The 69876-nt window shown below is 47.8% G+C and overlaps 3 protein-coding genes across 5 annotated transcripts; all 3 read right to left on the bottom strand.

Annotated features, from left to right (window-relative positions):
- Positions 1-14340: 14340 nt before the first annotated feature.
- On the bottom strand, positions 14341-22164 carry KRT2 (keratin 2). 3 transcript variants are annotated; one of them, XM_047743220.1, is made up of 10 exons: positions 21458-22164; positions 20286-20500; positions 19881-19941; positions 18997-19092; positions 18195-18359; positions 17767-17892; positions 16738-16958; positions 15371-15405; positions 14992-15273; positions 14341-14961 (listed from the first exon to the last, which is right to left on the bottom strand). In XM_047743220.1, the coding sequence occupies exons 1-10, from the start codon at positions 22100-22102 to the stop codon at positions 14789-14791; spliced, it is 2019 nt and encodes a 672-aa protein (XP_047599176.1). In that variant the 5' UTR covers positions 22103-22164; the 3' UTR covers positions 14341-14788. The 3 variants fall into 3 exon arrangements, with proteins under 3 accessions (XP_047599176.1, XP_047599177.1, XP_047599175.1); XM_047743221.1 differs by having other exon boundaries at positions 14341-15273; positions 21458-21708; positions 21757-22164; XM_047743219.1 differs by having other exon boundaries at positions 14341-15273.
- Positions 22165-41604: 19440 nt separating this feature from the next.
- LOC125106423 (keratin, type II cytoskeletal 1) lies at positions 41605-47425 on the bottom strand. The gene is made up of 9 exons (XM_047740459.1): positions 46786-47425; positions 45533-45747; positions 45164-45224; positions 44654-44749; positions 44319-44483; positions 44061-44186; positions 43101-43321; positions 42576-42610; positions 41605-42485 (listed from the first exon to the last, which is right to left on the bottom strand). Exons 1-9 carry the CDS (start codon positions 47380-47382, stop codon positions 42112-42114), a joined length of 1890 nt encoding a protein of 629 aa, XP_047596415.1. The 5' UTR covers positions 47383-47425; the 3' UTR covers positions 41605-42111.
- An 8649-nt stretch (positions 47426-56074) lies between these two features.
- On the bottom strand, positions 56075-69552 carry KRT77 (keratin 77). The gene is made up of 9 exons (XM_047740465.1): positions 68910-69552; positions 63445-63659; positions 62279-62339; positions 61672-61767; positions 60537-60701; positions 59040-59165; positions 58700-58920; positions 58251-58285; positions 56075-57646 (listed from the first exon to the last, which is right to left on the bottom strand). The coding sequence occupies exons 1-9, from the start codon at positions 69480-69482 to the stop codon at positions 57336-57338; spliced, it is 1803 nt and encodes a 600-aa protein (XP_047596421.1). The 5' UTR covers positions 69483-69552; the 3' UTR covers positions 56075-57335.
- Between the last annotated feature and the right edge of the window lie 324 nt (positions 69553-69876).

Genomic DNA, 69876 nt, shown 5'->3' with positions numbered 1-69876 from the left:
AAAACAAACATAAGAAGATTCTGAAAGGTGAAGAGAAAAAATCACACTGGCTAGAGATCTTGAGAGCCAAGAAACGACTTGGTAATGAGTTTCTTGGGTTTCTTATTTGTTTCATATATCCTGGACTTGGAGCAAAAGAAAGCAATAGCCTGGAAGGGTTTTCCAGAAGCCCTACAGAAGTCTAAGCTTTTCAGCCAAATATCCAGGAATGGAAAAGCCTAGAAAGGAAGAGGTATAGAGAGTAACTACTCTACTCTAGCCAAGCATTACAAAAAGCACTGAGGTCCCATCCCCACCTACTCAAGCAAAAGTTGAGCAGGAGGGCTAGACTCACCAGACTATAATGAGGCACCCTGGGTGATGCCAGGAAAGGCCAAGGCAGAAGCTGGGATTTTCATCCCCCACCAGGCAATTGTCCCAGATCCATCCAGCACCAGTGGACACCATAGGGAGCTCTGACTTCCACCCCCACCTGGCAGTAATAGGGTGGCACCCAGTTCTTTGCCCTGCTGGAGCAATGTCAGAAGAAAACAGCTAAAACAGAAGACATAAATAAGATCCAGGGTCTTATAAAATAATACCCAAAATGTCCAGGTTTTGATCAAAAATCACTTATCATATCAAGAACAAGGAATATCTCAAACTGAATGAAAAAAAGACAATAGATACTAACAGTAACATAACAAAGATGTTAGAATTATCTGATGAATATTTTTAAAAGATTTTATTTATTCATTTATGAGAGAGAATGAGAGAGAGAGAGCACGAGCAGGGGGAGGGGAAGAGGCAGGGAGAGAGAGAAGCAGACTCCCTACTGAGCAGGGAGCCTGACACAGGGCTCAATCCCAGGACTCTAGGATCATGACCTGAGCCAAAGGCAGATGCTGAACTGACAACCACCCGAGAGTCCCATGATGAATATTTTGAAGCAGTCATCATAAAATGCTTTGGTAGCAATTAAGAGCATGTAAAGCAGATGGAAAAATAGAAATCTCAAAAAAGAAATAAAATATCAAAAACCAAGTGGAAGTTTTAGAATTGATAAATACAATAATCAAAGTAAAAAAAAAACCCTCAAAGGATGAGGTTAACAGCAGAATAAAGGGGACAGATAAAAGACTCTGAACTAGGGGTGCCTGGGTGGCTCAGAGGGTTGAGCCTCTGCCTTTGGCTCAAGTCATGATCTCTGGGTCTTGGGATTGAGCCCCACATTGGGCTCTCTGCTCAGTGGGGAGTTTGCTTCCCCCTCTCTGTCTGCCTGCCTCTCTGCCTACTTGTGATCTCTCTCTCCCCCTCTCTCTCTGTCAAATAAACAAATAAAATCTTTTAAGAAAAAAAAAAAGACTCTAAACTATAAGATAGAACAACATAAATTACCCAGCCTGAACAACAGAGAGAAAAATAGACAAGAAAAAGAAAGAAAGAAAGAAAGAAAGAAGATAGGGAGGGAGAGAGAAAGGGAGGGAGGGAGGGAGGGAGGAAAGAAGAAGGGGGAGGAGGAGGGAGGGAGGAGAGGAAGGGAAGGAGGGAGGAAAGAAAGGAAGGTAGAAGAGAAAGGAAGGAAGGAAGGAAGAGAGAGAGAGAGAAGAAAAGAAAAAAAGGGAAAGACAAGACCAGACCAGACCCGAGCACCAGGGACCTGTGGGACTATAACAAAAGAGCTTGTATTCATGTTATTTAAGTTTCTTGAGAGAAGAAAGAGGACTGAGTGAAAAAGTACTCAAAGAAATAAGAACTGAAAATTCCCCAAAGGACATAAATCTAAAGATTCAAGAAGCAGACAAATGTAAAGAGAATAAATCCCCAAAAATCCGCAACAAGATAGAGCCTAGTCAGAATTCTGAAAATTAAGAATGAATTAAAATTGTGAAAACAGCAAAAGAGAAACAACACCCTACCTATAAAGGAAAGTATTTCAAAGGGAAGCCAAAGTCTCATCAGAAACCACAGAAGTTAGAAGGGACTGGCACAGTATTTCTCAAGTGATTGAAAGCAAAAAACTGTCAACATAGTTTCCTATATCCAGCAAAAATATCCTTCAGGAATGAAGGCGAAACCCTAACACTCTTAGATGAATGAAAACTAGAAGGATTTGTTGCCAGCAGACCTACCCTAAAAGAATGGCAAGAAGAAGTCCTCTAAACAGAAAGATTATGATAAAAGAAGTAATCTTAAAACATTGGGAAGAAGAAAAGAACATGATAATAAAAAAAATGGGTAAATTCAATAGACTTTCCCTCTCCTCCTGAATTTTCTAAATGATATTTAATTGTTCAAACAAAAACTATAACACTGGGGTGGTTCTAAATGTATTTAGGGGAAATATTTAAGAAATTATATCATGAAGGAGGAGGGCAAAGGGATGTAGAGAGTTAGGGTTTCTTCACTTGCACTAGTCAAATGTTGACAGCAGTAAACTATTGTGAGCACTGTATGTGTCATACCCCCTGCAACCACTAAAAATAGTATACAAAGACACTATAAATATATCAAAATAGGCTATTAAAAATGTTCAAGCAACCACAGGAAGGCAGGAAAACAAAAAGAAACAAGAAATAGAGAACAAATAGAAACAAAAAAATAAAATGACAGACTTAAGCCTTAAAATATTGATAATTATATTAAATATAGTCTAAATACATCAGTTAAAAGACAAAAATTGTCAGGGCTCAAAAAACATTAGCCAACTATGTACTACCTACCAAAAAAAGAAGAGAAACTCACCTCAAATGTAACAATATATGCAAGGTAAGAGTAAAAGTTTAGAAAAAGATAATATCATGCAAATATTAATCAAAAGAAAATAGGAGTGGCTATATTAAGATCAGATAAAGTAGCCTTCAGAGCAAAGGGAAAAAATATGAAACAGAGTGAGATATTATATTATATAATGTAAAAGGGTCAATCCACCAAGAAGACATAACAATGCTAATGTGTATATGCCAAATGGAAGAGCTGCAAAATATGTGAAGCAAAAGATGAGAGAATCAAAAGAAGAAATAGATAAATCCACAATTAAAGTTAGAGACTTCACTATTCCTCCCTCAATAATTGGTAAAATCACTAGAAAGAAAATCATTAAGGATATAAAAGATCTCACTGACACTCTCACCCAACAGGATCTAATTGACATTTATAAAATGCCCAACAAAAACAGAATAAATATTCTTTTCATGTTAATGTGCTCAGAGCAGTACCAGGCACATATTAAGTGTTAGATAAATGTTGCAAGATCAACAGACACTTTTTACAGATAACTTTTTACAGAAACCGAGGCACAGAGAGGTTAAGTTACCTAGATAAGACCACACAGCTGCAAACTGGGAATGGAAGTCAGGCAGCCCACTGTAGAGCCCATGCTCTTAACCACTACTGCCTGAAATATTTTTTTAAAACTCAACCCTGCAGTTCTTATTTAAAAGGTTTGGGGGGAGGGTCTGAATTTATAGAGTTTCTTAAACTTCCTCGCATTTTCTCTTCAGAGACTGAACCTACTCTTAGGGGCTCTGCCTTTTAAGGGCACAGTCTGGAGCATGGTATGATTTCAACTCACATTCCACTGTCCAGAATTTTGTTTCATAGCCGCAGTTATTTGTAAAGGAGACTTGAAAATGTTGCCCAGAGGTGGGTGGTGGTGTGCTCATCTGTTAATTTCTATTTCTGTTGAAGAGGAGAAAGGATATTGGGGGACAATTGGCAGGCTCAGGCACACTCTGCTTGATAAACACTCTTGCCCCTGCATCACTCTACTGTTAAATACGTTGGGATGGAGTCCAAATTGCTTGAGGTAACAAAACGGCAGGACGACCAACTATCCTGGTTTCCTGGGACTGAGTGGGTTCTCAAACATGGGATGCTCAGTCTTAAAAGTAGGAATGTCCTGGGAAAACAGAACCAATTAGTCACTCTGCCCAGAAAGGTCTTCACCAACCTGGGCTGCCACACCTCTCTCTCAGCGTCACCAGACTGCACTTGGGGGAAAGAGCCTGAAGAGCCAAACTCTTGTCAAGCTCTTTTTCAGTCCTTCAACAAATATTTATCGATTACCTACTGTGTGCCAAGCACTGCTCCCATCACCAGGAGATAGAACTTCTATCCCTCTCCCGCTAGCTGACTCCTCCTCAATGTTTAGGTTTTAAGGTTCAGCTTGAGGGCTCCTCATCAAGGAAGTTTTCCCCCATCCTGCTAGTCTGACCCCTTGCTCCTGATAGGCACTTCCCCTAGACAATACTTATATCCTGTACTCTGCACATTCTCTCATCTTTCTTCCCAGTAGACATAGGTCTTGGTCATCTTTTTGTATTAGTGTCAAGGACAGAATCTAGCACATAGGAAGTGCTCAATAAAGGACTGTCAAATGAATGAATGCCTCTCTAGAAACCCAGGGTTTGCTCAGATGAGAATTTATGCCCTTTGTCTCCCTGGCTGGCCATGTTCCCTCCTTTCAGCACTTCCCAACAGTGCCCATGACAGGGAAGGGATAAGACCATCCTCCCAAGCTCACACAGCTGGACTTCATGGGGTGTTATGCTGGGAACTGCTTTCTGAGGGAAGCAGGAGACAAAGTAGCGGAGTTGCCCTTGTGACCTGAGCCCCCAGGCTGCTGCTTCCCACTTCACATCCGCTGGCTATTAACTGATAATAATTCTTATAATGAGAATGATAACAAGACTATTATCCTTTAATTAGGCAGTAATGACACCAGCTTGGCTGCCAAGCAAGTCTGGAGGACCTGCAGTTAATTGTTTTAAAAACAGATGCTTCTTCAATAAGGAGGGGAAAGAAGGGTCTTTTTTCCCCACCTTCCAAAGTGAAGTAGAAATAATACGCCCTTCTGTCAGCATAGGTAAGTGCGTGTGGGGAGGAGAGTGAGCATAGATATGTGTATGGGTGTGTTTCAGGGTGATGGTTGGGAAAGCGCAACATTCAGAGCCCATCTGAAAAGGCATATTTTTTAAAGTTCCCAAATGAAAGAGTTTCTGATGAAGTTTATTAGAAAGTATGGTGGGGTCGGTGCGGGGAGGGGAGGGCAAGAAGTAGGAAGGTAGAAGGAGGCAGATCTTCAAAGGGAAAAATAGGTTATGAGATCTTCTCCTTAGATAGTAGGGCCCAGAACTTGCACACCCTCTAGCCTAGCAGGTCGCACTGGGTATGTATTTTAAACTGGAATCTACTTGGAGTATAGTCCTAAAACATATTTGCTTCTGTCATATTTTTATCCCCATCCCTGGGAAAGAGGAAACACATGAACTCAGCTGCTGTCACACTTATCTCCAGGTGTTGATGTACACAGGCTTTCTCAGGGAAAGGGGTGGGTCTGGGCTGGCATGCTCACACCCTCCAGGTCCCCAAAGACCTTCTTCTCTACTCCTCCCTTTGGTAAGTACCCAGGGTCTGTGAATCTGTAGGAGGCAGAGTGTCCTGATGTCCCAGAATGGGTCAGGTGGGGCTTCAGAAAATCATCAAATCAAAGCAAGTTCTTGATAACCCTAGGTTGCAGATTATCAGTATAATGAATGACACCCATTAAGGTGGATAACTGAGAATTGATAATGATAGTAGAAAATAGAGTATGTGTATGCCTGTACTTCAGGACTGAGATGGAAGAAGAGATTTTGCTTCTGTACCACAGAAAAGGACAGTGTCGACTAGGAGCACTATGGGGATGCCAGGTAAGATAGGCAAGAAGGTGAGTGATTGCCCCATAGACCCACTGAGACTACATGTGAGGGGTTTCCTATGAGGTCCCCATCTTTGGATGTATGAAAAAAAGAAAGAATTTGTTTTGACCCAGGAGCCTGCCTTCAAATTGCAAAAAAAAAAATGAAAAAAATTAAAAGATGGTATACAGTCAGAAAAGATATGAACAAGGTGAAATAGGTTAATGGACACCATGAGATTAGGGCCAGATATCATTTTGTCTCTAGGGGGGAATTCTACAGGTTTCTGTGTGCTCAGCTGGAGTCCTGGTTAATCACTGAACTGGACTCCTCGTTTTCCACACCAAAACCAGTGTCTCCAGAATTCCCAACTTGAGATCAGGACCTTCCAGGGCTCCCACTGTGCCCTGCAGACCTCAAAGCCCAGGTCACAGTCCCAGGTGCTACACCAGATCCCCTGAAGGTGTTGCCTCCTCTTACAGAGACTCTGCCCCCTGAGCTGACGCCAGATGCAACCACATCAGAAGCAGAGCATGTGCTTGACACCACAGCTGTGGGGAGACAGGGAGGAAGGTTTCAGGATAGCTCTGGGCATCCCTATACAATTTCTACATCCCAGAACACCCATATCACACAGCATTGAGGGGCTTCTCCTGAAGTGTTCCATAAAGGAACAATGGCCACCAATGCTAGTCCTCCTGCCCCACCCATCCTTCTGGGCCAACTCTCCACATGAGACTCAGGGGGTCCTAATGGCAGGATTTCTGTTTCCTTTACCTAGAGATGAGCATGAGATCCTAGAAGCAAAGGAAAACTTGACCTCGTCTACTCGAATCCCCTTCTCGTCTTGTGGTCTGTGGGGTAAGACACACAGCCAGTGCCCTCAAGAGTGAGGTCTAGTGTTAATTCCCGACATGCTATGGATAGAGGTTAGTTAACCCTATTATTTGAAGAGGTTTTAGGCATGTTTACACAGAAGTCCAGGTTTCCAAATGTAGGATATGGTCTGGACTTTTGAATGTTTACCAAGTTCCATCCTTGATTCTTATTTGCACCAAAGTTTGAGAATCATTGGCTTGCATCATTTGGGAAGAGGTCAGGAAGAGACTTACCAGTAAGCCAACAGAATAACTCACTCTTAGGAATATTCTTTTCTCAAATAGGCAGTTACTTGATGTGGACAAAATATTCCCTTTTCCTGCCTTTCTCTCTGTTCAAGACATTGCAAGTGATAGCCACAATAAGTAGCAAAAGAGAAGAATTAACTGATAATCAATACCTTGAATGTGTTGAGCACCTTCTTGGTAAGCTCATGAGACACTGTCCTCCTACAGTGAATCTCCTCTGCTACTCATCCCTCAACTCCTATTCCCGTCTTTTAGCCCATCAGCCCTTGTCAGGCCATGAAGGAAAAGCAAAGTTTAGTTTAACTTTTTCCCAAGCTGGAGCTTTAATCAAGCAGGAGCCCCATACAATTTCCCACATTTTTTTCAGCCTTATAGAGGTATAATTGAGATATAATAAATGGTAATATATTGAAAGTGTACAACATAATGATCTGGTTTATGTATACATTGTGAAAGGGCTCCCACAGTTGAGTTAATGAACACATCCATCACCTCACTTAGTTATCTTCTGTGTGTGTGTGTGAGAGAGAAAGACAGACAGACAGACAGAAACTTAAGTTCTACTCTCTTAGCACATTTCAATTACACAATACAGTGTTATCAACTACAGTCATCATGAAAGAATGTAGCTACTTTTTTTTAAAAAAAGATTTTATTTATTTATTTGAGAGAGAGCACGAGTTGGGGGGCAGTGGCAAAGGGCAAGGGAGAAGCAGGCTCCCTGGCGAGCCCAGAGCCTGATGTAGGGCTTCATCCAGGACTCAGGGATCATGACCAGAGCCGAAGGCAGATGCCTAACTGCCTGAGCCACCCAGGTGCCCCAAGAACATAGCTCCTCAGTACACCATCTGCAGTGGTAAGATGGCCCTAAATCCAGAGCTCTGGGCACATTTACCAATTGTACTTTATTTCTTACTGGCTTCTCCTTAATTTTTTCCCCAGCTCCAAGTCTATGCAATAGTGCTAATCCATAGTTGCTCCTCCCTAAGGAAGAGCACCCTGAGAAGGGTGGGGCTGGGCAGAATTTCAGCATTCCACCCAGACAGTCCTGAGCGTCCCATTGGAACAAACTCAGGATGCAACTATCCTGCCAGCCTCATCTTCCCCAGAGTTATTCCCAGTAAACTTCAATCCAAGGTTGCTCCAAGAGCACACAGTTTGGTGTAGTTAGTATAAGAAGTCTGGCCTCCTTTTGGTGCTAAGCCTGGATGAGATCTGATGGTCAGGACTCCTCCAGGCTATGAATATAGCTCACCACTCTCAGCCTAGCCAGCAGAATTTGAAAATCACTTGGTCAAATCATTTACGTTAGCCCTGTACTCCTTTTTTCAAAAGCACATTAACTGAACCACATCCAGTTTTTGTGGTCTCCACTCACTGGCTTTGAGAGTGGAAATGCCAGTCTGATGGAAAGAAACTCCAAGACCTAGAATCATGTGGCAACTTATGGGGGAAGAAACCATTTGCCAAAGTCAATGTGTCCACTTACAAGATATGTTTTGACTTCTTTGAAACCGAACCTGTCAGGCTGTTCAGATTTACTATACATGCAAAATAGATTGCTTTATTTCAGGGTGAGACCATAAGGCCATAGTTCGATGCAGTGGTGTCGGCCAGGTAGCTGAGGGTTAGATCCAATCTCCTAGGGAGGCTTGGAGAATGAAAAATAAAGTGGGCACCTTCCACCAGGGCCAATTTTAAGAGACAGGGTCTGGGCTAGTTGACCTCAGAAAATCTAGACCTGTACTAAGATGGTAACCACTATCCCATTTCCATCCTGGAAGAAAGACCTGGAAGAAGGCTACCTTATCAGTGAAGAAAGTGAAATTGTCATTGAGTTCCTTGATCTGCTGTCACTCCAGCTGCTTCACCTCCTGGACCTTGAGGTTGATCTTCACATTCAGTGGCCCAGCAACCTATGATTCATTTCAATTTCTTGGGTGCTCCCAAGGCAGACTGCTGGACATACAAACTCCAGCCCCCCAAAACCACCAAGAACAAAGCTCACCCTACTGAGGCTACCCACCCCAAAACACCCACCCTCATACCTCCCCAGAATGCTGCATTGGCCCAGACCTCTAGCTATACTGATGGAGAAGATCCTGCTCCCACCAAAACTAAGACTCTGGCTACTGTAACCTCCCAGCCTGGTGTGGACTTGGAAACAGCCACCATTCTTGCAGACCAACAGTGAGTTTACTGCCCCTCTCCAGCCCCCTCTAGGCAGGATGGCCAAGCCACTGCCAAAACTCCTGTTCTGATACCTCAAGGAGTAGATCTGCCTGCCCATGGTGATGCAAGGGACATGAGTGACACTGAAGAGGTGGGAAAAGTCTGTCTCAATATTTCTCTGCTAGGATTCAGAGGGATCCCCTCATATATCTCCTGGAGTTGTCACCTGGCCAAGGATAAGTTCTTGGATTTGGTGCCCTTGAAGCTGAAAGTGATAAGAAAAAGAAAGCAAGCACCATCTATGTGGGAATAGTATGTCAAATAATCATCACTTAGTTAGCAGGGTTTTCTTATTATTATTTATCAACTATCTGCTGACTTAGGCAACACAAAGTGTGTGCGATCATAATCCCAAAGCTCTCAGATAGTTTTCTGAAACCATTGTATTCCAACATTTTTAGTTTCGACCAGAGTGGTACCGAAACTCAAAGTACCTCTTCTAGAGGCTTAAGATAGTGACACTGATGAATTAGAAACTGATCTGGAAAGAATGGTGATTCAGAGAGACCCATTCAATGGAGTTTTTTATATTGGTGGGAGTTGCTTCTGCTTCTCTATTACCCACCTCCCACCCTCCAAATATGTGGGTGAGTATGTGTGTGTGTTCCCAAAATATATGTCCAAAAAAGAATAGAAAATAGTAAAATGAACTGTGCCCATAAATGGAATATTATATAGGTAATTTAAATGATGGTTACAAGTTTTATGCAAAGGAATTTTTTTTCTGTTTTGTTGTTAACTGATAAAAGGAGAAATCAAAATTGAATAATCAGTACGACCACGAAGTCCAAGGTACAGAAAAAGAAGACCTAGAATAAGATTGGATAGTGAGTGTGAGTGTAGCTATATATTTTTTAAAACTGAGTAAAGCTAAAAACCTTAGAAAAATATGCTCAATTGGGGCGCCTGGCTGGCTCAGTGAGTTAAGCCGCTGCCTTCGGCTCAGGTCATGATCTCAGGGTCCTGGGATTGAGTCCTGCATTGGGCTCTATGCTCGGCAGGGAGCCTGCTTCCCTCTCTCTCTCTCTCTGTCTGCCTCTCTGTCTACTTGTGATCTCTCTCTGTCAAGTAAATAAATAAAATCTTTAAAAAAAAAAGAAAAGAAAAATATGCTCAAAATATTATACATTTGTATCAAAGTGTCAACAATAGTTATTTCATATAATGGTTGATTTAAAATTTTTTTGCCTTTCTGTATTTCCAAACTTGAAATAATGAGCAGGTGTTGTTGTTATTGTTTTTAAAGATTTTATTTATTTACTTGACAGAGATCACAAGTAAGCAGGCAGAGAGAAAGGAAGGGAAGCAGGCTCCCCACCGAGCAGAGAGACCGATGTGGGGCTCGATCCCAGGACCCTGGGACCATGACCTGAGCCGAAGGCAGAGGCTTTAACCCACTGAGCCACCCAGACACCCCAGGTGTAGTTTTTATAATACAGGCAATCAAACCCTACAATTCTCCAAACCTCTGCGGGGAAATGAAACCGCCATTTCTTTAGAAAATGCTCAGGAAGACCAAGGACACTGGTCCCTTCTTTTAGTCACCCCATAATTGTGAGGGCAGCTGCCCAAGGGAATATTCTGGACTCAGGCTCCTCTCACCACCTGTCATCCAGGCCAGAAAAATGCAGGTTACCACACTGACCCATGGCCCCAGCTCAGATGCTTCATGCTTCTCTGCACCCTGACCCCACAGGCCTGCCAGAAGTCACCTGGTACGCCTGAGCATTCACACGTGCACTGGCAGGGCTCAGCGATCTCTCCTAGTTGGGCTCCTTCTTCAGACCCAGGCTGAGAAGCTGAGATGTTTCTCTCATTCTATAATCTTGTACCTACCTGCCTGCTCCTCCAGGCTTAATTAGCAGGCCCCACCCATTGTACAAACACCCCTAATCCAATCCAGGCAAAGAAGGAAAACAGAAGGGGGCATAGTGGAAATGATGGGGGATATAAGATGTACACCCTTCATTCTTTGTTACAGCTCCATTACTTCCCCAGTTTCTTGACTGTGGGCTCTTCAGCCTCAGTTTTGTCATCTGTCAAATGGGGACATCTGTCCTTGCTACTTAACTTATATAAACCACTCAAAAGAATGTAAGTAACTACTAATTTTCACCACTGGCATTTTATTAAGTCCATGTCTTTCTCCAGCAGCAATAATAGCACCTACAGCCCTAACGTTCACTGTCCGATCACTGTGTTCCAGAGTGTGCGCCGTGCTTCACAAAGATAATCTCATTTAATCCTCATGGCAGCACTGTGAGGTAGATATCACCATTATCTTCAGTTTCTAGAAGTAGAGACTAAGGTTCAAAAGATTAAAGGCTTTGCCAAATACTTCAACTAGTGGAGAGGTAGAGGCTGGCTTTGACCAAGGCAGACTGATTCCCGAACTCAATACATAGATGTCTAATTGAATCAGATATTGAATGCATCAATGAATGCATGCGGCGGCATGGACTGGGAGCCCTGCTTGGAGGTGGTGTACTTTGGCTACTAAACTAGCCTGGGCCCACTGGGAGAGAGGGGGTCTGAGGTGGTGGGACTGGGCTTCCCGGATAGAGGCAAAATGTAACAGTCCTTTCTGTTTTGTCCTCTTCAAAGAAAGGCTGGGATTCTAGTGAAAGTCATCACTATTTTGAAAATCATTTTCTTGAGTACCCCAGGCTCATTCAACCCTGGACCAATCTCTGTGGAAAGTTAGGAGCTGGAGAAAGCATTCTCCCAGCCCTCAGGAAGTTTCCAGTCAAAATGGGCATAGAAAGAGCCAGCTGCAGTGGGTCCCAAAACTTTTTTTGTTCCTGCCTCTCCCTATGCACCTTGGAACACTCTTCTCTGGACCTCCCTGACTGAAATCCCATCCCCCCTCAAGCCCCCACCAACTCAACAGCACACACAGGGCTCCTTCCACCTGAGCTGAAGAGATAGGTAGAGATAATCTCATTCTGTCTCCTTGGGAAGAGGAATGACTAGTCTGATGTTGCACAGCTATTACCTCCAAGGTGAAGGTCAGCATTTAAATCTCCCAACTCCTGATGAAAGGTCTTCCCCTCGTCACAGCAAAGAAGAGCTTGAGTGTCCCACTCAAGCAGACTTTCTGGAGGTGGGAAGCTGTCCAAGGACTCTCATTTGAGTTGAGAGGAAAGAAACAGTGTGGTAAAGGGGTCAAGAGGAAAGAAGTTCATTTTAATTCATACAAGAACTCACGGGTAGAGAAAGGAGGGAACCACAGTACAGGGTTTCCCAAGTACTCTGCCACATCATCAGAATGTAAATATTTAGCCCAGTTCCTTATAGAAATAGAGCTTGTAAACCATTTTGCCTGTGCCCATCTCCCTTCTGAAGCCCAAAGCCTGACAAGTCAGTTACCAGATTTGGTGGAAGACGAGCAGAGGTAGGAGGGGTGTGACCCAGATTCTGGACTAGTTTCCTATGACACTTAGGAGGAAAGGGAAATCCAACCCCCAAAGCTGGTGCCTCACTCCACTACCTGCTTACAGCCAGATTTCTTTCAGACCTCAGGCCTGTGTCCCTCTGAGCTCATCTACAGTCTTGTTTTGCTGTTTTGGAGCCCAACATAAAAGTGACACGAGTCTGAGTAGATCCGAAGAGAAGGACTTCATCCCAGGTAGAGTAGAAGTGAGGAGTACAAACCATAGAAGGGGTCAAAGACTCACACCACCAATAGTCTCAACAATTAAGATAGTTGAGAATAAAAGCTGCCACCTTACCTGCCTCACCTTCTTTCCCCTCAGAATGTTATCAGTACAGATTACTGTTCCCAAAGCCTTTAAGCAGTGCGTGATTTGGGGAGTGGAGGCCCGGTTTCTATGCCCACCCTGGACTTTATCTGTTTCCTTATCTATACTGGCAGCTCAGAATCACTGATGCCAAAGCTCCCTTCCAGCCCTAATGTCTGGGAGACTAGCCCTGTTTAAGGCCATGTTCATGTCTCCATAGTAAATATAATGTAAAACAGCCAGAACCCTTGTCCTTCCCCTTTCCAGCTGGCACCCTCACCTCCACAGACCTCCCCCACCTAACCAAGGCTGCAGCAGGCACAGCACCCTGGACTGATCAGCCTCAGGTACTGTCTGTCACCCTGTGGCCCGTAGCCTTCAGAGCTCTTTCTGTCCCACACCCTCAGACCAGGGGACAACTGGTCTGGGATCGGATGAAACTATCTATTCCTTATTAATGTCTCCCTGATTTTCTTGAAGTCATCTCAATAGCCTCTAGCGATGCAGAGGGGTCTTACAGACTCAACTAAGGCCTCACCAAGATTTTGAAACTAAAGTAAGATGAAAGAGAAGAGAATCCCCCAGGATTTTTTTTTTCTGGTTTTAAGCCACATCTGCTGCATTGAATACCACATACATATAGCTTGACCTGACCCAACCAACGCTACCAACTCCCATTTGGGCAACTCTGGCCAGTTTAATCCCAACCTCAAGAGCCCAGCCCTTCCTCAGCTCCAGGAAGCTCCAGTGAGATGACAGGCCTTTGTGGGAAAGAGGCTGAAATCATCCCAACCACAGGGGAAGTCTGCCCTGATTGGGACGTCCAGGGCTAGGGGGTCTTAGAGGACTGTTGGATGTGAGACAAGAAAAGGGTCCAGTATCTGTTGGATATGTTGGGGGATTTCTCTGATGGAAGTAGAGAAATGTTCTGTGAAAATAGTGGTTATTTTGGAGATTATTTTATAGTCCTTCCCCAGAGACTTCCCCAGATCCTCTTCTTCAGCCTTCATCGAGAACTCCTGCCGAGGACTTAGGGCTTTGGGGATGTAGAGTGTTCATGACCTAGGTTGAGCTAAGGGAATTTTACATTGGAAGCTCAGAGCTGCAGACAGCCTGGATGGAACTCAAGGGGCCCAGCTGATTTGCCCTGAGAAGAAGGAACCTCAGGTCAGAACTCTTGTCAGAAGACAGTTGGGGTGGGGTTGATGGTTGGGGGTAGCTGTGGGAAAAGCTTGTTAAGAGTGGCTTTTTCTGGGAAAGAGAATTTTCCACAAATCCCATCATCATCCTCCTGGCAATATCACAGTCCCCAGATCTGGAGAATACTTTATAAGAACATCACCCTCACACCCTGACTCCAGGGCTTGCCCCTCCTGTCTCTGTTCTTAAAGACTTCCAGAAAAAAATACCCTTGGCTTCTCCCAGCCACACTGCCTCAGGGCAACATGTCCCTGTTCCAGGAAGCTTGTCTTTTATCACTTCCCAATCTCTCCATTTTCTGGTATCTTCAATCAGACAACAATGAGTAATAGCTCTTGGATACCCACTCCTGCCAAAGCTTGACATTAAACACACACCACATGTTATCCATTGCAAATGAGGTTTATTATGCAGACACCAAGACCACAGAACTTCAGATGCAGAGCCAGCAAGGTGGGCTATATATACAGAAACATGTTTCTCTGGGGGCAGGGTCACGAGACAAATACAGGCTTTGAGATGGGGCCCTCCACAGAGTAGTCATCAGGAGAAGGACCACCAAGTGGGCAATGCAAGGAAGGGCCAGGAAAGGGGCCACGGCAGGAAGTCCAAGCCCAGGCAGTGCAGAGCCTTCCCTAGGGTTCAGACAGTGTCACTGGCTCCGACTAATTGGTGTGGAGAGAAGATATTTCAAACATGGTATGTGGGCATCCCTTTCTTCCAGAATGCCCTCAGAGGTGGATGACGAGGTTTGACTTGCTGTCAATTGGATGTACAGAGACAGGCTTCTACATTCTAAAGCAGAATAGTCAAGAGGGGAACTCCACCCTTATCTAAAAGAGAAGGTCACGCTGGAACCATAACCTTCACCTGAGCCAGAGCCCCCCTTTTCAGAGCTGGAACCCCCTCTAGAGCCACCTCCAGAGCCATATCCCCCTCCAGAGCCAGAGCCTCCCCCAGAGCCGGCACCTCCTCTGGAGCTGCCTCCAGAGCCATATCCTCCTCCAGAGCTGTATTTTCCTCCACTGCCACCTCCAGAGCCAGAGCCTCCTCTGAAGCTGCCTCCAGAGCTGTATCCTCCTCCAGAGCCGTATCCTCCTCCAGAGCCAGAGCCTCCTCTGGAGCCCCCACCAGAGCCATAGCCCACTCCACCGCCACCTCTGGAGCTTGAGCCTCTGCCTCCAGAGCTGTAACTTGAACTTCCAGAGCTGTAGCCTCCACCTCCTCCAGAACCGGATCCTCTACCTCCAGAACCATAGCCTCCAAAGCCAGTCTTGGAGGTCACACTCGAAGACACGCTGCTGCTGGTCACAGCTGCAGAGAAAGATGGCATCCCCATGGAAATTCTGACTGCCAACGCCTGTGTCCTCCCGACACACCCCACACGGGACAGGAAAACCCCACTACTTACACACAGTGACGTTGCTACTGAGGTCTCCAGACATCCTGTCAGGGAAAGAGAAAATAGCTTATGGCAGGGCCCTTAGGTTCCATGTACTTGTTCTAGAGCTTCCACCTGCAAGCAGGCACCTCGACCATTAGCCACCAGGGCCTTCCAGAGCCTGCTCTCTTTCGTGCTGCCAGACCACAGAGATGGGCAGGCCCCATGCTTGTCCACATGGCATAGCAGCCCAACGCATCTCAATTTTTTTCTTTTTTTTTTTGAAGATTTTATTTATTTATTTGACAGAGAGAGAGAAAGATATCACAAGTAGCCAGAGGCAGGCAGAGAGACAGGAAAGCAGGCTTCCTGCTGAGCAGAGAGCCGGATATGGGGCTCGATCCCAGGACCCTGAGATCATGACCTGAGCTGAAGGCAGAGGCTTAACCCACTGAGCCACCCAGGCACCCCCGCATCTCAATTTTTGGCTCAGATGAAAATGATCAAAAAGCAAATTCACTTCTGATGCACAACCTGTTTTTGTATTTAAATCCTTCAGAGGGATTCTGCTATTCTGAATCCAAGCCACACTAGAAATTTTGAAACAAGTCTGCACTGAGAGCATCTAATTCAGAAAGAACTGCAACCCTGTACAACCTCCCCCATTCTATCTTCCTGCCCCCACCTCCTCGGCTGCATCTGAAATCTTCCCCACTTCTTCCTGCAGGCTGGGGGTACGGGGTATGGCCTTGAAGACAGATGCAGAGTAATAGCCTAAGCAAAGCTTCGGCTCCTTCCCTGTCATGCTGGCTTGCTGGTGGCCTGGGCTACCTTGTCCCCTTCTGGTTGCTTCAGCCAGATAAAATCACTGGAGATATTGCTAACACAGACAAAAGGCTCAGACAAGGTCTTCAGACAGGGGAAGGAAAGGTTCCCTTTTGGGAGTTTGTCACCCCGGAAATCTGCACAGAACCAGGCCTGGCACCTGCTGCCAGGGAACAGCCAGCCAGTCATGCCTCAGCCAGTCAGAGCCTTCCAACGTGGTCCCCTGGCTCTGGGTCACAAGGTGGAGGGAGAAGATGCCATGCACCCTGCTTACCCATAAGCAGTGTTTCAGGCTGTCTAGGACTGACCTGTTTACACCACATTTTATTTTCTCTTTCAGGAAAGACCAAGATTAACTTATTGCTTAGTTTAATCTGCTTTGACAGTCATTCCTGTACTGATAAATCTACAACTGTACACTAAATGCTTTGGGTCATGAATGGCCGTTGGAGGAACAAGTGAGGTCAGCTCTCAGCTGTCAGAAGGCCCTGCTCTACCCCCAGCTTTCCCTGCCTTAGTCTCCCTTCCTGGTTCTAGGAGAAAGCAGCTTCGGCCTTACCAGCGCCCCTCACCTGCACTCCTCGCCCTCCAGCAGCTTGCGGTAGGTGGCGATCTCCACGTCCAAGGCCAGCTTGATGTTCATGAGCTCCTGGTAGTCGCGCAGCAGTCGGGCCAGGTCATCCCGGGCCTGCTGCAGGGCATCCTCCAGGTCAGAGAGCTTGCTCTGAGCGTCTTTGAGGGCGTGCTCTCCCTTCTGCTCAGCATCTGCGATGGCTTCTTGTACACTCTTACACTGGGAGAGAGGGAGAAAAGTTTTCTGTTGGTTATGGAGAGTGGAGTCTGCCTGGCAGGTGGGGAAGGGAAACGAATGTGTTCAGGGTGTGGGAAGCCAGACTCACTGGCCCTGGAAGGGTTGGGTCCCTCTGGAGTTAATGCGAGTCACAAACAGTGATGCTAAGACCTGCTGTCATCTCCAGGGCATAGTCTTCCAGTCACCTCTGACTAGACCCTTTTGCTTTCCCCATAATGACTTTTGTCCTCACAACACAGGACATTATCCCAGTTTACAGCTGCAAGTGAAAATCTCGGATGTGGACCACTTCATAAAACTTCTGCTGCCCCTGGAGTCAACTCTCCATCCCATGTGGATCTCTTCCAAGCTAAAGTCCATCCCCTGGCCATCTCCCTGCCACAGCCATTGCCCCTCCACCACGCCACTGCTGGTGCTTAGGGTTGGCACCCAGTACAGAGCCTCCAACCCTCCCCCCGTCCAGCCAGATGACCTTGTGCTTTATTTGTTATCACTCCCTTTCATTTGTGGAAGTGATCTGAAAGGTAACATGGTTCTTTCCCTGCACCGATCCTTGCTTTGGAATCTCTTAGACCACCATAAAAATTGTTACAAGCCTTAAATTATGTTGTACTCGAGATGTTTGGGATCAACATATGCTAGATTAGAATTTCTCAGGTTCTCCTCTCTCTTATTCTCTCACACACATACTCACACACTCCCACTCCCTACACACACCCACACACAACTTCCCACCCACATGAGCCCTGCTCGACCCCCAGAGCCGCACAGCCCTGAGGGCTGTGCCTACCTGCTTCTTCACGTGGGCGATCTCCCCTTGCAGCCTCTGGATCATGCGGTTCAGCTCGCTGATCTCCATCTTGACCTCCTTCAGGCTGTCTCCGTGTTTCCCTGCGGTCACCTGGAGTTCTTCATACTGTATGGGAAGAAGAGGACAGTGGCAGCTTAGAGGAAGCCTAGCTTGAGCCAAGGAAAGTCTAACACAGGGTGGGTCAACCAAGCTGCCTTTGAGAGAGGTGGGGAGCTATCTCATATCCCCAAAAGGACTCAGTGCCATTCTCAGTTGAGGGCAGTTGTGGTCCTGTGCTCACTCTTGCTTGGGAATGATGCCCAACTGCCATTAGACAAAGGCACCCCTCATCTCAAGGACGCTCTCCAGCCAAGGTGAAACCCAGCTTGTCAGACAGCTGTGGCTCTCTCTGCTCTCCTCATACCTACCTTGCTGTGGTACAGGGCCTCGGCCTCGGCCTTGCTCTTCTGGGCAATCTCCTCATACTGGCTCCGGACCTCAGAGATGATGCTGTCTAGGTCCAGGCTGCGATTGTTGTCCATGGACAGAATGACATTGGTGTCGGTGATAGTCTGCTGCATCTGGGACAGCTCCTGCAACACAACAGGAGGTCTGGCCATGGCTTCCCTGCCCACAGCCAAAGGCTGTGAGGAGGCATCTGCCTCCCTGGTATTAGGGAAATATAGATGCTCAGACTAAGTTGAGTGGGATTTGATGGGTGGAATGAAAGTGAGACAGCCACCAATTCCAGGCCTCTGCCAAGGATGTCCAGAGAATTATGGGAGAGGAGCCTATTTCTGAGCCTCCTGCTGGATAACCTTCACCATTTAGACAGTTTTGTTAAGTTTGATGCCCCCAGAAAGAAACCTGTGAATGACAAATGTTTCAGAAGATATGTGTACACATGGGCATGGAGGGGTGGTCTGAAGTACATTAGACATAGGGATGGAAAAGAGACAGCGCTCTACCTAAGGGCAGCTGGACATTTGAGGAACGGAGTGGAGGGATGTTGTCCTGTGTTTCCTGAGCCTTCCTTCCTGTGACATCAGAGGAGATAATTCCTCTCCTCCAAGAACTACACCCCAGAAACCCCATAGTGGTCTGGAATGGTGGCAAGTGGGAGTCAACCAGTCCATAAACCCCACTCATCCCACCTTTTCACTCATTGGGAAGGACTGCTTTGGTGGGAAGGGTGGGAAGCAAGGGTGTCTCCATGAGCAGCCTCCTTACCGCATCAAAAAGGAATTTAATGAACTCTATCTCCTGGGTCAGCACGTCCGTCTTGGCCTGCAGCTCCACCTTGGTCATGTAGGTATTGTCCACATCCTACAAAAAACGTGAGGGGCCCTCTGGTGAAACTCACGCACAGCTCAAGGTCTGGGCCCCACCCTCTCTTTGTCTCTCTCTTCCACCCAGTCCCTGTCAGCTGCTCTCCAACACTCCAGGCACCCCAGGTGAGCCAAGTATCCACAATGTCATTTGGCACAGAGCCTACAATGCATCTCGACTAGGGGCCCCCATGCCCTCATTCACTGCTCACACACTCCCATCGGAGCTCTGGCAGGACAAGCTTTGTCAACCATTCTCTCCCTCCTGCTTGAGACACTGTGCGTTCCCACTATGGGACCTCTGTGGCTTTTAACAGTCCTCAACTTTCCCATCCTGTCTGTCCATCCCACCTCTTCTGAACTTCTCTGGATTTTACACCAAATCTTCTGCCTTCTAGCCTGAACTCGTCAGCACAACCAACAATATCTTTAGGCATTCTAAGGGAGGTCCACCCCTTCCTCAGCACTTTAGAAGAAAATTGAAGTGTTCTCTGTGTTTGCACCGTGCACAGCCCAATATAGGCTTGAAGGAGGTTATTGGCATTGAAATGCTCTGGCAAATGAAAGACAGCATTGAAATGCTCTGGCAAATGTGCAGAACAGCTCCAGAAGCTTGAACTGTAGAGACACTTCTGTTTTCAAGAGAACAAGTGGTGGACATGTTTCACCTCTTTCCCCTGGTTACTGCTGTTTCCACTCAGAGATGTTCTCCAGCCTGTCTGCCTGGACCTGGTGGGCCTCTGAAGCCCCCTCAGTCCCACCCAGTCATGACATTCTCTTCCTCACCTTTTTGAGGGTCACAAAATCATTCTCAGCAGCTGTGCGCTTGTTGATTTCATCCTCATACCTGTAGGGACCCGGGGACAAAGCTGTTAGATTAGTTCTACTTTGTTTACTTTTTTCTTTTCCTTTTCCTACTGGACTCATCCCAAATCCTCCACTCTCTGAGTATGAAACACTCCTTCACTCTCCAAATGGTAACTGTGATGTCCCAAATAAGGATGCATTTCTATAAATTAACTCCCAAATGTGTGAAGAAAACGTGATCTCTAAAGCCCTCAATGTCTTCCTCACAAAGAATTGGCACACACAAGTTATCACCGCAAATGCAAGGGGGATATGAGTGGCCTCCTAGAGGAAAGAGCGGATGGCTACGATCGCTATTTACTCAGCATTTACTCGGCCACCTACTTCTTCCTAAAATCCTCAACAAGATCCTGCATGTTGTTCAGCTCTGAATCTTGGGATGTTCGTTCTGCAGAGAGCGTATCCACATATTTCTTCAGCTTGGCTATGTACGCTTGAAAGATGGGCTCCAGGTTGGTGGTGCGGGTGCCCACATCCAGCTGCTGCAGCAGCTCCCACTTGGTCTGCAGCACCTGGTTCTGCTGCTCCAGGAACCGCACCTGCAGGGACCACAGGAAGAGTGCAGGACTCTGGAATGCCTGTCCCACCAGTGGTCCTCACTTGCCAGAGACAGCCTGACCCTGCTTCAGGACATAAGGAAGTTTACGTGACTTTGTGCTCACAAGATGGATGCTGGATCCAGCCCGAACTCCCTATTCCCACAGACTCCTAATGTTACATCTGGTACTTTCCATGCAGAAAGCTCCTTTTCCTAGTATACCGCCCACTATCTTATTTGCAGCTGCTCCCAAGACTCCAGGCCATTTCCCTCTCCCATTCTGGTTGAATTCCCGGCAAGTCCCAGAAAGTCTTGGGCAAACCAAAAATAGGCGTCCACTGGCACCGCTCCTGAAGGTGCTAAGTGTGAGAGCACCATAGGGCAGGGCTCCTCGGTCTGATTTTTAAGAGCCTCATAAATTTCTTAGGCAAGTTCATCTGCCTTGAAACAGGACAAAACCCTGGAATGCTCAAAAGTGACACCCATAAAGACGTTACAGGTCACAAAACTGAGAATGCTTCTCTTGAAGGCAGGAATTTCGTTCATCCCCAAGCAGGTTCAGCTTCCCAGAACTTAAGAGAGTGATAACTTCCAGGGAAGGAAAGACTATCTCAGAAGATGTCTTACCAACTTCTTCCAACACCTGCTGCCACTTGGCCTGACTCCTCAGTCCATTACTTGTCTAGATCAGTTTTCCCATGATTTTCAGAATTTTCCAAAAATCTTACTTATTTAGGCTGAAACAATAAAGCCAAAGGCATACATAATTCCTAACTGCAGACTATTTCAGAAGACGCAGCTCAGGAAGACAGCATCTTTCCCATTTGGGAGATAAGCCATGCTAGTTGGACTACACCGAGGGCTCCTTAAAAAAACGAATCTGTGCTGTTTACTTTCCAGTGAGAAGTGGAAGTAGGGCATCCTGAGCATCAGACCAAGCCAGCTTCTCATGACTCACCTTGTCAATGAAAGAAGCAAATTTGTTGTTGAGCGTTTTGATCTGTTCCCGCTCCTGAGACTTGACATTCTGGATCTCTGGGTCGATTTTCACGTTGAGAGGCTGCAGAAGGCTCTGGTTGATGGAGACTTCGTGGATGCCTCCACCAGGGAATCCTCCAGGCCCAACACCGCCAGGACCCCCAAAACCTCCAAAGCCACCACCACCTCCAAAGCGTCCTCCGCCAAAGCCGCCTCCACCGAAGCCACTGCCTCCGCCAAAGCCGCCTCCACCGAAGCCACTGCCTCCACCGAAGCCGCCTCCACCGAAGCCACTGCCGCCTCCGAAGCCGCCTCCACCGAAGCCAACGCCGCCTCCAAAGCCACCTCCTCTGCCACCAAATCCACCACCGGAGCCAAAGCTTCCACCTCCTCCAGCCACACTAATGGAGATGCTCTTGGTGCCTCCAAGGCCAACAAGACTCCGACTGCCAAAGCCGCCGCCATAGCCCCCTCCGCCACCACCATGGCGGCTCAAGCAGGAGAAGCTAGAGGCCGATCTCCGGCTCCCACCAGAGACCACAGCTGAACCGCTGCTAAAGCCCCGGAATCCTCCACCTCCTCCTCCTCCTCCTCTTCGAGATTTGCACGAGATCTGACAGCTCATGATGCCTCTGCCCAGCGAGGAAAATTGAGGTTTCGGAAACGAGTTAAGGCTGAAGATTATGCTCTGCTGTCAGGAGACTGTCAGGGTCCCCTTTTATACCTGCCAACTAGGTGTTGGTGTGCATGGGTGTGGACACACTTTATGCATGGGTTTGGTCTGCCTGGAAGCTACTCCTGGTTAGTGATTATCAAGCTAATAGCCATTAAAAATCTACTAATCAGCTCCATCCCAAAACTTGCTTTGACTGCAAACTTCTCCTGTTTATCTGGGCATCTGTCATGCAATTCGATTTTTGTGAAATCATCAAAAGAGGAGATCAGGACGTGGGTTTCTCAATCTGAAAAATAGACCTTCTGCAGAATGCTGTTCCCTGCTCTGGACCAACCCAAAGGAGGGCAACTACCACCGGGCCTGTGCCGGCTTGCCACCCGATGAGGCTGATGAAAGAGGTGACAGGTTTATTAACTTCATGGGGCCCCTCAGTAGCGGCTTCAGAGTCCTTGCTTCTCTACCACTGCTCCAGGAAGAATGTCAACAAGTGCTTTTGTGGAGTACAAATGTCATGTGGGCAAGTATTCATACTCTTACAGAAAGAAGTTGGCTAGGATGCTTCATAAGGGTTGTCATTTTTCAAAATATCTTAACTCCTTCCCATACTACACCAGGAGAGCACAAAAGCCAGTCACTGAAAAGAGGAGAATTTTCTTTCTTGCAGCTTGTCTTTCCAGCTATCAACTCTGTCATTTTTCGACTTGAAAACCCAGAGGATGAGGGACTTAGGGAAAACTTCTCTATTCCTGGGTCTGTCTGACTCTGGGTAGTCAACAAGAGGTTGCCATCAAAGGCTTTCCATAACTCTGAGGTCCAAGTGTGTATTGATGTAACTAGTCACTAATCATGGATTAATCGGGTGATTCTGCTGAACATCCAGGAAGTCTGACTTCTCAAGATTACCAGGGATGGATAAGTATCAAAAAACACATTGAGTCACCAAATGCAGAGAGCTTCCACACCTAAACTCAATCACAGTCCTTCCTTTGCCTGTGTGGCCAGGCACATGAGTCCTGGAATGGAACTTAAGGTCAAATGGTCTAACTGTGAATTGCAGTTAGTGATTTCCTGGCTCTGTGACTTTAAATTCAATGTTGAGGCTCTGTACTCTTAGCTATAAAATGGGAAACTCACACCAAGTTGTCTGAAAACCATGACATGATACAAATGTTAGGCATCACTACTATTTTGGGTGAAGCAAACTATCTCCTTCTCCTTTCTGGTGCTAAGGGCATGCATTCCATGTAGGGCTGTGAGTTACAAAACCAGAATTTCTCAGGGCCCAGGAGAAAGAGCATAACATAACATAAAAAACTTAAGTTTTGGGGCACCTGCGTGGCTCAGTGGGTTAAGCCTCTGCCTTTTGCTCAGGTCATGATCTCAGGTCCTGGGATCGAGCCCCGCATCGGGCTCTCTGCTCAGCGGGGAGCCTGCTTCCCCTCTCTCTCTCTCTCTGCCTGGCTCTCTGCCTACTTGTGATCTCTCTCTCTGTCAAATAAATAAATAAATAAATAATCTAAAAAAAAAACTTAAGTTTTGGGGGTGGGAGGTTGGGTGAGCCTGATGGTGGGTATTATAGAGGGCATGTATTGCATAGAATACTGAGTGTAAGCATAAACAATGCATTCTGGAACACTGAAAAGAAATTTTTAAAAAATAAAAAAAATTTTAAAAGAGCATACAGCATGATACTTTATTAAACATACATACATCACAAGACCAAAAAAAAAAACATAAATTTTGAGTTTAAGTCTCAATTTCACTGTATTTTAGTTAAATGACCCTGGATCATTCAAAATGCTCTTTGAGCCTGAATTTCCTCATTTCCAAAAGCAAATAAGAAGAAGACTATGGCTAGTGCAAAAACAGAACAGAGCATATATGCATGTGCTAAATGCAGTTCCTAGTTAGTAGCAGAAACTCAAAAAGTGTCATTTTCCTTCTCATATCCCCTCCCCTCAATCTCCAATCCTGTGTCTTAACAACAAGGCCAGGAATGAGGGTGAAGAACAGGGAGCTACCGGTTCATGTTACTTTGTTTGCAGTAAGAGAACGCTGAAGGAAAGCAAGCCCATTTGCCACTTTGGTTTTTTTTTCCCCCCAATCTGGCTTATATAATCATAATCATGCCAATAAATCCTGAGGCTGAAAGATTTGGAGAGAACCTCAATCCAAAGTCAAATGTGTCCTTATCTGTGGCTATCTGAACAATGCCCTAATTGTCCATTACTCCACCATGACTGTGCCCAGGCCATGCCAGCCTCAGGAGTGTCTTAGTCCCTCTGTGAAGGAAAGGAATGGACATTTATCGAGCATCTATTATGCCCCAGGCTTGTGCCAGGCACACAATCTGCATATGTTCCTGCTCTGTGATTCTGCTTTTACTCCAAGTCTCCCTTCCCATTCTCTCCACTGGACACCTTCCCTTTCTAGACCTATTTCCAGTTTTTGAAAGTCAAGTTGAGAAAGGAGAGTCCACCTCTTCCCTTGACTTTGATGTCATATACCATTTTACTTCCATACTTTTCACTACCTTTTACATAATGTCCATGTGCTTAAATATTAGATAGCATTTTATTTCCATTATTTCTAAACTTCACCTTTTATATCACCTCAGTGTGCTCATCCAAATAACATGTCCCACATTCTCTCTAAGGCAGTGCAATGGGAGTGAAGACTCAGTTCTGGCTGTGACTTAGCAGCTGACTTCAACTGTGATCCTCAACACCTTCACCTATAAAATGGGAACATTTGCCCTGGATCCCGACTATGCCACAAGGATGTTGACCTGTTGGTATAATGAGCTTTAAGCTTTGCTGTCTCTGATAACAGAAGAGGGATCATCCTGTAGGACAAAATCCTTCTTTCAACAAGCTGCTGGCAAGCACAGACCCCAAAATGCTTTCCCTCATAAGTTTTCAAAAGCCTCTAACCTGGCCAGTGGAACAGAAAGGCAAGTCGCCAGTGTGAAGGGAACCATTCAGCCAGTAAGAAATACACATGGATGCTGAGGGCAGACTCTCCTGGCAGGACTGAATCCCCCCAACCCCCCACCACCTCCACCCTCCGCACACTCCCTTGGACCTCTCTCACAGCCTGCTATATTCTCCTTATGCGGCAAGGAGCCACATCCCTGGACGTGAGCCAAGGTCACATTCATCTTTATCCCAAACCTCCAACACTTCAGCACAGAGCAGGTGCTCAGAGAATAAGTCTAGGATCCAATAATCATGCTTAGGGTTTGGGATTGGGAATTAGCAGCCTTCCTTGACATGGGAATGTGATGTGGCCAATGCTTGAGTCTTCACAGGCTGCCCTGCACCTGTTCCCCAAGAATTCCACCTGGACCTTGTCTCAGCTTCTGACTCAGCCCCATCAGGGAGGGGCTCCCCTCCACAGACCAGCAAGGTGAGTCTCTCCTTCCAAGGACTCAAAGCATCACTGAACCAAGCTGCTGAAACCAAGCGGTTGGATTTCAAACACAAAACAAAAACAAACCCTCCTCTTCCAGCCCCAGCTGCTGATTTCAGGGTGCTCTAAGGACTAACAGCCAGGCAGAACCCAATAGTGTCAAAATGTTTAGAAAGCACACAGGCTGGAAATAAGCCATCCACAGGCCAGCTTGCGCAGAGACCTGTAAAGGCAGCAGATATCCCATCCCATCCTCGCACTGGTTGCTAAGCAGGGAGTACTCCATCAAAGGGTCTAGATGATGTTCCAAAGCCTGGTGGCTCTGGGACCAAAGGAATTTAGGACAGGAGGCTTACAGGCTCCCAGCAGGAGCCACCCACTCAGTATCTCCTTGGGGACAAGTCATTGTCCACGATTATCTTAACTCTGCTCGCTCATTTCCCTAGTCCCAGAGTCATCCATTCAGCCTTAACTGCTCCTTTCCTATCTGATGTGTCCTTTTTTGTTGATGTTTTTTTAATTTGACTCCTTTTTTTTTTTTTGCCATGAAGCCCATGACTGTTGATTTGAAGGTGTCCCGGTCAAACTGGTTGTAAGAAGACAGGCTCGTGGACGGCCAGGCATCCACAGCATAAAGTGCCCAACACTCCACATTGTGGACCCATTTTGGAAAGCAGACCCCAGAAACAGTAGGATAAGGGCAGGGACACTGCCCAGGACACAGCAGGGCCTCACAGCATGCTGCTTGAACTCCAGCACTCCAACAATCACGAAATGAAACTTCCAGCCTAGTGCTTGGCACACAGTGGACACTCAACAATGTCACTTCCTTTCCCACTGCTGTGGCCATAGAGGTCACATGTAATTCTCATTTTCTATTTGGGAATTTTCTAATTCCCAGGAGACCTGCGCCAGACAGTGGGAAGTTACCCCTCCTTGCTCCATTCTCCATGGGGTCGGTGCCTGGGGCAGTGCACAGGGTCGGTGCCCAGCTGCATGAACTCAGTGCTGTTGTGGCTACCTACACCTCATGGGGGCTAGTGTCTGGATGCTTCCATGCTGTCTAGTTAGTGATACCACTCTGGCACTTCTGCCTGTGTGTTCTCACCTGCAACACGTCTTCAATCACAACACAGAGAGCGGGAAAATGGGTCTTCATGGAAAGTTCTTGCTGTTCCCAGCCCCAACTCCCATTTGGGACTGTTTCCCAGGCCACGTTTTCCTCCCACGCTGGCACCAATGTTCTTACTCTTGCCAGTTAACCATATAGCCACCCCAGCATAGAAGGACAGACAGCCATCAACCGGCCCAGCCCTGGTTGTGATTTCAGGAATGTGGGGGCGTCACAGATACACCACTCAGGCCTTCCTCACAGTCCAGAGATTCCTCCAGGTTTCCCCAGACTTAATGCTGTCTCCCTCTTCCCTACCCTTCACTCTCTGGGTGCCTTCCCATTAATCCGGTATTACCCTGCTGCCATCCGCCCTCAGCTCCTCTACCTAGACATCTGCCAGTTCTTCAGCAGTGCCCCTGCACGGAGCTGTCAGCCCACACCTGTCCTCCCACCTCCAGCCCCTGCCTCACCCCTCCCCATTATTAAAGCTGCCCCCTCCCACATGTGACCCCTTTTATTTCTTTCAAGGCTTCCCATGTTGGCCTGTTTGGGGATAATGGCAGGAGGAGGCAGGTGAAGAAATCCTCCCCCTCAAAAAATGAGAGAGAGAAATGCATGAAAACAAATGGAATGTGGAAGACCAAACAAATCACCTCTTATTTCAAGAGATTCCTGCTCCTCAGTGTAGCAACAAGACTCTTCAAGACGCCTCAAACCTATGGCTCTGGGATGCCTCATTTGGAAGGAATGGCCAAAGGGCTTGCTTCTGGATGACCTGCTTGCCACAGGAATTTTTATTAAGGAAAAAAAAGATAACTGTTCAAAATTCTTAGGCCACCTTTTTTTTTTTTCCACAGCAGAAACCATGGGTCTTCCAAACTCTTCTTTAAGAACCTTTTAAAACTTAAGAAAAGCAAGTGAAATCATTGCTAATTAAACTGTAAATGTCTAATAGGATGAATAAAGCCATTCTTTTTTTTTTAAGATTTTTACTTATTTATTTTTTTGAGAGGGAGAGCGAGCATGAAAAGAGGTGGCAGAGGGAGAGATAGGAAAGGGAGAAGCAGACTCCCTGCTGATCAGGGAGCCCGATACGGAGTTTGGACCCAGGACCCCAGGATCACAACCTGAACTGAGGGCAGACGCTTAACCAACTGAGCCACCCAGGCACCCTAATATAGCCATTCTTTCTAGATGTGTTACACTCGTGACATGAGCTATAGTTGTATGAGCCATGGGCACTCTTCAAAGCCAGTCAGGTAGTCAAAGCAGTATATTTGTTTCTATTTAGCAGTACTTTTATGAGGGAAGCTTTGTGACAAACTGGAAAGAGCCTGTTGGTTTGTACATGTTAAGTCCCTCTGCCTAAAAGTGACTGTGACCATGGCATGTGACCCCTCTTGCCAGGCTTCCCCTTCCTCACCTGTGGACTGAGTGGTGGAAACCAAGAGGACTGGGAAGAACGTTGGAAGTGGAGCCAGAGGATCTGCATTCTCTTTGCAGTCCTGTGACTGACTGACTCTAGAACATAGAGGCAGCCTTTGGCTTTCTGAGCCTTGATCTTCTCATCTGCAAAATAGAGACATTGAAAAACAGACCTGGAAGGATCCTTTCAGTTCAGAAGTCAGCCCGTGCTTCAAATGGACATGGAGAGGTAAAGCCCTGTGAGTTGAGGTAAAACTCTGGGAGAACCTGGAGAACAAAATGTGCAGACCCAGAACTTCCATTGATCTTCTCACTGAAAATAGAGCAATGACAGGAGGGGAGGAGGAGAGGGAAGCTGGAGAGGAAGGAGAAGGTCAAACAGGTATGGCTTCAGCTGGTGAAGAAGAGCTTTGTCAGCAGGCAGGAGCAGAGCTGCCCCTGAAGGCTTGGGGAGTTGGGATCTGAGAGATGCAATTTCATTCTGTCTTGAGCACCAGCCCTACCCCAGCCCCCACCCAGAAGCTCCTCCAGAGTTTATATCTCTGTTTTTCAAAGATGCCTAGAAATAGAGTTTCTAACAAATAGTTGTGTCTTTGAAGTAGCATTTCACCACCTCCAAATGCCGAGCACAGCAGCTAAAGCCTAGGTCTGCTGCTTCTCCTTCCATTCCTTGTCCTGGGCATCAGAGCTCACCAGGAGCCCTGGGAGCAGCAGAGAACTTAGCCTCTCCTTTCAGGACCCCACATTAGCTAGTCACAAAAATTTTAAGAGAAGTCCATCTGTCTGAGATTTGGAGCCCTTGGAATGTGAAAGCTCCAGGGTCTCTCTCCTCCCTTGGGTGGAAATACCTTTGCCGTTTCCAGCATTTGTCTAACTGCTGACTGGCCTGGGTTTGCAGGCTTCAGTGCTGTATCTCTTCCACACACAGCAAGAGCCAGAGATGGGAATGTCACAGGACCTGTCAACAAAGATGCCGGGGGGCAGAGGCGGCAGTGGAGAATCTATATGGACCCCACCTTCCCCACCAGGCCCCCAAATCAGCATTTCAGCTGCCCCCTAGACACCAGAGGGTAATATGCTGACTGTTTCCTAGGCCCTGTCTTGCAGGGAAGCTCTCAGACAGCCATGCCCTCTGGTCAAGTCCTGTCCTCCAACGACCCATTACTCTGTTCATGGATTTGGCTCACTGTCTGTACAACTGAAGTCCCCATGGGGCCAGGCTGATACCCATACTTCTCTACGTGGGCTTAGCTCCATGTTGTTCACTATTAAGCAGAAGCAATGCTCTGGCAAGAATGAAAGATGAAAATGACGTTGTGGTAGGTTTGTCTAGGCGAGCCCATGACACTTCCCATTGCCCTATGCCATGTGGGTGCTCACCAAGCACACATCCTCCCATCCATAGACAGCAGAAAGGAGGGTAGGAGCCACCAGGCGGGCTTCCTTGGGAGCAGTTGACACAGTAGCTGGAGGCACTGACCCTCGGAGGGGAAGGCGGTGGGGTGTCTGCCTGGTTTGGCCTCTTTGTTTGGGAGATGCTTTCTCATTCCTCACTCTATTCCCCAGGGTATGGTACAAGACAAGGAAACTGAGGCATGAAAGGTTTTGCTGTAAGGACACAGGCCTTGTGCCCAGAACACATGCTGTTGTTCATCACAGGGATTCCCAGTGTCACTCCAGACACCAGAGGGCCAATAGTCTGGAATGAACATCCTCCTGGCTCCTCTCCACCCATCCCACTCCCCCAAGGAGAGGCTGCTCCGAATCCCTCTTTGCTGGAAAGCTTTCAGATTGACCCCAGGGGTGCTCCCCCAGCAGCATTGCACTCCCGTGGTCTGTTGCACCTGTGCCTTGTTCCTCTCACTTATTTATGGCACCCTTTATCAAGTGGTCAAGCCATGTTTGCCTATCTCAGCGCAGACTCCCAAGCTGGGTTCTTAAGCATGGGTCTGTGGCGCTATCCATACAGAGACCATTATGGGGCTCTGGGCAGTTCTTACAAAGCTGTGTTCTTACAAGATGCTTGTATGGGGCTGTGCCGTTTCACTGAGGAGACAGGATAAAGCTCTTCCTGAGTCTCTGCAGGGCCCATCACCCAAATATGTTGACACACCACTGTCCTCAATTGATCTAACTTCCTGTGTCTCTTGTTGCCTGTGCCAGGCCTTGGCTCCCAGAATTGGACTCAGGGCACCATGTTGTCTCAAATGTGCTGACTAACTCGTCTCTCTCAGGCCACTGCTTCACAGTGGCACAGGGTGGCGAGAGAAGAGGCCTTTTCCAGGCCAGAATGGTCGGGCTTTCTGTCCACACTCAAGGGGGTTGAGACAGTGGGCAGGGAGCAAGGAGGAGGATCGGATGTGCATGTGGGCCGAAGAGTTGGGGGGGGAGAGAAGACGTATGATAGATCATCAGACAGAGTGCGAGAAAGAGGAGTAGTCTCCTCCCTCCTCCCAGAAAATGGGTGTGTCACCAACTAGAAGGGACAGGACAAATTTTAGCCTCCTTCTCTTCCCTTCTCAGAGTGTGAATTCAGCTCACAGCCCCTGTGGTGTGTTACTGCAGGAGACAGCAGGGAAGGGCCAAGGGTCTCGCTGAGAAGAAGTTTCAGAGGCCCCTTGAGCTGCTGTCTTTGGGCACAGAGGTACTGACACAGCAGTGCTCTGGGGGCAGTGCTCTGGGGCAAGTGGGAAATAGGAGTAAATGAAGCACACAGGTGAGGAATTTGCCACCTGTGCTGTATCAAGGCCACCAAACCCCCCAGGGGAATGAGTCTCAGCACTTGTGGGGAGGCTGGGAACTAGAGAGTGTCCTGAGGGCTGGAGGGCCATCAGGGGGCAGACAGTGGGGTGGCCGTGACTTCATGGGTGAATCCCCCTGGGAGGAGTGGAGCAGGGCAGCAAAAAAACAGGCAGTGAGGAGCCTGTCCTGCTGCTAATCTCAATGCTGTTGAAAGAAGTGCCTGGCTGTCTACACAGTATTTTAATAGCTCCCACACCCTTGGGGTTTGATGTCTTACTCACCAGCTGTCCTCCTCCAGTATTTTCCACTTCTCTGCTTCCCTAGAGCAGCAGCTGGGAGATTGAGTTTAGCATGATCCCCAGGATACCCTGAACCTTCCTAACCCTTGCTCCTGAAGAAAGTTCCCTCAGCCCCAGTCCCCAAACAGACCCCAGCTTGGGTCCGGTGTCCTGGCTCTCCTAGGAGCAAACTGCTTCCCAGATGGCAACCTGGAGAACCTCACAGTCCAGCACTCAGGCTACTTAGATGGCCCTGGAAAAGCAGGCTTTCCCTTTGCCTTAAAATTCAGACAACCACCTGCCAGTGGGGAGTGGTCTCCATCAGCTTCTCCCAAGAGCCAGGGACAGGAGTAATGCTAGGCAGTGAAGGGGAGGGATTTAAGTTATGCTACTGCTGAGGCTGGGAGGTGTCCTCACTGGGGTTTTAGCAACAGCACTTGTCTCTCTGCTTGACACTGGGGAAAGCAGCCTCCTCTGTGCCCAGGCAGACCAGGGGCCCTTCAAAGAGCATAGAGAACAAGGCTCCTTATCAACCATTGTGAGGCTCCTGGTAGGGAAACAGCATGAGAGGGAACTTCTGAGACTGGGTCCAAGGTCAAGCTGCCCTGTTCTAACTGGGTCATAGAAACTCAGGCTTCCAAAATGGGGCCTTTGGGAGCCCCTCCTATCCCTTCGGTCTTGTCCTCCCTCTCTGACTCCATGGAAAAAGTGACCACAGTCTCCGAACAAAAAAGATTCTGAGCAGGGTGCCTGGGTGGCTCAGTAAGTTAAGCATCTGTCTTCAGCTCGGGTCATGATCCTGGGGTCCTGGGATTGAGCACCACTTTGGGATCCCTGCTCAGTAGGGAGTCTGCTTTTCTCCCTCCCTGTCTCCCGTTGCTTGTGCTCTCTCTTGCTCTCTGTCTGTCAAATAAATAAAAACCCTTAAAAAAAAGGAAGGAAGAAAGAAAGAGAGAGAGAGAAAGGAAGGAAGGAAGGAAGGAAGGAAGGAAGGAAGGAAAGAGGGAGGGAAAAGAAAGGATTCTGAGGGACTCTGTGTTCAGGGGCAGAAAAGCCATGGTCATAAGTGACCCCCATGGAGTGCTGTGTAACACACAAAGGCTACATCACATGCTGGTTAAGGACATGGATGTGTGTCACATGCCTTCAGTGAATCCCAGCTCTATGACTTTAAGAGCTCTGTGACTTTAAGAGGGTTACCTTCCCTTTAGTGGCCCCTATTTCCTCATCTGTAAAGAGGGCAAGATGGTGGTCTTTACTTCAGAGAGTTGACATGAAAATAAGTGGAATTTAGCACAATTTCCAGCAGGAAGCACGTGTTTCTGCTTTCCCATTGCCCACAGCAGTCACAGATGTCTAGAAATGTCAACACTGTGGTGAAATAAATAAAATAAAAACAACAGCACCACCCAACCCTGCTCTCAAGACCACCACCCAGTCCCCTGCTCCCTATGCTCCTGTCCCTTCTCCAGCTGGGTCCCCACTGGCAGTCAGCTCAGCCCCACTCAGGTATTAACCAGCCACTCATTGCAGAGCTAGAGGTATCAATTCTAGGAGATGAAACCACCCCATGGATGAGTACTTCTTTTAAAAGGAAGATTCCTGAATGCTCCAAGATTCATAAGAACAAAGCCATAGGGAAGAATGAGAGACAGGACTACACCTTGGTCCCCAAGGAAGTAGCCTTCTCCAGGCACTCCAGATATGTGGCTGCCCACTGGCCCCCACCTCACATTCAAGAGCTTTCTCCAGGACGAAGGACGGTAGTAGTGATGCGCCCTCCCTGTAACAGATCAGATCGCCCTCACAGATGTCACTTCACTTTCATAATCTCCTGAAGTAAACAGGGCAGGTACTGTTATGCCCACTTCACACATAAGCAAACTGAGCCTCTAAGGTAATAAGAGATTTGCCTGCAGTCACCAGGTGAGTAATGTGGCAGACTTGGGACTTGTACCAAGTCCAAGCAGGCTCCATCCACATCCCTCTGTGAGCCCCATTTCTGCTCACTGCACCCTCTTCTGCCTAATGCCTGCTCCCCACACAGAGACTGGAAGAGAGTTCTCTGCCCCTCTGAAAGGCTCTCCACTCTGTTCCAGTATCTGGATTAACAGCTCAGAAACAGGTTAAAAACCACTCCAACCAATACCTTCATTTGTGAGAAGAAACGAGCTCAGTGACTTGTCAAGTTCCCGTGACAGAAGAAGAACCCACCCCACAAGCCCTGCCACAGACCCACCTACCCCTGACAGCCTGACGGAATTTCCAGCCAGAAAACGCCTCAGGTAAACCAGCTGTGAGGGCTCAATAGATACCACAATCAACGCTCAATTACCCACAATGAAGGAAAATAGGAAGTAAATAGGAGTGTCATCCTTTCCAGGATGTTAAATCTTTCATGGTAACACTTCCCCAAGGCTGTTAAGGCATCAAACCACCTCCTCCTTCCTATCCACACCTCTGTGGATGGCCCAGGAAGAGGCTAATCAGTCAGGTCCAGGGGCAAGATCATCCAACCCTCACTCCATCAGACATTCAATAACCACAAGCTGGTGATCGTCCTGCCACAGGATGTACTGCATTTCTCGCCCTGGTCCTGCCAGGGACAGTCCTCCCTATGGTAGCACGTGGTAGGTCACAAGTACCAATGAGGAGACATGAGGCTCCTACTACAGAGCCTTGCCTCAAAGGCTGATGTCCTCACCATGGAAACCTTGTTTATGCATTATCAAGCCAAGAGAGAGGATTACAGAGGAGAAGGCAACCAAAACTTGGCACTTCCCCTGGAGCCCAGAGGAGTTTATCCAATCCCAAGCACACCCTAGCAGTGAGCACACTGTGAGTGAAGACACTCAAATGTTAACCTGCTGGTGTTAATCAGGAATGCTTTCAACAGCAGGAATGTCTCGAGCTTTCTTCAGGGACACTGAGGTAGCACACTGTCTTCTGCTTGCCTAGAATGTTCTTCCACTTCCACCAGGTATAGGACAAAAGGGAATCAACTGTGCTGACAACAGGAAAAATGTTAAGGTTGGTAATAAAAGGGACTAATCAACTACCCTGTTGCATACAGAGTAGGAATGAGGAGAGTAGAAATGCATCGGTTGTTGGTCCAGAAAGCTAAGCCAGAGACCCGCCCATCCCCACACCCCTTCTCGTTTTCCAAATAACTGAGATTAATTAAGGACACCTGGATGTAGCTAGAGGAGGGGCAAGATGGCCTCACTGCAGTCCTTGTCCTATGCACACCCCACCATGGACAACCCATGCCCAAGGATGGAATTCTGGCATTTTCTCAACTAAACAAACAAAAATATTCTCCAAATCACCTAACTGATCAGTTCAAACCAAGGTCTCACTTTTATACTTTCTTAAATAACGAGTCGAAATATTCTGGAAGTTGAATCTGAGACTTGGGGAAAAGAAGAGAGGAAGAAGAATATGGAGGATTTGGGGAAATTATGGGGGAAGGAAGAAGGAGGTCTCAAGGTTGGAAGTGGTTCCATTCATAGCTGACTCTCTCTTGAAGTATCCCTGCCTCAGGAAAGGCCAGTCTACTCAAGTATCTATAGCAGAAATTAACTTGTCATCTCATCTTTCACAGGGTGTCACTGCCAAGCGAGAGCAGGCCTCAATCTCTTCCTTCAACAATGGCTTGGTCCATCTTCAGTGAAAGTGACCGTCATGCCCACCCTCAATCATCTTTGATCTCCTTTCAAGTCCTTCCTTTGCCTCAGTTCTTGCCCCTGAGTTCACACTAGCTTTTCAGGGAATCCCTCAAACTTTCCAAATGCTCAGGATTGAATGCCACACTGCGGGGGGGGGGGGGGGGGGGTGTGCGCAATACATTTTACCCACTACCAAAGACTCTCTGTACCAAGAGGATTAGGATTTAGCTGCTTATGCCTTTATAACTATCAGAACAGAACCAAGAAAAACATCTTTTTATTATTCCCAAGAACTTTCTGACATACTCAAATTACATGATCTTCACCCTCACTACCCCTTGGGAACGACTACCTTGCCATAACTGATCTAGGTCCCATCAATGTGTGTAAAGGAGCCTTTACACCAGCAGAGGACACTCTATACTACTTAGAACAAACAGAGCCTATTGACAGATTGGAAACTGGGCGTGGTGATGAGGGAAGGGTGGGAATAACCCAAGGTGAACCTGGGAAGGTCATAAGTTGACTAAGACGGCTCCATTTTTCTGATAATGGGTGACAGGGAGTGCTACATTCCCTCCAGCAGATATGGGAGGGGCAACACAGTGACACAGAGCATCCCAGAGCAGCTCAGGTATCCAGCCTTCCAACAAACACCAAAAATTGCTGGCGCCACCCAAATGTCTTGTGGGCATCTTTACCCTCCCTTTCATCTGGCACAAGATGCCTGTGACTCCAGCAACTTTATAGACCATTTCTCTGGCCTCCTGCTCTAGCCAGCCTATTAGCCATGTCCTCTTCCCAAGGGAAGGGGCCAGTAGTGTCCACTTCAACCCTTTCACCTGCCTGAGTCCTGCTCATGTCTAGGCTCTTCTCAATGTGTCACTCCTCCAGGAACCTTCTGCTCACAGACCTCTCTTCCTCGCTGTTTCTTAGACTGCGCTCCTTCCCTCTTGGTTTCCATGACATCACACTCTCATTTCTACTATCCTCCGCGACTGCTCTTGTACACTTTACTGCTTTCTTTTTCTTTTCTATCCTTAGGAAAATGGTCTCAGGAATTTGTTCTTGATTCTTCTCTTTCTCTTCCTTTTTCTTTTAAGGGAGTAAGTTTCTTTAATTGTAAATGAAACAAACTAATGGAAATAGTCACACAAATCAGGGTCTATCTCTGAGATGGAGATATAGCTTTTCCACAACGTCTCCCACTCCATGGGTACATCACACACACACACACACACACACACACACACACACACACAGAGAGAGAGAGAGAGAGAGAGAGAGAACAACTGAAAATATGTACCTCGTATTCTCCAATGGGTGCTCTAAAAATGTCCCAGTTTCCAAGTGTCCTAAAGCAACAGTAATGGCAGCAACTCTTTCTGCCCACCGGTCCTGTCCTTGTGCTTTAATAAAACCACCTTTTAGCACCAAAAAAAGAAAGAAAGAAAGAAAGAAAGAAAGAAAGAAAGAAAGAAAGAAAGAAAGAAACAATATTGCCCTAGAAATCTTTCGGAAATCTGCAGAGTCATTTTTATGCTTGTCACTGTGATTGGGGGGGGCGGGGGAGGTGCAGCTACTGACACTTAGTGAGCATGATCCGGATTATGCTAGACTTCCTGAACAACTTTTGAATGCCCCACCATTTATAATGGCCCAGCCCAGAACCCAACTCCATGTCACATACACACACAAAGTGGTTTTACTCAGTTTTCTATTCTCAACAACAGAGTTGTTTGGAAATGCAACAGCTGTGTAAATCAAGAGAAGACTATATTTTCTTTTCATTAGAAAGCTTACAGGAATTTTCACCTTTTAGGAAAATTGTGTTGGTCAATGACAAAATTGCTCACAGTATTTAGATTGCCAGTACAGCAGACCTGCGTCAACCTGCATTTGTAGCTGACTGCACAAATGACGATTCCATCTGTCGGTGCAAACATCTAATGCTTCATTATGTTTTCTAACACAGTCTTGTCTGAGAAGTTATGGAACGAAATATAGATGATATGATTACCAGTATTTTCCCTTTTGTGTCTCCTTTATATTGCAGTTAAGGCACTGTGTTGATTTGTTTTAATTATACGTGATTGCAAGATTTACCATCTATTCTTTTCTTTTCCTGACAGTAAAAGCATATTGTTTTAATTTTTGTTATAAAACAGAGACTGATACCTTTAGAATAACTGACCTAAAGAAAGAATATTCCTTTGCAAAGTAAACTCTTATCAGTGTCCATAAAGCCCCTGTTAAAATATCCACACACGTTTTTGATAGAGCAGAGTAGTTGAATGAGACTTCCTCATAGTCCCTCCTAGGGACCGACATTCTAATGAAGACTGTCCTGGAGGTTATGGTTCCTAAAATTCCATGCAAAGCCATAAGCTCTGGCTCAAGATCATCTTTTGAATTTTCTCTCCCAAGGGCTAGTGAACAGCCCCTGAGGCTAGTTGAAGACCTTCCCCCAAGGGAGGGAGTGAAGATGGCAGAACTGAGCTAAGCTGAACTAGGAGCTGAGAGGTTGCAGGCAGAGCTGCTGGGTTCTGCTTTTTCCCCCCACTGGCACTAGATGACTGTCTGAGGCCTGGAATTGTAGGAGAAGAGGCACTCAGTGTGGGAGAAAGGGAGAAGGTGGGATGGTCATTCTTCTTCAGAGTTGGATGAATCTCAGAACTCTATTAGAGATATGGTTATGTTCAAGCCAGAGAGTTATAAAAAGAAACTTTGGCCAGTTTAGAACTTTGGAAGAGTGACCTTCCACAGTGAACTGATGTCTGTGACACTGTGACCATTCAAGGAAGAAGAATGACCCAAAAGGAATTTCAAGGGTCTATGGAATGATTCTCTCCCTACAGCTGAAATATTAGGAGTGAGACACATGGATCCAGACCTAGGGGGAGGAGCTGGGTGCAGGCAGCTTAAGGGAAGGGCAAAAGGCTAAAACTGGCTCATAGACTGTGGCATGTGGGCAGAAGCCACAGCCAAATTCCAAAAGGTTCATCTGTTGAAGAACGTGCGGTTCTGGTGAGGGTTGTGGGAGGCCAGGGTGGTAGTACCTCTGAGAAAAGAGAATAAATATTTAAGTATATTTTTACTCGCATGTGCATATGCACATACCTTTGGAAGGATATCCAAGAAACTACATTTGCCCCAGATAAAGGGAACTTGGTGGTAGGGGGTGGAAGAATTTTTATCATATGGTTTTATTTGTAGATTTCCATCCTTCTGAATACTTCGATAAGTACCTAGCATCAAATTTGCACTGAACTTACCCAAGGATGAAATATGGGGGTCTAAGGGAAGCCTGGGTGGCTCAGTAGGTTAAGTGTCTGCCTTTGGCTCAGGTCATGATCCCAGGGTCCTGGGATCCAGTCCTGCATTGAGACTGCTTCTCCCTCTGACTGACGCTTCCCCTCTTTGTGTATCTCTTTGTGTACTCTCTCTCTGAGAAGGAAGGAAGGAAGGAAGGAAGGAAGGAAGGAAGGAAGGAAGGAGAAATATGAGAGTCTAAGATTTTGAGAGGTCATCACTAGATCTTGGGGACCCCACTGTCTTGGCTGGAGAGCCCCTGAAGAATTATGTCTGGTCTCATGGACTTTAAATTTTCTCCTTTTGAGCAAGTTCCTCCCATATCTGTTTTTCTTTCCCACTGCATTTTCTCAGCAATTCTCCCTGTACCCCTTCTTCCTGAGTTATCTCATAATTTAACTTTCAGATTTTGATGAAGTTCAGTTTATACTGCTAACCCCAACAATTACATGGGAAGAGTAGAGGCAAAAAACCTAACTCATCATTTCTCCACATTAGCCCTCTTGCTACATTATGTTATTACCCAAGCCAGAAACATGGAGAATTCCTCAGCTCTACCCTTTGTGTCACCCATTCCCAACCCACATACCAATCCATCACCAAGTCCTAATAATTTGAATCCTAACTACCTGTGGAATGCAGATCCACACCCTCATTTCTGGCCACCCACCCACCTCTAAGGACCTGAACTTAAGGTGTGAGATTTTGCTGTCTTTTGCCTGCACCTTTGTGATCATTCCCTATCAAGTCTTCCTACTCCATTATGGTCCCTTCCAATCTGGTCTGAGTGATTCCTTTAAAACACCCATCCGACCATGCCAGTCTCCTATTAAATTCCTTCACTGGCTCCTTCTCACCTATAAAGCTGTTTCAGCCCCTAAACACTTGGGGGAAAAAAAGCGTTTCCATAAGCAGATCTCTCATAAGCAGACCAGATTTCTTATAGGATATTCAGGTACAAGACAAACTGTGGTCCATGCTCAACTTTTACTCCATCAGCAAAACAACACTTTTGTCCTCTACTATCCCAGTACATAGTAGGTTGCAATAAACCTATAGATCCAAAACCCCACCTGAGAACTTCTGACCCACAAACTAGAGTCCAGACTCCTTTGATGCCTACAAGGAAGGTCTTTTCTGAGTGGATCTAATGAATTCTTCACCTGTATTTCTTGTCACTAACTTCATGCTCCTTCATATGATCAAACACTTCATGTAATTTCATTCTTCCATGTCATTACCCATATTATTTCTTCTTTCTGGAGTGTCCTTCTCTGCCTTGTCTGCCCAACAAACTCCTGTTTATCTTCTAAAACCCTGTTGTGTATCCCTTCAGTATGTACCATTTCTAGATCTTCTATGTGTTTTTATCATCGCATGTTTTGGGTGCATTGTAACAGCACATTTGCATACAACCCATCACCCAAGCCTCTGAGCTCTTTGACAGCAAGAGCCATGTCTTGCTCATCATAGTATCCCTGAACATATGAAAATGTCCCTGATATATAGTATGTGCACAGAACTGTTTGTTGCACAGAATGGAAGCCCAGATCATTCCTCTGCTGTCTCTCTAGTACTAATGCATTTTGACACTTCATATTATTCAATTTAGTTCTTCATTATATACTGACCTACACATGGTTTTCATTTAGTCCTGTGACCTGACAGGTTTTGATAAGTTTTATTGTAAATTGTAGGATCTGTGTTTCATGTCTGAACTTACCAAGAAAATCCAAGTCCAAACAAGGTCAACAAGGGTTTCTCTGATGTGAAATGTAACTGAAGAAAGTTATAATGTAAGAAAGAAGTTAGAAAATGTGTGTCGGAAAACTAGAACATTCTCATTGGTTCATTCAGTAGTATTCTAGGCAGCAGTATTCTAGTATCTAGTGGCCCCAGAATTCTTCTCTCCCATGGAGGAAAGTAAACCATCTCCTTCAAGGCCACTCAAATCCCATTGTTCTAAATCAACAAGCACCAAGCCACCTATTCTGACTAACTCAGTTTCCTAAGTGTCTTGTTAACAGGATGGGGAGCTCTGGTATTTCAGTCACTGAATATATCACTAACTAGTACATGGACATTATGGTTTACACATCAATTGCTTATGTGTTTAGTTCACAAATATTAGCCCACTAGGAGGAAACTCAAATTGGGTGCATTAACAAAATCAATTCTACATCCCTACCGAGCTATCGCTGGGTCACAGTGACCCTCCCAGGGTACTTCCTTCCTTGGTGTCCTCAGCAGCCAACTGTCTTCTACTTCTCTGTCACTCTCTTTTAATTCCATTTAACCACTTCTATATAACATATTGACAATTCACAAAGCATTTCACATTATGTATCCTATCCTCTTGATGTCCAGAAACAAATAGTCTTATCCTCATTTAACCTACAAGACAAGTGAAGTTCAGAATGGCCAACTGATTTGTCCAAGGAGCCACACATCCAGTGAGCTGTGGATTATTTTCTTTAGCCCACCCCTTAAATACCACAGTAGCTTAAACCCAGTTTCTCTGAATTGAAGACTGTTCTTTTTCACATCAGTTCAGACAGGACTGGAGATGAGAGATATAGCTCACCAGGTTGTATTTACATTATACTCTTGTTGACATATACTCTCTTTATTCCCCTCAATTCTGCTTGACACTGGAGCTAGGAAGACTTTTCTTAACTGAAAGTTAATAGAATTGATCTCCAGGAAAGTTGACTTTTTCATGATCATAGAACCCCTTAGAAGCTGATGTTCATTGGTCTTTAGAGCAAGCATCTACTGAGCCATCTAGAGACCAACAAGATATGTTATGGTAGCCAGATCAGCAGCAGCAACATGACAATCAAAATGGCACTCGCTGCGTGCTTATAGCTTGTAAATGGGGTAGTAAGATCCAAACACAAGCAAATCCGAGTCCAAATGCCCATGCTTCTGATCACTATGCCTTCCTGTTGAACTACTTCACAAGTACGAGCTATATGTGTACAACTGAACTTCTTAAATTGAACAGAGCTTTGGGTATGTATCTGAAAGAGAGGAAATTGATATCTAGCTATTCATTACCACTCTTGGTTCTTGAACTCCCTAGCCAAAGTCTGCATTCTGGCTGTAGCAGCTGTTGACCCTGTGTTATCCACACCCCTCTCATCACTGACTATTGCACATAACAATTACTCTTCCACACTATACTTTCCTTTCTTCTCAATACCAAACTCCTCCTTCCCAAACTGCCTGCTCACTGTCCTTTCCAAGAAACACTTCTCAGATTAATACCTTGGTCTCTCCATTTCTCTATGACATCTGCACATTCTGGGAAAGAGTGTGTTGTATTTAACTATCAAATGCTTAAAGATGAATGGTGCCTGACCAGCGTCCCTATCTTGCCCATCATTTTCATATGTCCCAACTCCCCCATATGCCATATGGCTCCAAGGTCTTCTTTCCCTCCCACAAAGCACCACGCAAGACAGAGAGTGCCATGAACAAAGGAGATTGAGACTCATAGAGAATTTCAAAATGCAGTTTATTGCAGCAATACAAGGAAAGGGGGAGTTTAAGACCTCTCCACAAAAGACAATCAACTTGCTCACACCTTATATACAAAACCAAAGCAGCACAGACTTTGCTCCAAGAACTAGGATCCTAAGGAGTGTCCAGGGCACGTGCTCCATGCACAACAAAGAAGCCATGGTTCTAACCAGCCCTCATCTGGCTGACTTAAGAAGATGCTTTGAAATGTAATGTGTGTAGTGGTCATTGCTAGACTGTTTCTTAGGTAAAGCACAAAGCAGGGTCACAGCCAGAGGGACTGAGATTGCCACTGATCTAAAAACTTCTTTGGGAAGCAGAGAAGAAAAGAAAGAGCTGGGGAACTAGGGTGAACTAGGGTGAACTAGGGTGTAACTAATGATAGCTCTTTTCTCCAGTGAGGTTGGGGCAACTGCCCTTGGTCTTACCAAGCATATTTGGTAGTGATGGAGAGGGAGAGCTAACAGGACAGAGGACACCTCTTTATCTGACGGCTCTGGAATAGCTGGTGGAAACAAACTTCACGCTGGAACTGCCACTAGAGGTCTTGGTACCCCCAGAGCTGGATCCCCGGCCTCCGGAGCTCCCGCCGCCAGAACCCCAGCTGCCGCCTCTGTGGCCTCCACTGCTGCTACCGGAGCCGGATCCGTAGCCGCCGCCGCCGCCACCTCCAGAACCATAGCTGCCGCCGCCGCCGCCTCCGGAGCCATAACTGCTACCTCCGGAGCCATAACTGCCACCTCCAGAACCATAGCCGCCGCCCCTGCCGCCACCGCCGCCGCCGCCGCCACCGGAGCCGAAGCCACCGCCTCCTCGGCTGCTACCTCCACTGATGGTGGTGTGGCTGGTGTTCACAGCTGCAAGGAGACACTCAGTTATCGTCAGCCCCCTCCCTCTCCAGCCCAGCAAAACCTTCACAGGCCCCCGAGAAAGCAGCTGGTACTTACACACGCTCACGCTCGGGGCACACTCTCCGGACATCCTGTAGGAGGAAGAAGAGCAAGTCCCGCATGACTCTCCAGCCGCACAAACCCTCTCAGCAGGGACAGAGACTCTCTCCCCATTTGGGGCTCCTCCTACCCACTTGATCTGAAACCTAATCCAGTGCCCTCGGGATCCCAAACTGCTGCCTTTTTCTCAGCATGAACACAAACAGAAAGAAATCACCGTAGAAAATAGACAGGCGTCTTGCAGAGAGTGCAAATTAACAGTGCCATTGACCTTCAGGCCAGATGACGTCTGAACCCTCCTAGATGGAGAATAAATGATTCCTTCGCAAAGCACTTCGTACAGATGCTCTAGCCCTTCTAGTCCCAAAGTGAGGCCTCATCTTTCCTCCTGAACCCAGTTTCTTTCCTCTCCCCATACCCAGGACAAGCTGCAGTCCCTCGGCTGCATGCTGGACGGCAGTCAGCCTACAAGGGAGGAGGCACCGTAAGAAATGGCCAAAGTGCCCAGGGTTCTGTCCTCACCTGCTTTCCTCTCCTTCCAGAAGGGTTCTGTAGGTGGCGATCTCCATATCCAAGGCCAGTTTGGTGTTCATCAGCTCTTGGTAGTCACGCAGCAGGCGGGCCATGTCCTCCTTGGCCTTCTGCAGGGCATCCTCCAGCTCGGCCAGCTTGCCCTGGGCATCTTTAAGGGCATTCTCACCACGCTGCTCGGCATCGCTGATGGACTGCTGCAGCGCAGAGATCTGAGAGAGGAGAAGCTCACATGTCACTCACTCTCTTATCATCTAATCCCACCCTGGGCACCTCAGTGAGGCTGGTACTCTATGTCCAACAGAATCACAACAGTTTTTTTTTTTTTTTTAAAGATTTTCTTTATTTATTTGACAGTCAGAGATCACAAGTAGGCAGAGAGGCAGGCAGAGAGAAGGGGAAGCAGGCTCCTCCCTGAGCAGAGAGCCCGACGCGGGGCTCGATCCCAGGACCCTGGGACCATGACCCGAGCTGAAGGCAGAGGCTTTAGCCCACTGAGCCACCCAGGCGCCCCAGAATCACAACAGTTTTAAGTCCACTTATGGCTCTGGATAACACATCACTGCCTCTGGATAGCTACTCACTGAGTTGACTTCCTTAAAAGTCCTTAAAGGGAATACAGAGCAGCCTCTCCTGGCCCTGACTTGAGGCTTCTCCACTCTTCCTCCCTTTTTCTAAACCTCCTGGCCACCTTTCCTCTCATTCACCAAGTCTTTGCATCATGGGCTAGATCACTCATGACCATCACATCTATTTCTCTGCTAGGTCATTTTCACAAGCTTCCCTAAAGAGAACCCAGCATGAAGCCTGAATTGTGGAAACCAGAATAATCACCAAAGGCTTGGAACGGATTGCAAGATTCAACACTAGAAAAGTGTCCTCCAGTTACCTGAGCCTCCCTCCCCAATGCCATATAGATAGAGCTGAGCAGCAGAAGGAGGGAACAAATACCTGCTTCTTGACACTATCAATTTCAGATCGCAGTCTCTGGGCCACCCGATTCAGCTCTGAAATCTCCATCTTTGTACTCTTCAGATTGTCCCCATGTTTGCCAGCAGTTATCTGGAGCTCTTCATACTAAAGATGGTAGATCAAGTCAATTAGATGGGGCAGGGCATACCATGGCTCACACAGAGAAATATAACAGAGGACACGGGACAGCAAGACAAGACATTTCAGGAAAACTGGCTAGACATTTGGCTCATTCACCTTGGTCTGGTACAGGGCCTCAGCCTCAGCCTTGCTCTTCTGGGCGATCTCCTCATACTGCGCTTTGACCTCAGCGATGATGCTGTCCAGGTCCAGGTTGCGGTTGTTGTCCATGGACAGGATGACATTGGTTTCACTGATTTGAGTCTGCATCTGGGACAACTCCTGCAAGACACAACAGCTCAGTGACTTAGAATGTTAAAACAAAACACAGCTTAGACAGAGGGAGGAGGAGTCAGGAGATGGAAGATATATCTTTGTTCTTCTGGATAGTGATGGGCACAGGCTCAGAGGCTCTACATTTGGTTAAATGTGGTCAAAAACAAAGGACTTACTGCCTGGTAGAGTGCAGTGAGGAAATCAATTTCCTGCTGCAAGTTGTCAACTTTGGCCTGAAGGTCCACTTTAGTCATATAAGCAGCATCCACATCCTAGAGGAACAATGGACATCACGAAATCATGTTTTTCCCAGGACGAGTCCCTCTCACCAGCTGTGAGGGGCTTTTCCAGTAGAACAAGCATTTGGAGTCTCCTCCACATCTTCCTACACCAGGCAGATCACAATCCCTAGACTGCCCCAACCTTTGGAATCAAAATCACAGGACAGCTCACCTGAGCTGCTAAGAACTTGCCTCCCCACCTTCTCTGTGAAGGGCTGAGAGAGCTGGAGAAGCAAAGGGCCTAGAAAAGCCTAGATCCATGATAATGTGGGGGGAAAACTCTATTCAGCTATTCATCAGGCCCTCACCAGGTTCTCCACATCATGACCTCCTTCTGCTTAGTAATTGGAGACTCTCATCTATTCTTTATTTCAGATGTGAGGTCCTTCCCACAGATTTGCTCACCTTCTTGATGGTCACAAATTCATTTTCTGCATTTGTCCGCTTGTTGATCTCGTCCTCATATCTGCAAGGAAATTAGAGGGATTTGGATATTTGGAGAAGGTGAGACCTGAAGTTCAGCTTCCCCAACTGAGATTGGCATCACCTGTCATTGCCTCCTGTTATTAGCCTAGGACAGCTTGGTCACCCTGTCCTTTGGAGCAACCAAACTTCTAAGCTATTTCCAACTTCTGAGAAGAGGAAGAATTCTAAAGATGCTAAATTAATTGGCCTCTAACCTAAGAAAATATATCACTACATACTCTCTCAGCTTAAGACTTGTAGTCTTAACTTGCCACTTTCTGGAAGGATTGCTTGGTCAGTCTTCCTTACTTGTTCCGGTAATCTTCCACCAGATCTTGCATGTTCTTCAATTCTGAATCCATCCGAGACTGGTCACTCTTCAGTTGGTCCACTCTCCTTCTAAGATTGTTGATGTAGGACTCAAAGTAGGGCTCTAAGTTGTGGGTCCGAGTGGAGGTGTCTACCTGCTGCAGCAGCTCCCATTTTGTTTGCAGCACCTGGTTCTGCTGCTCCAGGAACCGCACCTGAGAACACGAGCCCCCGTTACCAACTGGTGTAGAAATGGAGTCCGCCGGCCACTGAGAGCCATAGGCAACAACAGTGAGACCCATGCCTCATTTGGAAAAGAACTTGTTCTTTCAAGTCCTGTTTTCCTGGCCACGGCAGTGAAATAGGAAGAAAATCAAGTTAGCATCATTTTTTGTAACAACATCTAACTCGCTGTGAATTCACAGAAGCTTTAATTTCCCTGAGAATAGTAATTACTATACTGTCACAGCTGGAACTTTTGAAAGGAGTAACTAGACAGATACCAGACAGCAAAGCCCTGTATAAAATTACTGCAATTACACTTGAAATAGATACATGATATTTAAGAGATTTGCCTTTCCACTTTTTTTAGGTAGATTGCCATAAATATTGGTACGCATTCCATAAACATTCACACTTTCAGAGGGATGTTGGGGAAATCCAAAATGGAATTTGAAATCTATTGTGGATAACTTTGAGTTGACATGATTGATGGTTAAGCAAAAAATAAGAAATGGTTTACATATTTTTCCAGAGGTGTACTCAGAATATCAGTATTTTGAAAAACTGCTACCAATGTAACATTTTTAGAGGGCAGAGCTCCCTGCCTAAAAGCAAAAGATGTTTGGTGCTACTTACTACATCCTTTCTGCTACAATATCACAGTGCACTCTATTCACCCTCAACTCCCTTTAGGAAGACCTTTCCAGAGCTCCCATTTGCCCCCTAGAAAGCTGAGTTAGCCCCATTTCTATTTCCTTCATTCACCATATGTTAAGTAAGCCCCAATTCAGCTCAAGAACTGAATGAGAAGACACTTCAAGGTGATATCACATTGACCCACACTATATAAATCACAGACTTCTTTGCTCAAGAGAGAGTTTAGTCATTAGAATCATTCACATGAATACTTCTAACGTATCTCCTAGAAGACAATTCTACGAAATCCCCAAACAGAAACTTGAGGCTAAACCCCAAGGGATCTGAAATGGACCAAGAGCAGTCCTCCCTGTGCACTGAGCAGATAAACTCACCTTGTCAATGAAGGAGGCAAACTGGTTGTTGAGCGACTTGATTTGCTCCCTTTCTTGAGTCTTTACTTTTTGGATCTCGGGGTCAATCTCCACATTAAGGGGTTGCAGAAGGCTCTGGTTGATGGTGACTTCCTGTATGCCACCAGGAGGGCAGACAGGCCCAAAACTACCTCCACCAAAACCACCTCCACCAAAAACACCACCCCCAAAGCCACTACCCCCAAAGCCACCACCCCCAAAGCCACCACCCCCAAAGCCACCACCACCATAACCACCACCAAAGCCACCACCTCCGAAGCCACCACCGCCAAAGCCACCACCACCATAACCACTCCCAAAGCCACCACGTCCACCTCCTCTGGCCACACTTATGGAGATACTTTTACTGCCACCAAGGTTGACAAGGCTCCGACTTCCAAAACCACCACCGCCACCACCGCCTCCACATCTTCCCCCTGCAAATCTCCCTCCACCTCCCCCACTGTGGCGCACAGAGCTGCTAGTGCTCCTGCGTTGGAAGCTGACCACTCCAGCAGAGCCAGAGCTAAAGCCCCCTCCGCTCCGGAACCCAGACCTAGAACTGAAGTGTCGATTCATGCTGCCTTGGAGAGAGTTGGGGCAAAGTCGGGAAAGGAAAGGAGCTCACACTCCTCTACCCCAAGCACAGAGACTGTCCCTTATATACAGGGAGCACATCTGGGCTTGGTCCTCGAGTCAGCGGGATGCAGAGCCTGTCAAGGGTTTGGCTTGCCTGCAGCCATACAAGATTTTTACGAGCCTCAACAATACGATAAACACTACACACCTAGCTCCCAGGATAGCTCTCAAAATTGCTGTGCGCGCAAGATCAATCGTGTGGTAATCATTTTATCAGACAAAATCTCCCTTCAAGTGCTTGTGACCTTGGGAAACAGGACCCTGCATCTGCCACCTGGTGCTTCTTGGTAGGATTTCATAACCTCCTGTCACAGAGATATGTATGTTCCTGTTCTTGCCTTTGCCCTTGTAAGCTGTGAAGTGCACTGTCCCCTCAAGCCTGGCAGGTGCAACTCCTCACGCTCAAATCGGCAGAGGAACTCTCTGGCCCATATCTGTGATGGCTCTCTAGAGCCCAGAGCTCACCAAGTCGTATCTCTGGACCCCAAATAAGAGCTTTAATAAGTGAAAAACTCAAACAACTTATTTCTATTACTTGGGCTTTAATATTATAGGAAGAGACACTAGCAGAGAACAGGATGGATGGGCAGGTGTTCTAGAAGGGCCAGAGGGAAAGACATGCTCTTTCTGAGTTTGCCAGTTGTTCTTTTTCCTCAGAGACAGGCCGGGGCAGGAGACAGAGACACCAGCAAAGGAAAGTGGTGCAAACGGAGGGCACAAAGATGCCTGTGGAAAAGCTTAGAGAGCTGGGAGGTAACCGGTAGAACCTATTCCATACATTTTGTAAAGCCAAGGGGTAGAGGTGAGGCTTCACAGGGGCTTGGGGACCGACACTGGGTGGTGTGGAGAGATGACTGTAGACTTGGAAGAGAGGACAACGATGTGCATCAGGAAAGCCTGGTCCGAGAAGTGAACGCTGTTTCTAGACAATAGTAATGGCCATAGTAATAGGCATGATACTAGCTAAGATGTGTGAAAAAACTGGCACAGTACCAGACCCTTCTACAGCTTTTACATGTATTCACCTATTTCATTTTCACAACGCTGAGACAGATGCTATTATGCTGCCCAGTTTTAACACAGGGAAACTGAGGCACTGAAGCTCAAGTTTACAGAGGCAGTAAAGGGGCATGGAGGGGACTTGAACTGAGGATGCTGAGTGACAGTGTGCAGAATCCTAACCAGCAGTGTTGTATGACACCACGGCGATGATTTTGGGGTGTGCTGGCCACTGCATGTAAAGCCAGACGACACAGCCAGCTTCCCACCTCAGAGAGCTCCAAAGGCAAGAGGCCCGTTCCATCCCTTCAAATCCTTAGTCCCAGGCATATGCAGGCACTTGCAAAGCACCTCAACTCACTCTCAGAAGGGGAGATCACAGGCACAGAGTTCAGTGGGGAGGTTTCACTTCTATCCAGGTGCAAGAGTGTCCCAACTGTGACCGACCAGGAAACCACCAGGGCCCTCCCGGAGAAATACCCCTTGATCAATCTTAATGAACAAGTGAGTGGGGTTGAGACTGGGAACGACCTGAACCCCACATAGACTTCCATTCTGCGACTCCTTAGAAGCCCAGCCTGCTACCCACCCTTGCACATGAACACAGAACTGAAGAGTCGGTGAGAAGCCAGTGCTAAGTCCAGCCGCCTCTGCAAAGCTCTGAGTGGTAAATCTCAGGCCTGTGCAGAAGGTCCTCACTGTGGAATACAAGATATGGGGAGAAGGGGGCTCCTGCAAAGACCCTCCAGCCAGGGCCCTGTGTTCCTAAAGCAACACAGCTACATGTCAGTCCTCCCCAGCCCGTACCTCACTGCTAAGGCTTGTCCCTACTCTTTTCCCAGTTTTTGCACACACCGGCCTCCAGAAGGTCCCCTTCCCTTCTCCACTGATCCCCCTCTCGCCCCCCATCTTTGAGACTCTGTAGTCTGGGACTCGGTCCTAACACTAACATCCGTGGGCTGCTAAACCAACCATGTGTCTGAAGAATGAGTAATTCAGATCCTGTTCCCAACTAGGAGTAATGGGACCTGGGATGGTCTTGGCATAGTAATGACTGTTGCCTAACCATCTCCTGACAGGCAATCAAAATTCTTTTGGTTAAGCATACTCCCCTGGGAGACACGTCGCCCTGCACATTGATTCCTTCCAGCAGTTTGGAGGGGTGTGTGCCTGGGTGTGCATGCGTGTGTGTGTGTGTGTGTGTGTGTGTGTGTGCATGTGTACATGTGTGTGTTTATTCTCTCAACTTTGGCAGCCAACAACAGATCTCTCAGGGGCCCATGCTCCCATCCCCAAACTGAGAAACTGACACTGGAAAAAAAGAGATGGACAGGCATTTGCTAGACAATTGACAGAGCTGCAAAACTGACTGTAGGGGGTATCGTGAGGAGGGAAAGTCAGAGGGAAAAGAAGAAATGAGAAGGCATAAAAATCACCGTCAGTGGACACTTGTGCACTTCACCTGACTGAGGACATACACCAACACCACCCCACGGGAGCAGCGAGAATGAAGCAGTCAAACTGTTTGGACCCATTTTACAAAGTGGAGAATCGAGGTGCAGGGAGGTGAGGGGACTTGCTTAGACACTCCAGCCCAGAAAACACACATCAGAACTATATGTGCACTAGAACCCTGGTCCCCTGGTTTCAGTTCAAGTGTTCTTCTAAACCTGAGAAGGGGCGCAAGGACGGGCAAGTGGAATGGTGTCCGACAATTACAGCATGTTCCCATCTTCAGGGACTCAAAGACCACACCATCTAAGCCACCAATCAAACAAGGTCCCTTGCCCTCCCTTTGCCCTGAGAAGGCAGACTCAAAGAGGTCAAAAAATGTGTCTAAGTCATGTAGTTCATTCCTGGGAATTGTCCAGTTTCTGAATTAAACTTCTATTCTGTTCCCACCGCTCACTTTTTTGGGACCCCGGCAGGGCTGGAAGCCGCCATGTCACCAGCCATTCCAGCTCGTCCTTTCCTGCCATATCCCCAGGACTGTGGTGAACATGTGGCGATATTAAAAAGTAGACATGGGAGAAAGGTGTGAGCCACTCACCCTTCTTCTGGCTTTCTTGCAGGCCCTGCACTTAAAGAGAGCATGAAAAAGGAGAGAGGCACCCATACCCACAGACACCGACTACATGCTAGGAGCCATAGCTCATCTAAAGATCATCCAAGGTCCTCACAGTAGTCATTAAGATCAGTTTCATTTTATTTTTTTTAAAAGATTTTATTTATTTGACAAAGAGAGAGAGAGAGATCGCAAGTAGGCAGAGAGGCAGGCAGAGAGAGAGAGAGGGGAGGAAGCAGGCTCCCTGCTGAGCAGAGAGCCCGACGCGGGGCTCAATCCCAGGACCTGGGATCATGACCTGAGCTGAAGGCAGAGGCCTTAACCCACTGAGCCACCCATGCGCCCCAAGATCAGCTTCATTTTAAAGAAAGGCAGCTTAAGTCCATGGAGGTTTAAAGACGTGCACCCAAGCTGACAAGCTATGCCTGTCAAAGTGCGAGAACATGCCTGCCACCATCCCAAAGACCTCCTCATGTCATGGGCCCCTCCATCACAGCCTACAGCTTTCTTGCCACCCACTCGCAGAGCCTCACGCCTTGACCTTTCCATTCCTGTGCTTTGTCCAAACCAATCAACCCTCTTCCCTCTTCCTTTGCTCCTCTCCATCTGCCAAACCCACTCATACTCTTCTCTCCCTGATGGGCCACGCAGCCTGTCAGTGACCCACTTCAAACTTCTACTGCAAGCTCTGGGGCACCCACAATCTCAATTCCTGAGCATTTGGACCTGAATCAGAATTTGTCCATCAGGCCTTGAGAGCAAATGTCTCCATCTCCCCTGCTCTGCCAGGCAGTGGACAAGCCCCACTCTTCTGGGAGTTTTCCTTGATTAAAAGCACTCGGCTTATCAAAAGAAATGAAATCTTGCCATTTGCGACAGATGTGGATGGAACTAGAGGGTATCATGCTTAGTGAAATAAGTCAATTGGAGAAAGACAACTATCATATGATCTCCCTGATATGAGGAAGTGGAGATACAACATGGGGGGATTAAGGGGGTAGGAGAAGAATAAATGAAACAAGATGGGATTGGGAGGGAGACAAACTATAAGTGACTCTTAATCTCAGAAAACAAACTGAGGGTTGCTGGGGGGAGGGGGGTTGGGAGGGGGGTGGGGTTATGGACATTGGGGAGGGTATGTGCTATGGTGAGTGCTGTGAAGTGTGTAAACCTGGCGATTCACAGACCTGTACCCCTGGGGATAAAAATACATTATATGTTTATAAAAATAAAAAATAAAAGCACTCGGCTTCTCCCTTGGTTTTTTTTTCTCAGCTCAGTTGCTGCCAGATTCAAGTTCATATTCACATGTGTATGTATGTGTGTTTGCTAGTCCTTCCATTGTTCTGGAAGGCTTTGAAAGCAAAACTAAGTCCTCTGGGTCTCTGGGTGCTCTCCTCGCACCCCCACTTGCTCCATCCCCCACGCGGTCCCCTCAGTTGGAGGGTACCCCATCTATGCTGGATATCAGAGTGCCAGAGCACCTCCAATCTCGAGGACACACACGCACACCCTGGAACTGATCGCTGGGATGAAGCTACCACAGGTAGGCTGTGGCCATGGGCAGGATCAGGGGTGGTGATGTTTTGATAGCTTTTTGCAGGGACTAAGAAAAAAGTTGAAGAAAGACATGCAATGACAAGCCACCCAGCCCCGCAGGACTCCACCAGGAGAAGGAAATTTCAGGGGAGTGGGGAAAGCTGAAGCCTGGGGGGCATAAAGGAGAGTCACAGACAATGGGGAGGCGGGGTGAGATGTGGAAAGTTGGCAGCCAGCAGAGGAGGGGCCGAGGCTTTTTGGGCAGGAAGGAGAGGTGCTCAACTGGGGCAGCCTGCTCAGGACAGACAGCAGGGAAGGAGGCCCCCAGTGGCTTGCTAGCAGTGCTGGAGCAGAATAAAGGCCAGGAAGGAGGAAGCCAAGATGAGCACGTAGGAGAGGGGAAGTGGAGGTTGTCTGAGCCAAGGAGTCAGCCAGAGACCTGCTCCTGACTGCACATCTCTAGTTGTGTGACTCTGGGTAGGTCCCTTGCCTTCTCTGAGCCTGAGTTTCCTCATCTAAAAGAGGGACTGCATCTACCTTAGAGGGAAACCGAAGTGTAGGAGATGCTAGATAGAGACAGCAGGAAGGATTCTCTCTCACTATTGCATTTGGAAGGATCCAGAGATGATATAATTATCAGGAAAAGCTTTGAAACAAGCCCCTATTTCACTGGAAACTAAAAAGACCTGGAAAGGCAGCTTAAGTTCTTGCGATGAGGTCATCTTGTGGGTGAAAGCCTTGGGGGAGGAGGCTGTTAAGTCTATAACAGGGAATTTAGGGGCCCATCACACCCAGGAGGGAATGCTGAGTGCACCTGCACCAGAAGGGAGCTAGGCAGCTAAGAATTACTGTCACTGTGGAATACTTGCTCTGCAGGGTGGGGACAACTCCCCACAGCTGAGCATGCTGGGACAGGTGTGGAAGCCAGAACACACCCTCGGAGCCCCCAGAAGCCTTTCTGGCCTGGCACTGGGACATTCAGAACCAGTCTTCCATGCTCAAGTACCTCCCAGCATCCCAAGTTCCCAGCTCAGTCTTCAACAGAGTGTTGACCAACCTGAAGACACACAGTTTCCTGGACTGATCGGAAAGCTGATAAAACCAGGGCAGCAGGTCCAACCAAATGATGGGAGTTACACTGAGCTTGAAGAGGGCCTATCGGAGTACATGGCTCATAATTGGAAGATGCATTCTGGGCCAAAGGTCCAGCAATGGAGGGAGAAGCAACGTTTTTCACAGGCTTCCTGATATCGAGGACTCTCCCAGCCCAGAAACATACACCTTGTTCAAGGTTAGACAGAGTTAGAATTTTATTGAGCCAATGCTTGCTCCTCCTGTCATCATGTTCCTAGACTATAATCTATGTAGATGAGAAGCTGGTGGAATTAAATTTAGATTCCCAGAGTGCCCTGCCCTGTCCCAGGCTCTCAGCGTGAGAAGCAGCTGGCAAACTCTCCCTGGGAGTGGCCTCCTACCCTCTTCTGTGTTCCCTCTGGCCCGCCCCTCTGTTGCTTAGTGGTTGGGCCTGCTTGACTCTCCCTCTGAGTATCAGCGCTGTGGGAATAGCACTAACCATGAGCAGGGATGGAATGCTTCCTGGCCCCTGGAAGGACCACAGGTATTCCCCCCAGGCCTCCCCCAGGGCCCATGAGAATCGTATGAGATACCACATGTGGATGCATTTTGTGCGTGGTTAGAGGGCTATGGAATGGCTCCTTGTTGTCAGTGGGGTGAAATACAGTGAGAGGCATTTGCTCCTAATGAGATTTCATTGTCTCTAGCAAGAGTATTGTTTATACCAGGAAGCCTCCTCTGGCATCTTTTAGTGCTAGCCCCCTTGCTCAGGCCCAGAACATGACACTGAGGCCTCTCCTTGGAGTCTCCTTGGACTTCCTTAGCTAACTCCTCTCTCCTTGCCCTACATTTCTCATGCCCCGACCCTATGGAATCTCTGTTCAAATATTCTAGGATTCAGGCACATGGTTCCCTCCATCTGTCCCACAGTTCTCCATGATTGAGAAGGTCAAGGTTTCTGAAGAGAAAGAGAAGGGCCATGTGTTTTGGAACAATCCCAGTTACTGCCCAGAAGGAGAAAGGTGGGCGAGATGACCTCTGATCCACCTTGCTGTGTGTGTTTTTATCCAGAGCCAGCTTGGATTCCTTAAGCACATCATATGCACATGCATGATCCCAGGGAGCATCGGTCCACACCCTAGACTAGGTCTGGTAGTGTCAGAAGACTTGGGTTCATTTCACAATCCTTGGCCCTGGGGCCTCTCCATGACTTGATCCTTCCTTGGCATCTGAGCTTAATTTCCCCCAATGTGAAATTCCTTTTTTTTCAGGCTTCATCACATGAACCCTTAGGGCAGCAGAGGGATGAATGGCCGCTGCACACATCTTCCCACATGTCCTTCAGTCCCTCCCTCAACCTCCTGCCAGTTAGTTAGCCAACCTCTGCTGGAAATGTGCCAACTCCCTCATGCCTCTCCCATCTCAGGATCAATAAAAGTTGCTTCTTACCCTGGGCCAAATCTGTTGCGGTTCCTACCTAGCCATCTGGGTCATCAGCTGGGGTCAACCCCTCTTTGCAGGGAAGCTCATCAAATCTTTGCAGTTAACTGTCACATCTCTTCCCAAAGACATCCAGGGCCTTCCACCGTCCCCCTTTGGCCAGGTTTTTGGTCACCCACTGCCACCACAATGGCCACTGGCATCTGAATGGATTCCTCTTAAGTAATGTCCTCAGAGTGATCAGACTACAGAAAAGCTAAAGTGGATTCAGAACACTACCATCTTCCTGGTCCCCACACCCATCCCCAGTGGCCACCAACAGCTGTTGGTTCATGTGCTGTCACTGTCAGCGGCTGAACACTCTACATCAAATCATGTTTACACCCACTGCTGTTTTCTCTCTTCCCATCCCTAACCCTTGGGGGTTTTTTCACTTCCAATGTGGCATGGCTTCTCTCTAAGTCCTCTCTCCTTCCCTTCAGACAGCTCCTCTGCCCATCTCTCCTTTCCCAGCCTATTCCCCCACAGGGCCATTGCCAAGGTGCGACGGGGAGAAACCTCTCAGAGAGCAGGTAGGGGTGTGCATGGGAACACCCTGTCTTATCAGTATGGGCTGCAGCCGTATTTGAATGAATCCCATATCCAAACTGCCATCTGTACTCCTTCAGGGAAGGAGAAACTAGGTCACATCTTTTATGTGACTTCTTTACACAGACTCAAAATATCACGTAGGATAAAGTGTTAGCTTAATTTGCTCCATTCTTGAATATTGGCATCTGTGTTTTCCCCAGAGGCATGGATTCCAGAAACCCTGCCCAGGACCCCCACTGGGTGAATGGGCTCAGTCTCTTATCTTCTGAGCTCATGTCTCCTGGAAAGCCACCCTCTCTCATTCACACACATTCACTCTCTCTTACCTTTGAGTCTCTAGAACACTAGTCCCCTGTCTGAAGGGCCCTTCCCTCAGTCCCTGCCCACACCTACTTCTGCTCTGTTCCCCAGTCCCATTCCACATTCTAGCCTAGGAAAGCCAAGTTCGGGGGCCAACTTCTCTTCCCCAGCATTGGCACCTATGGCAGGTCCCACTGCTCTTGCAATGAAGGGTCTGCCTGTGTCCACAGGACAGACCTTGCTTCCACCTTCAGACTAAAAGGTCCACAGGGACACATTGCTCTGATTTCTCCTCCTTCTGAACTTTCCCCTTTCCCATACCCTAACGTTTAGATTGTGAGTACCTGAAGATTCAGAAACATGTTTAGTCAACACTGCACTCCCAGGGCTAAGGCCACTGCCTGGCACACAGCAGGAGCTGAATAAATGTGTAAGTGACTTTGGAATGAACAGCCATTTTCAGCACTAGTAAGATTATGTCTGTAAGGTCTTTTAAGATTATGTATTACTCATTTAATAAAAAATAATAAAAATAATAATTTCCAGATATGAATAATTGCAGAGGCCTGCAGAAACTTAAGAAGAAATCACTTATCTCTGACTAAACAGTAGTTTGAGGTCACAGAAAATTTTATTGTAGAAACACCAAAAATGTCAAGCCCTTCAAGGTACAACCTTCAACCAGGAAATGATGAAGGGACCCCCACTGAGCCCGTCTGAGGTCCCAACAGAATCACGGACTTGGAGGCTGCGTTAGGACTCAGCAAGGAAGCGAAGGTGACTCCAGATCTCAGAAGCAACACTGCCCTCCCCCTCCCCCTTTCCAGGCCCGTTCATTGGCTGATAGTTTCCCCTTCCTGTCCCCTCCTGCGCATTGCAAACACCTGTGAAGGCCTGAAAGGAAGGGTCAAATTCTCACGAAGTGCCCAGTCACAGAGAAGAGGAAAACAGAGGGACTTTGAGACCCCAGGAAAGGACACCAGGCCAGCAGCTTCCAGACTGGTCAGGATAGAACCCTCCTGAAACCCACGCTTGATCCTCCAACTCCTCAGGGCCTGCCACATGGACACAACAGTGCTAGGCTGCATGTGCCCAGCCTCCTGGACAATTCTCAGGAGGGCCATTATGGAGCAGAATTCAGGAAGGGCCAGATCGACAAAGAATGGAACTGTCAGGAGGGAGGAGGGGTAGGACAGAGCAGAACTCCATTGCTTGTCCACTAACTCCTCTATTCACCAGTAATTAGTCCTCCCAGGGGACAAGGACACATGCCCTCTGAAATACTCCCACCTTGGGCTGTTAACCCAGAGAACAATGCTTAAGACAGAGATGCAGAATCAGGACCAGACATGACTTCGTTGTGTCTGATGAGGACAGCAAATCCATACTCTCCACCGAGGTGAAAGTATGAGGCTAACAGACCAATGGACAGGAATGGGTCCGTGGCACAGAGGTTCCTCTTGCCAAGCTACTGGCCCAAAGTCCTCATTCTGCAGGTCCCCTAAGGGATGGATTACTGTTCACAGGGCATCCCAGGTGCAGGAAAGATGCAGGAAACCTGATATCCTTGACATTAACTCTCCATCATCCGCTCTCTTTCTCCAGTGCTAAACTGGGGCCCTGGGTGTCCCCAGGGGCAGGAGCAGGGCCAGCTGAGTGGAGTCTGAGCGGAGAGCCGTCTGGCTGTGATTCTGACCGTCAACCAGCGCCCTCCAAAGCCAGATCTGCAGTTTGGGGTTATCCACCTGCTTCTCCCGCTACCGTGGAATGTGTTAGCAAAGCTGCTGAGACCCAGGAAAGAAAGGTAAGTGAGAAGGGTTCAGGAAGGGCGCGGGGGAGGGGACAGGATAGCGCCTTGCCGGCGGGGGTGCGTGTGAGCCTCCCTCTACTCCAGGATCCGCCTGTGGGAGGTGTTGGTGGAGGTCTGGATGATCTGCACGCGGGAGGAGCCGCCGCCGCCTCTGCCGGCGTACTTGCTGCTGCTCCGGCTGCTTCCTCCGTAGCTCCCGCCTCCGCCGCCACCCGCGTAACCACCTCCGCTGCCCCCTCGGGAGCCCCTGCCGTAGCTGCCTCCGCTCCCACGGGAGCCGCCGCCGCCGGAGCCCCCGGAGCCACCTCCACCGTAGCCTCCAGAGCCACGGCTGCCGCCGCCCCCGCCGCCCCCGCCGCTCACGGTCGTCTGGCTGCTCTGCACAGCTGTAGGGAGAGGGCATCCCCAGCGTGGGTCAGAAGGGCTGGCCAGGGCACCAGCCTGGACCTCCCCCTGCACCTCTCTGCACCCTCCCTCGGGCAGCCTCCTGCGTCCTTAGTGGCTGGCCGCATCTGACTTGCAAAAAGTTACCTCGGATGAAAGGCTTCCCCTTTTCAAAGTATTCTTCATAGGAGAAAGCGCTGGGTCTTTTAGGGAACTAATGAATGGTTGAACACTACATCAAAAATCAATGATGTACTATATGTTGGCTAATTGAACATGATCATAATAATAATAAAAAAGGACAAAGCATGTCAGGACCTGCTTTCATTATCCATACACCCTGACAAGTTCTAAGCTGCTACTGATTATTAGGTCTCGTGATGAACACTAAAATACATTAAGAACTAAAATCGTAACAATTTAGTTCAGGGAATTTCTCCAGGCTTTGCAATTTGTTGGCTCACTGGTTTTTTTCACGGTGCAGGACTGGAAACTAGAACGCTGAGCGTGGTCCTTGCTGGCCAGCCATCCCAGGCCTTGCCCCCGCCCTGCCCCGCCCCAAACAGCCCACCCCAAACAGCCCACCCCCTGGGCCCTACGACTTACAGATGCTCACATGGCTCTGCAGCTCCCCAGACATCCTGTAAAACCAAAGCACACACATCAGCCAGACCAGCAAAGCCCAGGGGAAGGCAGGTGACAGCCTGCAAACATCCAGAGCAGAGACATTCCCCTGAAGTGAAAACTGTCCCCGAGCTTTAGGGAAAAGTGGGTGCACAGGCTAGGGGGTCAGGGAGTGAGGGGCTAGAGGGGGTTTTAAGCAGTTTCTGGAAGCCATTTAGCACTGGCTGTATGGCTTAGGCTGGGGTATAGGGGCATTCTGCTGGGAGGCAGGGGACTGAAGACATTGACATATCTTCTGCTTCTGATTTGAATGTTTCTACTCAGCCCAATCTACTAATCTTCCCAGAAAGCAAGGACTGTTTTCTCTCCAAATAGTCAGTCCCACCACCCCACGGGGGCAGCCTGCACTTGACCCCAGAAGCAGGGCCCACCTGCTCTCCTCGCCCTCCAGCAGCTTGCGGTAGGTGGCGATCTCCACGTCCAGGGACAGCTTGGCCCCCAGCAGCGCCTGGTAGTCACGCAGTAGCCGTGCCAGCTCCTCCTTGGACTGCTGCAGGGCGTCCTCCAGGTCCCCAAGCTTCTGCCGTGCATCCTGAAGGGCCTGCTCTCCTCTCTCCTCTGCATCCGAAATGGCCACATGCATCTGCTCAATCTGCCCAGGGTACAGTCACAGAGAAGAACCAAATGGGAGGTGAGTTTCAGGAGCCCCATCTGACAGGGCCCTGTGGGAGGTGGTGTGTCCGGACAGCCCACCCTGAGCATCTTTCTCACCTGCTTCTTGATGTTGCCGATCTCTGCCTGTAGCCTCTGGATGGTGCGGTTGAGCTCAGTGATCTCCATCTTGCTGTTCTTCAGCTCGTCTCCATGTCTTCCCGCCGAAATCTGGAGCTCCTGGTACTGAGAACAAAGACAGCATCATGGTCAGCCTGCTGCGCTGCAGGAGGCCCTCCTCAAGGGAGTGAGTCTACCTTCCCAGGCCCCACCCGAATCTGCTCTCCTGGGACAGTTCCTAGCTATGCCCCAACCCCCTGATAACACACTCACTCACTCCTGTGCCAAATGTCCCTCATCTGAGCCATGACACCCCCTACACACACACACACACACACACACACACACACACACACACACACACACAGAGTCTTGTTCAAGCCTCCGTCTTTCTCACCAGTCTCTGGCCAGACCCAAATCCTAGACAAAGGTGCTCCTAGATGCCCTTTTCCACCTACTTGTTCCCCCATCTAGGCCTTACTGCTGGCCCTTACCAACACCGGGACCTCTTCCCTTTTGCCAGCACACCACATTCCTTCCTACCCTTTTCCAGGATGGTTTCCCTAGCAGCCATGACCTTATTTCCTCAGAGGCCTTCAGCATGCCCCTTGTTTATTCCCATTCTCCTCTCTATGTCATTTCTGTATCTATGTGGCCCCATCAGTAAGCTCCCACAGGGCTCTGGAGGAGGTAAGGTAGCAGGGAGTGGGGAGAGTTGCTGATTCAAGGGAAGCTCTGCATTCTGATGCTTTCCCTGTTGACCATCTACCTCCCTGGTCTGATGCTGAAATCCACCCTGCTCGGAATGACTGCCTGTAGGGCAGTGGGACAGAGGCCCTCTAGGATTGGTGTTGAGAAAGTAGATCTCAAGTGCCAGGAGTTCAGCATGAAGGAACCAGCCTTTGATCCTTAACTACAGTTTTCACCCTCCGAAAAGGTCTGAGTCCACTGATAATAAAGAAGTAATCAGAGATGTGCCCGAAAACTTAGCCACAGAGATGTTTATGCCATAAATGAGGGTTTATTCTTACCATGGACACCATGCTGCTATTAAAATGATGTATAATATTTAATGTCACAGAACGGCATTCACAAATAATAAGTGAAAGACAAAAGTACGAAACTACAGTTTAGAAGATATCATTATGAAAAAAGCAAGAATAAAAAAGATCATAAGTGGTTTAGGGAATGGGTTTGTAGACAGGACACCTAAGTTTAAGTCCTGCTTCTGCCCCTTACCTGCCGTAAGACCCTATGGAAACTAGGGAAGGTCATACTCCACTATCTTCAAAATAAGGGTAGCCAAATCCTTACCTTGCAGGCTTGTCATAAAGAGCAAATGAGATTATATATATTATATATATATAATGTATACAGATACATGTATGTATGTGTGTAGATATATATAACTTCCAAAATAAGAGGAAGATGATAGAAATTCTGAGGCTATGTCTGGTTTGGGGTACCAAGTCTGGGTGGAAAATCAGCAGTGCTCACCTTGGTCTGGTACAGCGCCTCAGCCTCATCCTTGCTCTTCTGTGCAATTAGCTCATACTGGGTCCTCACTGCATCGATGATGCTATCCAGGTCCAGGAAGCGGTTATTGTCCATAGACAAGATGACATTGGTGTCACTGATATGGGTTTGCATCTGAGACAGCTCCTGCAAGGCATGGAACACAGGCTGACTCTTTCCACTTTCCTCCTGGGGCCTCAGTTTCTCTCTCCTGTCCCCTCAAGTCTCTTTGGGGAAAACAGAAGCCTGGGCCAGATGGGAGTCTTGGGGAAAGATCTTTGAATAGTTGTTCACCCCAAGAGGTGCCTTAACTAAAGGTAAAGGCCCCCAGACCTAGCCTCTGGGGAGAAGAAAGGAGCATGAATCCAGAGCCTTGTAGGCACCCCCCACCCACAATGCCTCTCCTGTGCCCTCTCTTCCTGCCTTAGTTGGCTTGGCTGCCATCTTTGGTTGGGCTCTCTGACAGGCAGACTTGTTCTTTAAGAAATACATGAGCTCTCAGAGCAGTAGAAAGGACAGTAGAAAGGCTCCTTGTGCAGCCATTCCCTCACTTTTGAGCCTGGGCTCTACTGCCAACTAACTAGTGACTAGCTGAGGGACTGAGTCTCTGAGTGCCTCAGCTCTCTTATCAGCAGAATGAAGACCAAGACATGGCAAAGCTCCTCGCACGACATCTGGCCCAAGGTAGACATGGCAACAGTAGGGTCAGGGGTAGGAGCATATTATCCCTCACCACTGCAGTCTTCATCCTCATTCCCTTTAGGATCCACGCTGTCCTCTCCTACAGAATTCCCCAATAGCCCTATTGGCTTCCCAGCACTGATGAAGATTTCTGGTCGGTTTTCTCCCTGTATGTGCTGGGTATTAACCTCATGTCTAGGTAGAAACAAGGGCTGTTCCATCTTCTCCCTCAGGACCCTCCCTGCCTCCCATCTCCAGCACCTGCACCCAGGAATCTGAGCACTGGGGATTGGGAGGTTGACTCCAGTCCCACAGAGCTGAGGGGACTGGGGAGAGAAGTCCCTAGTGGGTCATGCTGTGTTTCAGGCCTCCACCTCCAACAGCCCCTTGTGACATGTAAGGAAAGAGAAGGGTTTCTCATGAGGACTGAACTCACCATCTCAAATAAATACTTCAGGAAACTGATCTCTCCAAAGAGGACATTCACCTTGGACTCCAGGTCTACCTTGCTCATATAAGCGGCATCCACATCCTGATCAGCAAGCAGAAATAGTCTGACTTTATTGTCCAGGTGTTGCCTGGATGCTCACGGGGTGACCCAGGCAAGTGACAAAACCTCTCTCGGTTTATTTCCTTGACTGCAAATTTCCTCACCTCACTCAGGTGAGGGACCTGCAAAATCTCTGGCTCTCCTAACCAGAAGGAAATGTGACACTAAGCCCTTCATCCCAGTCATTCACACACAGCGCCTCAGGTCCCTCCCCAGGTCTCAAGGCTGCACATGACTGACAGGTGTCAGTTGATTGAACTTTACCTTCAGGACTGTAGAGAGATAAGTACTCAAGGAAGCCTAAAGATTGATATCAACATCACTTTCAGACTTAATTCTTCAGTGCAGGGGCCCAGCATTCAGGCCACACCCTCAACAAGCTGCCCCTAGTGGTCACCATTCCCCGCTTGGTCACATAGTATCCCACAGTAGTTCCTCACTCTGCTCAGCCCACTGGGCCCACCGTCCCCCTGGGATCACCCCCATCCTTCACCTTCTTCAGGACGACAAAGTCATTTTCAGTGTTGGCCCTCCGGTTGATCTCTTCCTCGTATCTGTAGGGGGAAGTAAGAGACACAGATAGGCTGCTGAGGCTGACCTTGGCTCCTTGAGATTTTTCCTCACAGCAGGTGGCTTGGAATATCCAAACTTTTAGTGCTAGACTTTCACTATCCCCTGCCACTCTCACAGACAAGTAGCTGAAACCAGTTCTGGGCCTTCCAGGTCAATAGAGAGGACAACAATCCAAAGTGGAAAATGCAGAGCCACACAGAACCACCCCGAAATGTCCCTCTTTCTTTTGATGTTTTACCTTTGTAAATTTGTTGAGCTCACTCATTTTTTGCAGTTGAGAACATAAATAGCCACTTTTGCTAAATTGTTTTAAAGAGAAAAAAATGTCACCTACCATGTTGCCCCCCAACACCTTCAGTGTGAATTTCATCTTGCCCTTTTGGAACCACACCCTCTTGACTTTCTGATTGGCGTGTCAGAGCGACATCAAGAGTAACACCCTGCACTGTCACGTGGGGAGGGAGAAGCCGTTCAGTTGCCTACAGGATGCAGGAGCAGCTGATCTGGCATTAGACAAGTCCTGCCATCCGTACCATTCTAATAAAAACTAGTGCTTAGTATGTGCAGACATAGTCTAGGAACTCATTAAGCATAATGTCATCTAAACAGGTGGTTCTCAAAGTGTGGTCCCCACTCCACCAGCATCACATGGAAGCATACTAGAAATGCAAACCCTCTGGTCCTTTTCCAGGCCTACTCAACCAGCCTGCTGCACACTGAAGCCTGAGAACCGCGATCTGCCTGTCACAGCAACCCAACAGGGAAGGTACTTACCATCCCTACTTTACTAAGGTAAAAACTAAAGGCTTAGAAAGAGTTGCAAGCAGTCAGAAAGTGGCAAAACCCACTGGAATTTGGCTCATCTGGGTCCAGCACCCTGAGGATAGTCTGCCCTTCCCACCTAGTACAACTGAGAGCTATCCTACCCAAGCTGCCATAGGCAAGATGGTGCCCTCTGTGGTTGTGCAGTGCAGAGCCAGGTGGCTGTATGTAGGACCCTGGTCCCCCCCTGACATAGTAACACGAAAGCAGAACATCTTGCCCCTGAATCAGTGCCTGACCCGTTTACCCTTCCTTCGGTCTCACTTGTTCTTGTAGTCCTCCACGACATCCTGCATGTTCTTAACTTCACTGTTCTGGCGCATCTGCTCGGCATTGAGGAAATCCACCTGCCTCCGAAGCTCACTGATGTAGTTCTCCAAGATGGGCTCCAGGTTATTGGTCCGAGTAGAGGTGTTTACCTGCTGCAGCAGCTCCCACTTCGTTTGCAGCACCTGATTCTGCTGCTCCAGGAATCGCACCTAAGAGCAAGAGACTTCCAAGTTCATCCTCCTGGACCGTGGGTCCAAGAAGCACCCCCACGGGTAGGAAGTCTGGCAACCAGACAGCATATATGACCTCAGAGAATCAAGATGGCCCCCCTTGGGATCAGAGAGCTTCCCTTTCTGTGGGACAAGGACACACAGAACACAATGTGTTTTCTGATGGTTGATCAAGGGCTATAAGGTCAACTTGCCTAAAATTAACTCTGAGTTACTAAGCTAACTCTGGGGCGCCTGGGTGGCTCAGTCATTAAGCATCTGCCTTCAGCTAAGGTCATGATCTCAGGGTCCTGGGATGGAGCCCCGCATCGGGCTCCCTGCTTGGCAGGAAGCCTGCTTCTCCCACTCCCACTCACCCCTGCTTGGGTTCCCTCTCTCGCTGTGTCTCTCCCTATCAAATAAATAAACAAAATCTTAAAAAAAAAAAAAACTAAGCTAACTCTGATTTTGATGGTTAACCACCTCCAGTGGAGTGCCTTCTTTCCTTCAGCTACAGCCACGTACACCACAGAGCTGTCACTCGCACACGCCACACTCCCTGCCAGCATAAAGAAATGCATCAGATGCATGCAGAGCATCTGAAACACTAATATCCAAGGCTCATTTCTCTTTGTGGCTGAAATGCTGTCTGGGATTGAGAAGAGGAGACAATAAGAGGGAAGAAACAATTTGACTTATTATATGATACTGATTTCTGACCAAACCAGCCTGGGTGCCCCCATCCTTTAGGGTCCACCATGTCCATTTCCTGCCAGTATATGTTTCAGAAGGTCACTTCACATAAATGCTAACTCAGAATTTTAAAAACAAATCGCCCCACTTTTTTTTTTAACATTTTATCTACTAGTTTGGGAGACAGCACAACGGGGGCGAGGGAGACAAAGGGAGTGGGTAGGCAAACTCCCTGCAGAGCAGGAAGCCTGAAGTGGGACTCAATTCCATGACCCTGAGATCATGACCTGAACCGAAGTCAGATGCTTAACCAACTGAGCCACCCAGGCGCCCTCTTCCCACTTTTTAGAAATGTTGTATAATGCATACACATGCCCTAAAGTAAGGACTTTGGGGTTATCTAGTGTTTGGGAAATACTCATGTTGCGATTCCCTTCATTAACATTCACTGACACAGAAAATGGAGAGTGGACATCATCCTATATTCTCACTATCTCTTCTTCCAAAACTGGGCACAGAGGTCAGGTACAGGGTCCAGAGAGCTGCCTGGCTGTGCAGACCAAGTGCATGGATTGTGCTCCGCATGATCATGATCAACCTTCACCTTACCCCCACAGGTGACCCTCAGACAGAGCCTCCCTTCCCATGCCTTAGGTGAAGATAGGGGATGCCTCTATACTTCGCTCGGGTGCAGACACACACACACGTGCACACATACACAACACATACACACAAACATTCCAGAATCCTCCTGGGAGTTGTGTATGAGGACAAACCCACTGCTTTGTGTGGTCAGGACAGAACCCTGAAGACACTCCCCTACAATGCCACCCGGCCCTTAGGACTGCCCTTCTGAGGGGCCAGCCCTTGTTAACTCCCTTTGAATTTTTACTCTGGGCTGGGAGACAGTGAACACTATTCCCCATAGCTCATTTTTTTAGCTTCATTAAAGCAAGAGCTAAGGCAAGCAGATCTCACAGGTTGTCTCAGCTTGAACACTCCCCCAACCCCCGCCATGGGTAATTCCTGCCACCTGGCCTAGTTTTGTTCTAGCAGCATTGAGAGGAGGTAGACAAATCAAACAGACATGGGGTCTCAGCCCTGTGCTCAGTATTGTGGGAACTGAAGAAAAAAATTTCATGGACCCACAAGGAATCTCCACATCAAACAATGAGGGGCAGGTTAGCCAGAGGACCTTCTCCCCCTGCACACACATGATAACTCAGAGCACATCAGCAAAGGAACCCGTGGTCTCATCAGGCCACCCAAACTGCAAAGGCAGAGACTGGGTGCAGAGAGTGCCAGGCAATTTTAGTAGGATTTAATAGCTAGAAAAATCACTGAAAGCCATTGTGATTTTTTCCCAGGCCCCCCAAAACACACCTGGGCTGTGTCCCATCTGTACAGATGAAACTAGCATCATGCTGAGCTCACCTTCATTCTGGAAAAAGCACACCCCTCTTGGCTTGTTATCCTCCTCCCCCTCCTGTTTATGACCCTCCAGCCCCAGGGACCTCCTGCTGCCTCCAGCAACTCTTTGCCTGGCTAAGCATTTACCCTCTTGATCTCAACTAAAGTGGCATTCTCCTGGTATCTTGCCTTTATAGCCCTCAGTCCCTTCCCTGGAGCATCTAGTATGACTTGCCATCACTTAGTGCTGTTTGAACATAACCCTCCTTGGCTGGAGATCCTCAGGAAGGCAGGCCCATGTTGGCTTTGATCTCCTGTAGACACAAGGTGCTCAGACCCATAGACACACAGTGCCCAAGACAGTTCATAAGTATCATGGACTAGTGAAATGCTAAGGGCTTTGGAATTGCCTCCAAGTGTAGACAGCTGTCCCTCTGAATAGACTGGAAACTCCTAGAAAGCAGGGATTTTGTCTGTTTTGTTTATAATTGAATCTCGAACACCCAGAATAGGCTGGCATATGATAATTACTCAATAAATACATGTTGAATGACAAATCTAGTCAGCCCTTCAGGTGTTGGGCTTGGACACTCAGAGAGTAGAAATAGACACAAAGGCTTTTGTAGAACCAAAGGCAAGGAAAAAAGGACCTCTGGAAGGAAAGGGGGGGGGGGGTCCATCTATTCCCATGGGGATACCGGCCTGACCTTGTTCAGCTGAGCTTGAACCCTCTATGCCAGGGTGGTAATTGGCCTAGATAGTCTACACCCAGAGGCATTTGAAATATACAGTGTGTCAAATGGCCTTAGGGACAATGGAGAAAAGTAACACAGGGATAAGGATGGATAAAGATGCTGGTGTGTGGGTGCTACTTCAAAAAGGGAAATCAGGGGGGCACCTGGGTGGCTCAGTGGGTTAAAGCCTCTGCCTTCAGCTCAGGTCATGATCCCAGGGTCCTGGGATCAAGCCCCATGTCGAGCTCTCTGTTTGGTGGGGAGCCTGCTTCCCTTCCTTTCTCTCTGCCTGCCTCTCTGCCTACTTGTGATCTCTGTCTGTCAAATAAATAAATAAAATCTTTAAAAAAAAAAAAAAGGGGGGGGAAATCAGGAAAGGCTCCGCTAAGATAGTGGCATCTGAGAAAAGACCTGAAGGAGGTGAGGGAGCAAGCCAGACCACTCTCAGGAAGGAGCAGTTCAAAGCAGAGGGAATGGCAAGAGCAAAGGTCCTGAGGCAGGCATGGGGGTGCTAGAGGGTTCAGGAATGCAATAGTGTCCTGGTAAGCAAGAGAGAAACAGGAAAGGAGCACAGAGGGAGTGAAGGGTCACTGCAAGCAATGAGTTTGTACCTTGGGGAGCTAAATTCCAGCCCTCACTCTGTTGACCAAAATTTGCAGCTTGAGAGATGTTCTACCCAGTGGTGGCAATGTTGCCTAATTCTCACAAATGCAATCCAGGAGTGAGCAGCAGCTGTGGGGCAGAGGCTAGATCACACAGGGCCTTATAGGATCTTTGCTTTTATTCCAAATGAGACGAACAGCCAATGGAGGATTCAAAAAGAGAAGTGATACAATGATACAATGTTCTTAAATGGTAGCTCTTGTGTGACTCTGAGAATGGACTACATGAGGGTAAGGGTGAAAGGAGAAAGACCAGATAAGAAAGTAGAGTCAAGAATCCACTGCAGTAGAAGGCTTCTCCCTCCCAGCTATGCTAGAGTCCTCCTGGATGAGGTCTCTTTCTTCATGGTTATGACAAGTCTTAGGGAAGGTCAGCTTGTCACAGTCACCTACAACTTGGCCTTTGCCCACAGCCCCATGTCATAAAATGTAACAAATGTCCTATATTAATGGTAAGAACCACAATCTCTCAGGAGATCAGGTGCCAGTAGCCCATGGCCATTTCACTGACCTTCAGTCGTCTCTTCTCTCACCTCCTCCTTAACTTAGTCTTGACCTCCAGTGGTGTCTCCTTCACCTGTCACCTCCTTACACCAGTCAAGCCTTCCCAGTCCCTGCCCATGCCTGAGGTATGAAAATGTTCAGCCAAATTTCCCACCCAAGGTGATCAGAAGTAGCCAGAAGCACTTTGTTCTATTCAACTCCCATTTGGCTATCTTTGGGCCTCAATACTCTTACCCTTCCTGCCCCAGCTCACACACTCTGTCCTTTCCCAGAATCTACCCAGATATCAGACTGGATATCCACAGCCCAGTGGTCAACTTTAGCCATGGGTAATCTGCAGTCAGACCACAGGTCAAGCTCTGGCCCCAACACTGGATTCCTATGGGACTGAGGGAAAGTCACTGAGCATCCAGGGGTCTTTGTGCCCCAGGGTGCTTCCCACTACATCACCAAGAACAAAGACATTTCTGGGGAGCCTACAGGGGTACTGTGCCTCCAACTCTGGACAAAAGGAAATGCTGGAGGAAGGTCCTTATCATAGGCCTCTACCAGCCTCTGCTTGCTGATCTGTGTCTGGACCAGCCCTAACATGAGGTATAATTAAAGAACTAGAGAAAGGGGCTATGATGACTCCATCTGGCCCATTCTTGGCCTTGGATAAACTAAAACAAGGAACAGTGATAGAATCCTACCTAGTATGCTATTCACTTTAGCCCCTAGTAATACCCTCAGAGCATTCGTCTAGACTGTGCCATGGCTCCTTGAGGCTGGTACCTGTGTTCTTGTCACTGTGTAGCACCTGACACTGTATCTGACATATAGTAGATGCTTAGTAAATGTTTGTGGGATGGATGTGTGGATGGATGGATGGATGTGTGGATGGATGGATGGCTGGATGGATGAGGGGATGGGTAGATGAAAGAGTGGATGGGTGGATGGGTGAGTGGGTAGATGGAAAGTGAATAATGGTGAACGAGAATAAAGTCACTACACCATGTATTTTTTCTGTGGGACATTTTCACACTCTTACCTCCTTTCAGGCCAAAAGGAAAAGACAAATCCCCTCAGGAAGTCAAATTGAGTCCTAATGAAATAAATGCTTTCTTAAGGTCTCAGAACATATACTTCTGGAAGTGCTTGTCACCACCAAACTGAGATAATACAAGGTGGTAAGAGGTGGCAGGGGCACAAGGCCCTCTCAATTATTTGATCAGGGGCCAGAGATCCCCTGCCCTTGAGGTACTCACCTTGTCAATGAAGGAAGCAAACTTGTTGTTGAGGACCATAATCTGCTCCCTCTCCTGGGTCTTGACTCTCTGAATTTCAGGGTCCACCTCCAAGTGAAGTGGCTGAAGGAGGCTCTGGTTAATAGTCACCTCTTGGATGCCCCCTGGGGGACAGGAAGGACCAAAGCCCCCAAGCCCAAAATTGCTACCCCCCAAACCACCTCCTCCATAGCCACCACCTCCAAAGCCACCACCCCCAAAGCCACCACCTCCAAAGCCACCTCCCCCAAAACTTCTGCCCCCTCCTCCAAATCTCCCTCCTGCGCCCCCACCCTGGCAGAAACCACTGGCACTTCTTCCCACTAAGCTAATAGAGATGCTTTTACTGCCTCCCAGGTTGTAGAGGCTCCTAGAACCAAACCCCCTGGCATGGCTCCCATACCCGCCACCACCACCACCACCACACCTGCCTCGGACCTGACACACAGACCCCACAGCCCGACTCCCACCGCCAGAGCCTGCAGAAGAGCCTGTGCTATAGAACCGCCTGCTCCTGGAGCTAAATGCTGACTGAGAGCTAAATTGGCGGCTCATGGTTACTAGAACATCCAGAGAAGCAGCCAAAAGAAAAGTCCCGGCTGGAAGGAGGCAAAGACCCAGGAGGAAAAGAGCTATGACTCCTTTGACAAGAGAGCTGGCTTAGTCCATATATATACATGCATTCGCTGGGCTGGGCACCTTCCGAATCCTGGGAGGGGAATATTTATGTTTAGTTTGCCTGCCAGCAACATCTGTTTAAAACCTCACACCTATGAGTTGCAGAAATTGTACTGTAGATAAACTTCCCCAACTTGATCATTTATCATTCATCTCTTGCCATTTAGAGATCAGAGTGCAATAATCTCTCAGGACCGAGTTGCTGGAAACTCCTATACAGTTTCCCCCAAATCATTAGCTGATACCTTCCTGAGAAACGCCACCGTTGAAT

This window comes from Lutra lutra, chromosome 8 (genome assembly GCF_902655055.1).
Source record: "Lutra lutra chromosome 8, mLutLut1.2, whole genome shotgun sequence".
NCBI classification, from domain to species: domain Eukaryota; kingdom Metazoa; phylum Chordata; class Mammalia; order Carnivora; family Mustelidae; genus Lutra; species Lutra lutra.
The sequence above is the reverse complement of the archived record's forward strand: the minus strand, read 5'-3'. Positions and strand labels throughout refer to the sequence as shown.

What these genes read in the sequence shown, in the direction of transcription:
- LOC125106423 (XM_047740459.1), bottom strand. Translation starts at nt 47,382, where the DNA reads ATGAATCGACACTTCAGTTCTAGGTCTGGGTTCCGGAGCGGAGGGGGC. An exon ending in AATTTGTGACCATCAAGAAG is followed by an intron (nt 44,750 to 45,163) that starts GTGAGCAAATCT and finishes TTGTTCCTCTAG; the next exon opens with GATGTGGATGCTGCTTATAT. An exon ending in TTGATAGTGTCAAGAAGCAG is followed by an intron (nt 43,322 to 44,060) that starts GTATTTGTTCCC and finishes CTCCTCTCTCAG; the next exon opens with ATCTCTGCGCTGCAGCAGTC.
- KRT2 (XM_047743219.1), bottom strand. Translation starts at nt 22,102, where the DNA reads ATGAGCTGTCAGATCTCGTGCAAATCTCGAAGAGGAGGAGGAGGAGGA. An exon ending in ATTTTGTGACCCTCAAAAAG is followed by an intron (nt 19,093 to 19,880) that starts GTGAGGAAGAGA and finishes CGTTTTTTGTAG; the next exon opens with GATGTGGACAATACCTACAT. An exon ending in TTAAATTCCTTTTTGATGCG is followed by an intron (nt 18,360 to 18,996) that starts GTAAGGAGGCTG and finishes GTTGTGTTGCAG; the next exon opens with GAGCTGTCCCAGATGCAGCA.
- KRT77 (XM_047740465.1), bottom strand. Translation starts at nt 69,482, where the DNA reads ATGAGCCGCCAATTTAGCTCTCAGTCAGCATTTAGCTCCAGGAGCAGG. An exon ending in AGGCGCTGTACCAGACCAAG is followed by an intron (nt 59,166 to 60,536) that starts GTGAGCACTGCT and finishes CTTTGTTCTCAG; the next exon opens with TACCAGGAGCTCCAGATTTC. An exon ending in TCGGCAACATCAAGAAGCAG is followed by an intron (nt 58,921 to 59,039) that starts GTGAGAAAGATG and finishes TACCCTGGGCAG; the next exon opens with ATTGAGCAGATGCATGTGGC.